Source organism: Berghia stephanieae, chromosome 1 (assembly GCF_034508935.2).
Source record: "Berghia stephanieae isolate SIO BIC M18660-M18661 chromosome 1, UCSD_Bste_1.3, whole genome shotgun sequence".
NCBI lineage: Eukaryota > Metazoa > Mollusca > Gastropoda > Nudibranchia > Aeolidiidae > Berghia > Berghia stephanieae.
This window is the reverse complement of record NC_088360.1, coordinates 85,487,751-85,538,468: the sequence shown is the minus strand read 5'-3', so window position 1 is coordinate 85,538,468 and position 50,718 is coordinate 85,487,751. Positions and strand designations below refer to the sequence as shown.

General features: G+C 33.1%; 1 protein-coding gene across 1 annotated transcript; it reads right to left on the bottom strand.

Moving 5' to 3' along the window:
* Window positions 1–15,171: 15,171 nt before the first annotated feature.
* Window positions 15,172–50,282, bottom strand: LOC144960136 (serine palmitoyltransferase 2-like). The gene is made up of 13 exons (XM_078893122.1): window positions 50,096–50,282; window positions 44,941–45,111; window positions 35,944–36,098; window positions 31,224–31,369; window positions 27,986–28,110; window positions 27,454–27,547; window positions 26,664–26,769; window positions 25,873–26,092; window positions 25,427–25,553; window positions 24,001–24,136; window positions 22,344–22,473; window positions 20,165–20,263; window positions 15,172–16,112 (listed from the first exon to the last, which is right to left on the bottom strand). Exons 1-13 carry the CDS (start codon window positions 50,240–50,242, stop codon window positions 16,110–16,112), a joined length of 1,659 nt encoding a protein of 552 aa, XP_078749248.1. The 5' UTR covers window positions 50,243–50,282; the 3' UTR covers window positions 15,172–16,109.
* Between the last annotated feature and the right edge of the window lie 436 nt (window positions 50,283–50,718).

The following is a 50,718-nucleotide window of genomic DNA, read 5'->3' as shown; positions in this document are numbered from 1 at the left end:
ACACTTTTCAAGTAGACTTAGTACTTAGTATAATCAGAAGAATTATTTGTTAAGAACATACAGAATATGGTAGATGTTAAAAAAAGACCATATTGTTGCTCACCATGGTGGAGCTTTATATGAAACAATCCAAAACTCCTTGCATTGTTTATCTCAGTGCATTTAAAATCGATCAGATTTGTATCGAAGGCAAAGCCCGAGAGATGTTAGCATTGTGACAGTGATCTTATCCAAGCCAAAACTTTAAAGAGAACCAAAGAATGCATGTTTATCGTAACTTTGTTTTCCTGAGTAGCATCTTTATAAAGGTGACTTCATTTGTATTGTGTTCCCATAGCTCGGTGGTAGAGAACTTTTTTTTTTTAGAACTAACCTCAAAGTATTGTTATCAATCCAGTGAATCTGTTTTCCGGAAACCCCCCCCCCCCCCCCTGTCCATCCAGCAGTGATTGGGTAGCTGGGCATGTTAAATCAGGTGAAACTCATGAATTTGTGGCGGATTAGCGTCCTGTCAAAAGAGTTATTGCTGCTGTCCATTTAACACTACAGAAACCAGGATAACTCTGGCTAAATGGTCCTTACCCTTTTGCTTTGATGGACTACCTTTGTACTCTCTTCCCTTTAAAAAAATGAAACCAATATTTCTGGCTGGGGTTCTTGGCCTCCCATAGATGGGAAGGGAGGTCTCTTACTTTGACTTTTATTACTCTGTATCTGTTTTCCAACTTGCTTTTATCTTGGAATGAGATTTTTTGGTTTTGTCCTTTCCCTTGTCAGAGCCCTTGGCTAGGAGGGAAACAGTCCTATGGTTTGGGAGATGATATTTTTCCTTGTAAATCATCTCTCTGTTATGTGTTATTGGATTTGTTGTTTTGAATTTCTAATGTGAACATTTCAGTGTGTTCTTCTAAATGGGATCTTGTGCTTGTGCCTGCTCATTTTTTTACTATCCCATTTTCTTCCTTTTTACTGGCGCTGATATGACCTAAATGTGTTGCAAGTGCCGTAAAACAAGTTGAACATCTAAAGTCTGACGAGTTTATTTTCTAACCTTTCTTTCCTGCCAAATTTTTGCTTGTCAAAATTATTTTGCTGGGTGGGGTCAATGACCTCCCATGGTGGGCAGGAGGTCACTTGCTGCGTCTTCTGTCCCCATATATCTGTTCTCTGAGTTGCTTTCTGTCTTTGTCTACTCCCATAGTGAGCAGGGAGGTTCTTACTGTTTCTTCTATTCCCCTATATCTGTTTTCCAACTTGCTTTTTGTCTTTGTCTTGGAATGAGATTACTTGGTTTTGTCCTGGCCCTAGTCATATACCCTGGCTGAGAGGGAAAGTCTAATGTATAGTTGGTTTTGGGAGATGATATGTTTTTCATTGTAAATCCTTCCCCTTTATCTGTTTTCCAACAGGCTTTCTGTCTTTGTCATGGAATGAGATTACTTGGTTTTGTCCTGGCACTGGGAGGGAAACAATCAAATGTATAAAGTTTTGAAAGATGATATTTTTTGTCTTGTAAATCATATCTCTGTTATGCATTATATTATTCTTTGTTTTACATATGTAACATATGATTTGTAAACATTTGAGTATATTCCTCTTAGCGGGGACCTGAGCTTGTGTCAGAATGAGACATTTAGGGGATCTCAAACTAAGCATAGTGATAGTTTGCTCTTGGAATCTACATCTGTTCACCATTTGAGCCAATTCTCCTTTGTCTCACTTTTTCTTGGGGGCTTTAATTGTAATTCTAGAACATTTTACTATCTCTTTTCCTTCCTTTTAACTGGTGCTGATATGACCTTAATGTGTTGCTAGCGTAGTAAAACCCTTAAAAACAAACAAATTATTCACTTTTCTCGTGTGCTTTCAAATGCAAAAGTAGAATTTTTTGACTATCCCATTTTCTCTCTTTCTACTGGTGCTGAAATGACTATAATGTGTCGCAAGCACCGTAAATAACAAAAGAAAACAACAATTATTTTCAATTCATATGGCTAAACTAACTCTTGGTTATTCTATCATATCACAATTGCAAATAACCCCATAAAAGCAAACGGTTTTACATTAAAGACAATGATTTAAGATATTCTTGTAAACCTCGAGACGTAAAACAAAATTTGATATGGTTTATATTATGGATGGATGGAAGTTCCTCTGGGTGTTTTCATACCTCCCAAGGTGGGTAGGAGGTCACTTGCTGTTTTTTCTATCCCCCTATATTATCTGTTTTCCAAATTGCTTTCTATCGTTGTCTTGAAATTATATTACAGTTTGTCCTGGCCTGGCCGGATTCCTTGGCTGAAAGGGAAGCATTCAAATGTATGGTATTAATTTTGGGAGATGATATTTTTTTCCTTGTAAATCATCTGTTATATGCTGTAACTAATTTTTTGGGGATTTTTGTATATCATGTTTTGTAAGCATTTGGGTGGGATCTTGTGCTGTGTCTGGATAAGACTTTTAGTTGATCCCAAACTAAGTACATTGGTAGTGTGCTCTTGGAATCTACATCTACTCCCTTTGTGAACCATTTCATAAGTGCTTTTGACTAATTTTCAAGACGATAATATGAGCTAAAAGCGTCAATATTTGCAATGGGGCTGGTCTGGGGAAAGTATGTACTGAATAATGTAATTTTAAAAAGAAATAACGTCAAACTAAAGAAAATAAGATTATTATTAGAGCAGGCAATATTGATATTTGACATGATATTTTTTTTTACACAACATAAGAGGAATTACATGATTTAAATTATTTTTTAATGATATCATTTGGAAAAATTTCTATCTTTATAAATTCGATATACACTAAAAATTGTGATAGACATATACAAAAAGAAAAGAATTAAATATGTGCAATTAAAAGTTCTTTAATGATCAATCATGAAGAATGTCTTGATTTTGTTCATAGTGTTTTGTATGCTACTGCTTTTAATGATAATAAAATGTTTTTATAGACCTTTCCATTGAAATCTCAAAACTCTTACCTGTGGCTGAGAAACATTCATTGCTTTAGGCCGGTGTATTCTTCCGGCCTGCTATCTTCTCTATGACCTTATAAAACATCATTTTTCTTTTTAATGTCTGGGTGGGGTTCCTGACTTCCCATAGTGGGCAGGGAGGTTCTTACTGTGTCTTCCATCCCCCCTGTATCTGTTTTCCAACTTGCTTTTTGTCTTTGTCTTGGAATGAGATTTCTTGGTTTTGTCCTGGTCCTGACTGGATAGTCTGGCTGAGAGGGAAACAGCCAAACGGTAGTTAGTTTTGGGAGATGATATTTTTTTCCTTGTAAATCATCTCTTTGTTATGCACTGTATAGTTTCATTTCATGCTATATATGATTTGTAAACATATGAGTGTACTCCACTTAGTGGAGGCCCGTGCTGGTGTCAGGATGAGACTTTTAGGTGATCTCAAACTAAGTACAGTCCACTCCGGATATTCGCATTCGAAACTGTCAACTTCTGGGTGGGGTTCCTGACCCCCCATAGTGGGCAGGGTGGTACTTACTGTGTCTTCTATCCCCTTATATCTGTTCTCCAACTTGCTTTCTGTCTTTGTGTTGGAATGAGATTACTTAGTTTTGTCCTGGCCCCGGTATGTTGGCCTTACTGAGAGGGAAACAGTCAAATGCATAGCTATTGTTTTGGGAGATATTTTTTTCCTTGTAAATCATCTCTCTGTTATATATTATTATATTTTTTATTTTTAATGTATAATGAAATGTAAGCATTTGAGTGTATTTCTCTTTGTTGGATATTGTGCTTGTGTCCAGGTGAGACTTATAGGTGATCCCAGACTAAGTACATTGATGGTATGCTCTTGGAATCAACATCTGATCCCTATTTGTCCCCAGTTCCCCTTTGTCTTCCTTTCTCTTGGGTGCTTTAATTGTAATTCTAGAACTTTCTACTATCCCATTTTATTTTTACTGGCGCTGTTATAACCTAAATGTGTTGCAAGGGCCGTAAAACCCTTAAAAACAAAACAAAACATAATTGCAACTTCTGGTTAATCGCAACATTTCCCAAGAAACAATTAATTCTATATAAAAGTCACTGGTTAATTGAAACAAACTTCGGTTGATTGCAACAATTTTTCGACCACGACAGTGGCAAATTCAAGAAACCAATCAAACAAAATCTCATGATTAAATTTAATTATGAGTGAAATATGCAGCTTTAAGAATCGCGATTGGGTGGAGTTTAATGCTACACTACACTATTATAGACAAAAGAGGGTGGGGCTTTGGAGTATATATGGTTTGTGCGGATATCTTTGACCTCATTTCCTTATTCATATTTGCTTCCATAATTGGACACTATTGAGCATCACATTTATTGACTTGCCTTACCAGGAAAACAGACGACGGAAATGAGTGATGTCAAACGCAAAGAAAATGATGGAATTTACAACCATTAAAAGTAAAAAAAAAATTTTAATAAATAAATAAAATAAAATATGAATAAAACAGACACATAAAAAAAAAACAACAAAAAGTAATAATAAGTTTTAAAAACACACACATTTTAATGAGACCATGCACTGTCCAAGGTTGTGTAAACTCAGAGGGAAAATGTTTCTACCGTGGACAGAAAACTCACTTTGGATAATTGCAACTTCGTTTAATTGCAACATTTTTGCTGATCTCAAGGTGTTGCGATTATCCGGAGTGGACTGTACTTTGATAGTGTGCTCTTGGGATCTACATCTGTTTCCTATTTGAACCAATTCCCCTTTGTCTTACCTTTTCTTGGGTGCTTTAATTGTAATTCTAGAACTTTTTACTATCCCATTTTCTTCCTTTTTACTGGCGATGATATGACCTTAATGTGCAGCAAGCGCCATAAAACCCTTAAAAACATAAAACAAACATCTTTTCAATGTGTCCTTGTTCTAGAATGAGACCATTTGCTTGGTGGGGTTCCTGACCTCCCCTCTGGGTGGGGTTCCCTACCTCCACAGTGGGCAGGGAGGTACTTACCGTGTCTTCTATCCCCTTATATCTGTTTTCCAACTTGCTTTCTGTCTTTGTCTTGGTGTGAAATTGCTCGGTTTTGTCCCGACCCTGGCCGGAGTCCTTGACTAGGAGGGAAACAGTCAAATGCATAGTTATTGTTTTGGGAGATGATATTTTTTTCCTTGTGAATCATCTCTCTGTTATGTGTTTTATATTTGTTATTTTTACTGTATAATGCAAGCATTTGAGTGTATTCCTATTTGTTGGATTTTGTGCTTGTGTCTGGATGAGACTTATAGGTGATCTCAAACTAAGTGCATTGGTGGTATGGTCTTGGAATCTACATCTGATCCCTATTTGTTCCCAGTTCCCCTATGTCTTACTTTTTCTTGGGTGCTTTAATTGTAATTCTAGAACTTTTTACTATCCTATTTTTCTCCTTTTTACTGGCGCTGATATGACCTTAATGTGTTGCAAGCGCCGTAAAACCATTAAAAACAAAACAAAACACAAACCTGACCTCCCATAGTGGGCACGAGGCACGTACTGTGTCTTCTATCTCTCTATAGCTGTTTTCCAATTTGCTTTCTGTCTTTGTCTTGGAATGAGATTACTTGGTTTTGTTCTGGCCTGGCCGGAGTCGTTGCCTGGGAGTGAAACAGTCAAATTTATAGTTATTGTTTTGGGAGATGATATTTTTCCCCCTGTAAATCATCTCTGTTATGTATTATTATAGTTGTTGTTTTGAATATATAACGTAAGCCTTTGGGTGTATTCCTCTTGGTGGGATCCTGTGCTCGTGTCTGGATGAGCTTTTTAGGTGATCTCAAATTACGTACACAGATAGTGTACTCTTGGAATCTACATCAGTTACCTATTTGAACTAATTCCCCTTTGTCTTACTTTTTCTAGGGTGCTTTAAATGTCATTCTAAAATTTTTATACTATCCCATTTTCTTCCTTTATACTGGCGTCGATATGACCTATATGTGTTGCAAGCGCTGTAAAACCCTAATAAAAACAAAAAACAAAAACGAGACCACTGTCTGAGCTAAGAGGGTAACGGTCAAATGTATATTATTTTTTGTTTCATCATGAATATCCTTTTCCTGTTTTTCTTGTTTCAGCATCTTCCTTTTTACAGGCGCTGAAATGACCTAAGAGCTTTGCAAGCGCTGTAAAACCTTTAAAAATAAACAAAAAATACAATGATATTTAGCGACCAGTCATGACGGAATTATCAATAAATATTTATATTAGAACACATTTCCACAATGTCACGATCCTTGGTATTTGATATACCATATATATTTAATTGTTGCCTCAAGTTTCACATGACATTCACAAAGCGCTGCAAACAGACATTGTTAGCAATGATTCCATCCTTTTTAATCAGTCGATTGAGGGATTCATCACCCATCCTTATGATCAATGATATAACTCCTGATGGCATACGTCTTTTTGGAGCTGTACTGTCATCCTGTCTTTTGTCTTATCACCCTCTTTTACATTTGATTTAGACAGAGGCATGGTTCTTGGACCTTGGAGGCAATTATTCTGTTATGGACAGAACATTTATAGGGGACTCTATGTTCTGTATGTTGAACAGACAGCGGAAGTAAAAATGGTACTTCGATGATGATAGTATTCTGATTATTCCACCCAAATGCCATACTGATTGGATGGGGTTCGCATGGTGGGAGGAAAGGTCACTATTGCGATCTTCTACCTCCCCCCTGTTTTCCTTTTCCATGTTGCTTTCTGTCCTTTTCTGGGGAAAGAAATTATTTGGTTTTGTCTTTGTCCCTGTTAGAATCCTTGACTGAGAGGTAAATAGCCAAATGAACGGTGTTAGTTTTGAGGGATATTTTTTTCCCTATAAATCATCTGTTGTTTAGTATTGCCATTGTTTTGAAAAACATTAAAGTTTATTTCTCCTCGTTGGAATCTGAGCTGGTGTCTGGTTGGGACACTTAGGTGATCTCGAACAAGGTACATTGATAGTATGTTCCTGGAATCTACTTCTGTTCACTATTTGAAGCAGTCCTCTTACTTTTTCCTGGGTGTTTTTAACAGTAAAGCTAGAATTTTTCTCTATCATGATTTTTTCCTTTTTTACTGGTTTTGACATAACTCAATTGTGTTGAAAGCGCAGTATACTTAAAACAGGCCGTATGAAACCAAATTTCAAGTCGTCTGTTTGTCTTCCTTTTAGTAAGTATTCGTTCACACCTGAGTTGTTTGTTTTGTTTTTTAAGGGTTTTACGGCGCTTGCAACACATTTAGGTTATATCAGCGCCAGTAAAAAGGAAGAAAATGGGATAGTTAAAAGTTCTAGAATTACAATTGAAGCATCCAAGAGAAAGTAAGACATAGGGGAACTGGGAACAAATAGGGATCAGATGTAGATTCCAAGAGCATACCACCAATGTACAGTGCAGTCCTGATAATTCGAATTGGGTGGGAAAAGCAAATGACTTCTATTTATCAGAATTCGATTTGTCTCCAAACAAGGGAAATAACTAAACCTGACTCCAGGTATCAGGGTTATATTACTCAGTTACCTCCCCTGACAAAAGGGGGGTTTCCCTCTTACCATTTACACTTCCGGTACACTGATTAGATTGATGAGCTTTTGCTTTGTTGTTTTTTCTTACATTGCGATTTTTTTTTTGTGAGATCTTAATTTTTCAACTCATCATATATTTTATGAATAAGATCTTTACTTTTAAATTCTTTGTTAAAAAAATTTCCATTTCCCCTCTGTAGTTTATCCGGGCTTGGGACCGGCATGAATACAATGTTCAATGTACAGGAGACATTGTAATAATTGTAGAGAGTGGAGTGGGGTGTGGCCTATGATTGTTCGTGCCGTGTATTGGTCAGCTTGTGGTTATCACTGTGTGTTAGATCTATTTATAACCAACCCCCTTTGTTAGCCAGCGGCCAGCAGACCACAAGTTAGTCTTAGTGATGAGAGCGCGAAAAGGAGAGGGATGACGCGACCAGCTGGTCAATTTGGAGAAAGAAGAGAGAGGGCGGGTGGGACGGAGAGGGAACAACACGCCATTACATGCCTCAGGGGTCTAGTTATTATTATTATTAGTCAGCTCAGTCATTAAAACGCGTGGAGGGTGGATACGGAGACCAGGCAGTTCGTTATGACCTTCCAGAGTTTTTTTTTTTAGTGATGGGCAAGCACTTGCACTTCGAATAAAGAGAATAACGACTGTTCGAATTCGAATTAACCATGAATGTTTTATATAGAAAAAGAAGAAAATAATTCATTACATCGTATTTTCTTCGATTTAAAAGAAATTCGGTTAATCAGATTTCCAATTATCTGGAATGGACTGTACTTAGTTTGAGATCACCTATAAGTCTCATCCAGACACAAGAACAAAATCCAACAAAGAGGAACACACTCAAATGCTTACATTATACATTAAAAATAACAAATATACTAATACATGAGATGATTTACAAGGAAAAAAATATCATCTCCCAAAACAATAACTATGCATTTGACTGTTTCCCTCCCAGCCAGGGCCATGAAAAAAACTAAGTAATTCATTCCAAGACAAAGACAGAAAGCATGTTGGAAAACAGATATAAGGGGATAGAAGACACAGTGTGTACCTCCCTGCCCGCTATGGGAGGTCAGGATCCCCACCCAGTCACACCTGAGTTGAATGAGGTAATGTGAATCAGTACATTGTTTACATGACCTATTATTCCATTGGTGCCAGTCTTTCAGTTTTTAGATCATTTCCCATTATTCGAGTCAGAGAAACTGATTACAACCAGATCTTTTCCACGACTCTTTAAAATGCATCATTTGTATGTGCTCATGCACAGTGGAATGTGTGGAACGTGGTTACCCAAGATGACGCAGAGGCTGACGTTTAGCGATCATTGTCCTCTATCTGGTTACTGATCATGCTTAACATTGCTTGACATGATGACACCAATGCTACGCTCATAGGAGTTTCAAACATTAAAATCGATATGAAAGAAATTATTACAAAAACAAAAAAGAGTAGTTAAATGTATAATTTTATTTTCCTTCACAATTCACAGTAGTAAGATTTTTACAAGATATATTTTTATAATTTTTCTCCATCATAACACTGCATATAAAAGAACCACAAGATATACTGAAGTGCATTTTTCTCTTTAAATTCAAAACGAGAGCAAGGCAAATTTACAATAGGTTTCAATTCAAAGGAAATGACAATATTTTTTTTTTTTTTAAAACACAAATTTAAATTCTCTTAAAACAGAATGCTGTCGTCATGGAGTGACAGTGCTCACTTTGTGACGTTGTGTGAAATATTAATGGAACTTTGAAATAGAATGGATAAAATCATTATTTGTTGACATAAACCTGAGATTAGAGAACTCTCTTTAAATCTTTCATTGTCAAAGACAAGAAATATATAAATAATGGTATAACTTAGGTTGACCAGTGACCTTGCCCCAAACCAATCCAGTTTTCAAATTTCTTTTCTTGCATTGAAGTCGAACTTTACTGGGCTAAAATGAAAGTGAAAACGCTGTTGCTAGAATCAGCATGGAGATTTTGAGCGACAAAATATTTAAAAAAAAAACAAGAAATGTGAAAGGAGAATAAAAACAAAAATCGTCAACTCATCCTCTCTTATTAGAAGCAAATCTAATACTAATAGCAAAAATTACTTCAACTTTCAAGTGAGATTCAAAAGTCTGAACCCTCATTAAAAAAAAAAACACACAAAAAAAAAAAAAAAAAAAATTTTGATTTTGGAAAAGATAGAAACATGTGGTCATTAAAAGGATAAATCCGTAAAATAGAAGAATCCCAACCAATCTAGTTTTAATAAACTTGTTAAGCCAAAAATCGGTAACCTGAATGAATTGATTTAGCGAAACTAACATACCTTCAATTAGACCAAAGTTATGTTACCCAAAAGTTATCCTTGTAACATATTTTTTTTCTTCTGTTTTTGTTATACATTTAAAAAATCTGTGTAAATCAACAACTCCAAATTGTTCATGATACAAACTCATAGTTCAAATACTCCAATCCAATATAAATTTTAACAGTACATTTTGAACCTAAAATGTGTTTTAAAATCTGACATATGGAAGAATTAAGTAGCAAAATCTGAACTGCTGGCTCATACAAAAGCTGTTAAGTATTCAAATTAGAATGGAAAATAAATGAGAAGTATGAGATAAAGGTAATACTAGCGTGGTAGTCCAATTCACGCATTCATCATCATAAAATAATTATCATATATCTAATATGATTGCCAGTCACCCAATCTTTTTGCAACAAATAAACCAAAAAAAATATTACTCAATAAAATACAGTCGTAACTTACCAAAAGAATTAATCAAAAGATTTATAATCAATCCCTGATTTTAATTTTAGCTATATTCTAACCACCTTGTAGATCAGTTCAAGATAGCTTAATGATTTTGTTTAAGATTTTGCATACCTATTTTTTTTCATTCTATATGAATGTCAACGAATGGATTCCACAGTAAAATAAATATCTATTGTAAGTTATATTATTATAAGCAAAACATGGAATGGTAAAATAATCGAAAAACTTCATTTTGAAAAAAAAAACAAAAACAAAAAAAAAAACATGTAACCAAACGTTCAAATCTAAAATAAATAATTTAGCATGTTGTCATAGAACTATTTGCACAACTAAATGGAAAGTAAAAAAAAAACTTTAAATATAAAAGTATAAAATAAAAAAAATATCACTAATTTAGATTAGTCTAAGCGCAAGATATGTTTTAGGTCAGGTCATGGCAAAGTCCTTACATCCGTCTTTGCTTTTGTTTGTCTTTAGTTGTTGGTTTTAGTCTATGGCACTTGCCATACTAGTAGGCCATTTCAAGGTCAGTAGAAAGGAAGAAAATAGAAGAGTCAAGAGCTAATAGGCACTTAACAACACAAATTAAGACAGATGGGAGGAGTTCAACAGAAATCTGAAGTAGATGAAAGGGCAATATATCCTTATGGGTAGTCTGAAACCACTTTTAAGTCCCAACTAACACCGTGACAGGTCTTTCCCAAAAGGGATTCACTCATTACAAACTTATCATTATAGTAAGTCCTAAATATGACAATATTATTCACAGGAAAAAGAAAATATCATCTCTCACAAAACAAGTCCATTCAACAATTCCCCTCAAAGCAAAAGATTCTTATCAGGACTCATGTGAAACTTATTCCAGGGCAAGGACACAAAACAACATGGAAAGACAATTGATTGAAGAAGGATAGAAGAGACAATAAGGCTTTGGACCAATGAGGAATCAACCAGTCAAGGGGCCACCTTAGAGTAATCTTTTTTCTTTCCTTAAGCAAAGACTTCATAATGGAGCCAAGACCCAATTTATATCAAAAGTAGATTAATTAAAAACCTCAATCTTGACAGTCTATGTTAACTAAGATGAAGCCTTTATAATTTTCATACATCATCATTACCCATAACAAGCTGTATTCTTTAAAAAGAATAAAACAAAACAAAACCGGTCTCATTAATATTGAATCAAATCGTTAATGATGCATGATATAACAAGCGGCATAGTGTTTTTGTTTTTGTTTTTAAGGGTTTTACGGCGCTTGCAACACATTTAGGTTATATCAACGCCAGTAAAAAGGAAGAAAATGGGATAGTAAAAAGTTCTAGAATTACAATTAAAGCACCCAAGAGAAAGTAAGAAAAAGGGGAAATGGGAACAAATAGGGGTCAGATGTAGATTCCAAGAGCATACCACCAGTGTACTTAGTTTGAGATCACCTATAAGTCTCATCCGGACAAAAGCACAAGACCCAACACAGAGGAATACACTCAAATGCTTACATTATACATTCAAAATAACAAATACATAACAGAGAGATGATTTACAAGGAAATAAATATCATCTCCCAAAATAATAACTATGCATTTGACTCTTTCCCTCCCAGCCATGGACTCTGGCTAGAGCCAGGACACAAACCAAGTAATCTCATTCCAAAACAAAGACAGAAAGCATGTTGAAAAACAGATATAAGGGGATAGAGGACACAGTATGTACCTCCCTGCCCGCTATGGGAGGTCAGGAACCCCACCCAGAAGCGGCATAATGAGAAAGTTATTGTCAGAGTATGATGACAATAACAATGATGATAATAATAATAATAATTACAATAAAATAATAACACTTTTGTTATAATAATACAATGAAAAATGCAAAAAAAATAAATATATACAACTGATGCTTCAAAAGAAAAGGGCAATCTGTTGTTTTTGTTCGTTTTTAAGGGTTTTACGGCGCTTGCAACACATTTAGGTTATATCAGCGCCAGTAAAAAGGAAGAAAATGGGATAGTAAAAAGTTCTAGAATTACAATTAAAGCACCCAAGAAAAAGTAAGACAAAGGGGAAATGAGAACAAATAGGGACCAGATGTAGATTCCAAGAGCACACCACCGTTGTACTTAGTTTGAAATCACCTACAAGTCTCATCCAGACACAAGCACAAAATCCAACAAAGAGGAACACACTCAAATGCTTACATTATACATTCAAAATAAAAATAATAATACATAACAGAGAGATGATTTACAAGGAAAAAAATATCATCTCCCAAAAGAATAACTATGCATTTGACTGTTTCCCTCCCAGCTAGGATTCCGGCCAGTGCCAGGACAAACCAAGTAATCTCATTCCGAGACAAAGACAGAAAGCATGTTGGAAAACAGATATAAGGGGATAGAGGACATAGTATTTACCTCCCTGCCCGCTATAGGAGGTCAGGATTCCCACCCAGAAAAGGGCAATCTCAGACCTGCCAATTTTTCAAAACGCCAAATTGGGAAATAGTCAAACTCGAGCTTTGTCACACATTGACAATGAAGATCAAACAAATTCAATTGATGCTTTGCGCTTAGTTAAACAACTAAACATCCCCCAGATGAATGGAACGAACCAAAACACAAAACAATGTGTAACCATAGACGTTTATAGCCTGATTAATACAATTTTGTGAGAACTACTCATAAAAATGGCTGGCTAAAAACAATAACAAAGAGCTGAGTGACGCCAATTTCGTTCTTTCTATAGGCAATATAAGAAGAAGCGTGTAAGATTTAACTATAACAATAATATATCATGCTTAAAATTACACACGACTATTTTGTTGAGTATGTTTTGTTTCCACTTGAGTATGCTATTCTTGTACGATGGTTATCCTGTTCCTAGATCAAAGGCCAATGAATACTTGAAAATGAGGCACCATTTACAGTATTATTTTAAACATAATCAAGTGTGTTAATTATATTATCATGTTTATCCATTATTGTCCTAATAACATTCCCTTTAACTTGCAGTCTGTTAGGAAAAACAGTGTTGAGAAATCGAAACACAATGGCTAAAAAAAAAAAAGGAGAGAGAAAAAAATAAACATTTCTATTTTCTATATGACTTCATTTTTTAAATAATTTCAAGACCAAAACCGAATTACTAAAAAGAAACCTAAATTCAATAATTTATATAAGATCTATGTTATTTCCACCTAACAAAAATAGTGCTGAAAAAATCCTTTAGACTATGAGTCTTGTATAAATCTAGAGATAATCATTTCAAGATATGTTATTATTTATGAAATATATTTAAAAACCATTCAAGAATCTAAAAAAAAAAAGTTAGCTGCAACTCTGAAAAACATTTGTTGGTTATCCATTGAAAAAATGTTCACTCAAAAATATGACATTTTCAAAAAGGGGCAATTCGTTTGTAGAATATTAAAAAAACAAAAACAAATCGAAATGAAATTTTCAAGAACGCGATTTAAAATGCATTTGTACGGCTGCTATGTGACCAATAGCAATAGTGATAAAAAAAAAAAAAAGAATGGCAAAACCATTATGGATGTAGCTATGGTTCATCTGACAATACATGGCAGTTAACCCTAAAAAGACCATTTACAAACAGTTAATCTGATTTTATTTGTTTTGTTTCAAATAGTTACAAAACATATGTTAAAAATAAAACGAATAACAGTAGGACATAACAGAGAGATGATTTTCAAGGAAAAAAATATCATCTCCTAAAACTGTAACTATACATTTTACTGTTTCCCTCCCAGTCAAGAACTTCCGCCGGGCCTAGGATAAAACTATGAAATCCCATTCCAAGACAAAGACAGAAAGCAACTTGAAAAACAGATATAGGGGATAGAAGACACAGTGTGACCTCCTGCCCAAAGACCTCACCCAAGATTTCAATTATAAACATTAAAGTGATATATAAATAGAAAGGAAAACACTGACAAAATTTGGTTAAAAATCCTTCCAAGTCTTTAAAGAAGTATTCACAACCTGATCTTCTACTCAGGAAAGAGCACGCTCTTGAGCAGTTGAGGAAATCTGTGCTTTCAGACATGTTCATGATAAAAAAGATTCAAAACAATTCTAGTAAGTTTTTCGAAACATTCAACATTTTGATTTATCACATTTATTTACCACATATCAAAATATATTATCTCAAACAAGTCAGTTGGGAAAAAATTAATTCTTGTTGAAAAACAAAATAACAACAAAACAAAACCCTACCCCCCCCCCCCCCCCCCCAAAAAAACAAAACAAAAAAAAAAAAAAAACAAAAAACCCAAAAAAACTTCATTATAAGCATCATACAGTTTCATATAAAACAAGCAGATCACACAATAAATGAAGAAATGGAAAATCAACACAAAAAATATATATATAAATATCAAATAAAAAAAGATAAAACAATAAATTACTCGGAACATTTAGTCATGATTGATTCATGGATTATGCACATCAAATAAATAAATCTGGCATTCTCACAATATTCTCTTTTTATAAAATCAATGTATCAAATTGTACATATACAAAAATATATTAGCATGGTAGAAAAGTGACCAAACTCTGGATAAACTCGATGACGACTTTGAATGATGAAAATCAGAATGGAACATTTTGAAGAAAAAATCATTTAATCTGGAATCCATTTTTTTTAAAGAGAAAAATAACCAAGTTATTGATAGAAAAAAAAAAAAATCAGGAGTAAATACTTAAAAAAAAAATGATATAGAAAGTTAACACCAAAAAAAATCATGCATGAAAATGTATTTCAGAAGAGAGAAAAAACATTACATCAAAATCATTCTTTTGTATGTCTATGATAATTTAGTTGGCATGTTGGGATGTGCATAACATTAAAATATATTGTGTGCATACTATCAAACGGTTGTGTTGCAATGACTTTGTTTACCGAAAAGAACATTTGTTGATAAAAATATCAAATACTTAAAAATCCAAGAGGGTAGATATGTTCAATAAGCTCTTCTATTTTTCATGATTATTATTCTCACTCTAAGGCCTTATCAGTGTAATGTAATTTGAAACCTAAAACTATTCACCATCAATGATATTGAAAAATTATCTACTAATATTAAGTTGATTAATATATATGTTCTCCAACTGTTCCGTTGCAGGCACAATCTCATCATATTGCATAATCATCCATAAAATATATGATTGCCTCAACAATGTTCTCAATTACCCCCCCCCCCCTCCCTCATTTATGCATTTCAATAAACCATGCAGTTGAATGTTTGAATCCATGAATAATAACTCATCACAGCCAATTCATCATATCATAAACCCGTCTTAAAATAACATTAATAGGAAGAGGGCAATTAGGATTGAAGTAAAAGTCATCAATTAAGTTAACAGCAATCTCAATAATTTTTTTTATACGATTATTTTTTTCTTTGTTGGAGAAATTCAACATACTGTACCAAACAGCATCACACTATAAATATCTCTCAAAAAAAAGAAACCTCCAAAAAACCCAAACCCAATCTTTCTTTGTTGGAAAACTTCAACATACTGTACCCGACAGCATGACAATATAAATATCTCTCTCAAAAAAAAAAAAAAAAAAAAAAAAAAAAAGAAAGAAAGAAAGAAAAAAGAAATCTAAATCGGTGTAATATTTAAACGAAAATCATGAGATGAGATTTAGCTGCAGATTAAGTTTCCTCATTCTACAATGAGTGGAATATCCGATGATGGAAATGATTCAGATGAATCCTTTCTTTTAATTTGTCATCCTTGATCTTTTAAACCACAATCACTGAGGAAAGTAAACAAGAGAAAAAAAAACAATCAAAAAGTATTCACTGCGTTTGTCTTTTGCATTCAATCAACAGTGATCAAATAAAAAATTACCTAGACTAATTACCCATCATCATTACTAGTCATGATGATGATAGTAATGATCATCATTGTCATCGTCATCATCACCATCAATTTATTACTCATTTATTACTCTTTAACAATTTTTTTTTTCTTTCAGATTTTAAAATATATTAATAATAGGAAAGAATTTTAATAAAAATATGACCATATGCAATATTCAGGTATGATATCTAAATGATCTAAAATCATTCCAAACTATTTAACATTTTTTTTGTAACGACTATTTCATCTTAAGAAGGTGTATCTGAATTTGACTCAAAATTTCACCTTATGATTGTTGGGGTGGGGGGAACAGGAGAGGGATTATTGCTTTCTACAAAAATGAAAATTTTTTAATATTCCCTCTGCTGATCATTTCAATTTCTTGTCAATAAAAAAAAAAAAAAAACAGCTCTGATCCAAAGGATAATTAAAATTGTAAAACATTGTAACAACAAAGGTAAAAAGATTAAATTAAGTTGAGCACCCCTTATAATTTTAACAGATTAATATCATCTCTCTATAACCAGATGGCGTATATAAAGTTAACATGAAGAGTGATACAAGAATGGATGAGAGAGATATATGGATAAGGGAACGATGGAAGAGATAAACAGAAAGAGAGAGGGAGAGGGACAAAGAAAGAGTGCAAGTGGAGAGTGAAAAAGAAAGAAAGAGAGAGAGAGAGAGAGAGAGAGAGAGAGAGAGAGAGAGAGAGAGAGAGAGAGAGAGAGAGAGAGAGAGAGAGAGAGAGAGAGAGAGAGAGAAAAGAGAGAAAGTTTAGTTGATGGGGCTTTTTTTTTTTTTATTAGGGGGAAGTTTTAATATTGTCTTTTTAAACGGACCTATAACTGTACTACCACTCTTGACCTACTTACAAATAAAATCTAGACTCATTTACCTCCTCCCTCAACCCCCTCCTTGTCTACCATCAATTACATTGTCTCACTTTTGACATCTGGCGCCATTATGTTTAGACTTAAGCCATAAAAATGGGAGTGTCACCAAAATTCATATAACTGAGCACAGGTGTCAAAATATGAAACAAGACAAGATGGTGATTTTTTTTTACAGATCCACCATTTGACCTGAGCTTTTATCAGAGGAAAATGTTTGACACGACGAAATCAGCTGAAAATTTCTGAGAAAATCCCCAAATCCCTGAATTCTGTGGAAGATTATCATCACTGATATATAATATATATATATATATATATATATATATATATATACACAGTAGAATTACTTTAAACCGAAATTTTGGGGACCTTCTAAACCATTTCGGTTTAAAGACATTTTGGTTTAAAGCAAGTTCCCGTTTTGCAATGTTTTTCAAGGTAGTAACTATTTAAGTTTAAGGAATTTGCTCATTTAATCGTATCATAGGTTTCCCGTTAAATGGAGTTGTTGAATAAATGCCGTCTTCGTAACCATTAAATTTTTGTTTTTGTTTTTTTGGTGTGTTTAAAAAATATTTTTGGGGGTTTTCGTTTTCAATTCAAAATTATTGAAAGACTTGAGTTCGGGATGCCGTGTATTTTACATATCTCTGTCTTGATCAACTTTTTTTTCATCGACTTCACATAGTATTTTGATTTTAAACTCCAACGTGTAAGCACAGTGCTTTCTTTTAGACATCTTTTAGTAAAATGCTAAACTAAAATAAGATCGAAAGTTCTTGTGCGATAATTGATAATGAATGACGCGCAGCTACTCAGAGGCGAAGTGAAATGGAAATGAAAAGGCGTGTCAATGCTAAGCTGTCTACTACACACCCCTCTTTTGTTGAGAAGCCATTAGGTTCAAAGGCCTAGTTACATAGAACCTCACCCCCCCCCCCCCCCCACACACACATTTAAACAAAGTGGAAATGAAGTGGCATGTCAATGGTAAGTTGTCTACCACCCCCCCCTCCCTCCTTATTCTCGTGTTGAAAATTTGTCAGTTCCAAAGCATCAACACACGAGCGAGAACATCTCGCTTGCGTGATTTTACACCCCAACTCCCCATCTTTCCTCATTTTTCGCCTGCCAGTCACCCGCTGTCTTCCTTTTCCAGTCTGTGCGATTGTGGTGTTGGCCAAACCCAAGTGCAGTGATTGAAGTGTTTGCCTACCGCCCCCCCCCCCCTCCCACCCCACCCATCACCCTCATCTTATACTTACGCTCTTTGTTTAATATCGCCGGGCATTATTGCGTGTGGCCTTCTTCCCGAATTTTTGAAGAAAAATAGAGAGAGAAAAAGGGAAGGTCTCTCAAGTTGTTTCGGTTTAAAGAAAGTCCTGCTTAGAAGTATTTCGGTTCATCGTAAGAATTAGTACAAAGATAATGAAGAATCTAGTACAATTTATTAAATTCTTTGCGGTTTAAGGTATTTTTCGGTTTAGCTTCTTTCGGTTTAAAGTAATTTTACTGTATATATATATATATGTGTGTGTGTGTGTGTGTGTGTGTAAATATGCATACTGTGTGTGCACATGTATATGACGTGTGTGTATGTAAAATGTATATGTACAGTGCGTCTATGGATGTGTGTGAGTACGTGTGTGTGATTGGATGCATATGAGCTTGTGTTCGTGTGTCCGAATCTGTAGTATGTAATATTTTTACAGATGATCAATGTGAAGTGCTTCGAAGCTTTGACATAAGTGCTATATAAATGTACATTTATTATTATTAAATCACAATTGCTCTTGAGTTTTATGAACAAAGCTTGGAAAAGGGGGAAACACAACAAATAACTTGCAGATAATGTTAAAAAAAATTACCCAGATAATGTCCATATTTCTATTTCTTTGTTTATCTTCTTTAAAGTTAGAATATCATTGTTTGTTTATTCGTCCATTTTTCAGTTTGATTAACAACTTTTCCATTTTTGTATATTTTTACAGAATTGTATAGTGAAAAAAGTATAAAGCTAGAATGACAGATCTTCAATAAAATTTTGTTCTGAGAAAAATGTTGGGCAAAATGCCTAATCAATCTTCTGATCTCAAAGTGATCAACAGTTCAATGTGAAACTCATTGCAGATTATTCTTGGCAATCACAGCTGCCGTTGAAGATCAAACTTCAAACTACAGAACAGTTCAGATCCAGTTTGGGGAAAAATTACTCTAAAAAGAACAGATCCAATTCATGAAAAAATACCTCTTATACAGGAGTTAACAAGAAGGAGATTCTATGAAAATTTGAGAACACAAAGAAATGAAATCTGTGTAATTTTGGGTAGGTCTTTTGATTTTACTTTTTTAGACAAGGCTAAAAGAAGTTGTTATAAATGGCATACTTTATGTCAATAATATTTAAATACACATATGCTATTTAACCGTTGTTTGCATTTGTCAATTATCAACAGTTTCTGATTAGTGATCCAAAGTAACTCATGCAAACCAGAATACATCAGAATAGCCCTTGACTAAATAGTAGAGAACACAAGAAACCAAGACGAATGATAAGCCCCTTTTTCACACTGCCTTCTATTCCAGTAACAGAGCGATCAATACAAATTTACCACAACATTTTCTCAAGCAACATTACATAAACACCAGACATTATCAAAGCAGCAGATATGCCATTCCACAATACAAAACAACCTCAAATAAAAAGGACTCCGTCCCCCCCACTGCCATCAGGCAATGGAACAGCCTCAAAAAATATTTTTTCAAGTAGATATCAGCCACAGTCTTGATATCAGCAACATTGTAAATCTATTTATCTAGAAAACCATTGTGAAATGAGGAAATCTAATTTGCATAAATATCTGCAGATTATGCCATTGGACTTGAGTTATAATGTGTCAAAGGTAGACAGTTACATGTCTCAGGTGGGCAATAAGAGAGATAAATGAACAAACACCAATTTTCTGAGACTATCGAAGATAAGGAGGATTGGGGAGCCAAAGACCCTTCATCACTCAATGATATATATCTAAATAATTGATAACCTTACCTCAATAAGCTGGATATCCTTCTCTGAAAAGTCGGGGGCTGGCTTGCTTGAGTAGCGCAACCTCAACATATCTCCAACTTCATCAATTATTCTCAAGGCCTGAAAAATATATCATTATAAAATTAAACTGAACTTGTTTGAGGTCCTCTGAACAAGAAAACCTCATTGCGAGATATTCAAAACTGAGATTGGAAAATAAAAATCTCTTAATTATTTTTGATCCATTTCACAATTTTATGGAAAGTTCTGAATTTCAAGTTCATCAGAATTTTTGTAGATGCCCATGTTGATCTTTAGGTACCACAATATTTAATATTAGATTTCTTCAACTGGACGTGCCAACAAAATCTGTATCATTCATATTGATGCATTGCATTTAGGTAAAATACAACATCCGCCAGCTGGATATTATGTATCAACACAAAAAACTAAGTGTGGCCTTGAACGTTTATGATCTGACTGATAGAATTTAGTGAGAACTTCTCCTTAAAACAATAACAAAGAGATGAGTGACATCAATATTGTTCCTTCTATGTGAAACTTAAATAACCTTAAAAGAAATGTAAAGAGAGCACCAAAAAAAAAAAACTTTTGACAATTTAATGAGGGACAAGAAGCTCAAGTTAAACAATAAGCTTTTGCTGTTGAATTATTGAAATTATGAAAAGGCATGACAAATCGTTAATTTATTTTTCCAAAGAAATCTTAACTCCTCTGAGCATGTCTTCATTTAAATGCATATAATACTGAGTTAAAATAAAATAGTAATACAATCTGTAGCATCATATTCATGGCTGTTTGCAAAAAAATTACAAATTAATATATCAAATTATTTCATTGTGGTAGCATAATTCTTGTAATGGACGTATGTCCAAAAAAAACAAAAAAAAACAAAACAAAACAAAACACAAAAAAACTCTTGAGATTCAAGCCTTTATCAAACAAGAATTTTTTCTTCTGTATTTCACCTTCTCTTGGGCTGTGTCATGAACTACAAGGCTGAGTCAAAAAGTAATGGGACCCTGCTTATTACTTTAAAACAAATTGATTCACTTTCATGAATTATACCTCAAATTAAAGCTTGGTATTAGCCAAGCAGAATGCTACTTCTCAACTCAGTCTCCACCTCGCTCAATAGCCACAGTCCACCTTTTTGTAAGGTCATGTATCCCATCCTCATAAATTTGAGTTGCCTGAACTTGGAGCCAAATTTTCACAACCGTAATAGCTTCTTCATCATCTTCAAAGTGATGTCCCCTCATTCCTCCTTCAGTGGGCAAAAGAGGCGAAAGTTTCGAACGTGTCAAGTTTGGTGAATTAATAAGGAGGGGAGAGACAACGTTGTCCATCAAAATGATGACATTACCTCCCTTTTCCTGGCACTTGTGCGTGGAAGGGCATTTTCATGAAGAAACCATAGTAGTTTCATCTCGAAAGTCGGTTTAAGTCGATGATTTCTTGTTTTCAGTTTTTTCAAGGTCTATTTGTATCGTTCAGAGTTGACATGGGCTCCCTGTGGTAGGATATCAATGAGGATTACACCTCTGATGTCCCAAAACACTGTAGGCATAATTTTCTCAGGTTTTAAATTTTTGGTCTTTGGGGAAGAGGGATGGTGCCATTCCAATGATTGTCTCTTCGACTCAGGTTCAACCCACCTAAAACACTATCTCTACAAAATGCCTGAGTTTTATAGACTTTACCAATGCGTTGAAAATGTTACTCGAAGGTTCTTCCCAAGAAATTCAATGACAGCTTTCTATCGCTGATGGACACCATGGGGGGCAGTCATTTTGAACTGTCAATATTTTGCTAATACTTGACAGAATTAAAATTTTAAGTTTTGGTTTAAAGAGTACATGTGTAAGTTCAATTTGAGCCAAATATGACGTCACATGAAAAAGAAATGAACTCAATAGGAGATTTGTCCCATTACTTTTTGACTCACCCTCATACTTTTCAAAATATTAAACCAAGACAGTGTGAATTCCTAACCTTTTTTTACACCAATATATATATATATATATATATATACAATAGATAAGGTGCTTGATATAAATATCTTCACTTAAGATCGATTTTGTTCTTATTTATAAAAAGAGAAAGCTACTGATGTGAGATTTTAATGTAATAGCACAGGTAACATTATTGGGGAAAAAATGTACAAAATTATCCTCACCTCATCAAGCATCTCCTTGGTGTGAGCAGCGGACAAGCAGAATCTTGCCCTTGTTTCAATGAGTGGAGTGGCTGGGAAGCCCACCACAACTGTAGCCATTCCTTTCCTCAATGTTTCTCGACTAAACATACTATGGATTAAAAAAAAACAAAGTGTTAATTTGTTTGTCTGTATTTCAAGATAAGCCTGAACAGAATTTTAGATCACAGTGCTCATTATTATTTTTTAATATATTAATTTGAGAAGAAAGCTGTAGTACAAAAAAAAATATCAAAAAAAAAAAAAAATCACTACCTTATACTGTCTCTTATCAACTAAATCATTTGCACAGCTCACAAAAGGTAATAGACCTGTAAATGAGCTCTATAAAAATTGACTGAAACTCTTCGACAAACTGAAGATTCAATTATTTTTTTAAAAATAAGGGCATCATTGGAGAGCAGAGTGATAAATAAAATATATTAAAATAGTGGGTGTTATTTCTTACTGGAAGTATGACTGCCATAATTTGATGTAGAAGGAATGCTAAATAAGCATGTCATTCATATAGGTAAAGATGACTTCATCAAAGTCATATTCCTGCCTCTGGAATTTTTTTGACATAGTCAGAAAAATAATCACCATTATCATCTTTAACTTCTAGCCATGACCAATTGAATTTATTCCTCACATCTTTATCGATGTCGATGCTCGACAAGTCTGAATTGAATTGCGATCCATGAACAGCTCAACCATTGTGAGAACATTAGAATAATGTAGCAATGAGCAAACTTGATTTTCAATCAGTAAATGACAGAAGAAAAAAACTTAAATAAATATGACTTCAGGCCAATACACTGAATTATTAAGTAGAAGTGAATTATCAAGAAGAAACTTTGGCAGGCGTAGCGGAAAAATTCAAAGAATCGAAATGAAGGTAAATCGCCACAAAACAGCAAGCTCGCTTGGGCTTGAGCAAAACAATGGCAGAAAACGTCCTGATTGCACGGGAATTAATTAAGCTACTTACCATTGTTCCTTATAATCAGGTACTCAATCAGTGAAGAAACGGTCAACCAGTTTGTTTACAACGTGAGGCAATCGAAATGTTCTTGTAGCAATCTATCCTAACTTTCGATTTGAAGGTGTCTACATAACGGACTTCCGGCATTCGCAATTTACTTTATCATAGTTTTGAGACTCGCCAGGTAAATGTGGTCAATTTTGGCTTAGATGAAACAGTGAAATTTATCGCTTGGTGGCTCAGTTAAAATTGGCTACAGTTGGGATCACGACGGGTTTGGAAAGTGAAAAAATAATTTAACGAAGGATGTGTGAAAATACCCAGGGAAGTGTTCAGACACGCCTTTTATAAAAAGCGTCGCTTAGTCTTGGCAATATATACATCGTTAATATAAACGGTCCCCATGAGCTATGCATAGCACTGTGGAACACTCCTAATTACTTTACGGTCATGGACTACGATTTGTGAATTCTTTATTTATTTATTTATTTATTTCTTTCTTTCCTTTTTTTAAATATTTGAATGTGACAAATTGACTGATTTCAGTTAATTGACTGAGAATTTACAGGTCTAAGGTAAATATTATCATAATTATGATAGTCTGACATCAGTGTCAACAAATGGAAACAAGAGTTTAAAAGATGTTTCACTTACACTACTTTGGAAGGCATGTACAAGAGAAGGGGAACAACAGGAGAATCCTTGTTGCCGTAAATGATGTAGCCTCTCTCTTGTAGATGTCTGCGGAAGTATCGGGCATTCCATGCAAGTTGCCTGATTCTCTTTAGACCTGATAGAAATCAAGGAAATTGGATTGCAGTGCAGGCTAATATATTGACTGTTCCAACAAGATTAGAAAGACAAACACTGTTGCATTTCCTCTCATGCCAAAAGATGAAATTTTGAATTTCAAGATTTAAAAATTAAAAACGTGATCAACATGAAAGGCATGATCAAATATTCTGAATGTTTCATTTCATTTTTAAAAAAAAAATATCAACACTGAAAATGCTTTGGAATAAAAGTTAAATTTGAAAACAGCATCTTTATTAAGACAAAATTGTCTCTAAAACATCATCTTTATTAAGACAAAATTGTCTCTAAAACATATCTATTGAATTAAGCAAAATTTACCACAAAACACATACAAAATTCAATTTTTATCAAGATTTGTTGACTTTTTAACAGGCATTTAAGCTTAAATGCTGGCTAACAAACTTTGCAGTGTTTGTTGAACCCATGACTTAAAGAAGTCAGGAGAACAGTTCAAGATAGAGACAATGCTTGAACCACTATTTTTTTTAGCGGTGGAAAGCCTCGACTATAGATCTACCCTCTCGCGGTACACAGAGTTGTCGTAACAGTAAGGTCAGAGTTCGAGCATCCATCGCCGCGAAGTTTTTTTTTCTCCACTCACTTTTCTGAATTATTAATGTTTATGTGCTTATGGAACTGCCAAATATTTCCAAACCATAAAATATGTAGTACAGTAATGAAGGGCAATACATATATTGTCCATATATTAGGAGTCATCGATTTTAAAGAAGGGACGTCAATTTAAAAAAAAAAAAATTAATTTAAAAAAATGAGCTTTTATATAATGCAATATCCACTAAACGTGCTCAAAGCACTTTACAAGGGGTCCCAAACAAACAGCAACATGTAATGTGTTGAACGAGACATGATGTCTGTTAGGCAATATTACATTTTTTTTTTTGACAGAGACAACACTGTTAATGGCCAGGTACTCATTTTACACCCGAGTATGCTGAGAGAATGTGAGTAAAGAGCCTTTTCCAAGGACTCAACAACGAGGATTGAAACCAGGACCTTCTGATCTGAAAGCGAGTGTCATACCACTAGACTACATAGCCACACATTAATAACTTTGGTAAACTTCAAAGCTTACTTTATCTTTAAAACAAAAGTCCCTTTATTTTCATTTGAATCAATTAACAGTGACAGTTATAGTTAAATCAATAATTGGATTTGAATTCATTAACCTAATTATTAAAAACAGGACATTTTCTTATCAATATTTTGAAATATCAAAATAAACATAACCTTTTGATTTACTAACCTTCCTTTGTGCCATCCTTGCCCATGATGATACTCATTGAACTGATTACCTGCTGGGCTACACAGGGTGACATGGCTGCTGAATATATTGAGCTGTGGGAGGATGTCCTCAAGTGGTTGATTAAACGCTGGAAGTAAAACAAAAAAATACACCCCAATACATTGGTATATTATAAATGAAAAATGAAACATCACTACATTTGTGGTTGAACACTCTCATTATAAAATCCATGGTGAATACAACAGAGATCTAGTCTTCTGATAACAAGTTATGTTAAAAATCCACTTAAAAAATAAAGGATTGGACAAAATGGATGAAAATTTCCATTTTAAAATATAGAAAAATTTCTATTCATGAAGGAAAACTAGATTTTACTTTATGTTTTTTTATCGTTGTTGTTATTGTTTTTGTTTTTTAATTCAATAGAAAGGATAATAGAATGTTACCTTTGTGCCTCCAATATAGCCACCTGCAGAACCAAAGCTCTTTGTAAATGTTCCCATTAGTATATCTACATCTTTAGGATTAAGGCCAAAGTAGTCAATCACTCCTTTACCATGGGGACCCATGGCTCCAATACTGTGAGCTTCATCTAAGTACACATAGGCTTTGTATTTCTTTTTGAGACGGAGGACATCTGGGAGTCGGACAATTGAGCCTTCCATACTGTAAACATAATTCGAATGAAATTTATCTTATTGGGACTTACAACATATATAAGCATACAAATGTTATCAGATTTAGGAGTAAATTGTGAGACTGCTGAATGTAACACTTATTATATCTAATTTTCTATATTCATACCTATAACAAATAATTAGACTTATGCATTACAAAACATCTAAATGGCTTTATTTCTAATGTTGTCTTCAAAGTGCAAAAATACAAAATAAGAAATAAGTTATGAACTGTTTATAAGTATTACTGTAGTGAAATGCAAATGTAATAAAAATCCAAACTTATTGACGAACAAATATGCTGATTAAAATATGGACTTGATAAAAACAAATAGCTGCATAAGTTATGTTGAGCAATACCCCCCCCCCCCCCCCCCCTGAAAAAAAAAATCATTACAAAAACCTTGTTGTGAAAGGACTTCGAAGATTATTCATTTGATTTTGGTGACAATTTATTTAATTTAATGTCTTTTTTATACTGAATCAAGTCTAATTCTGATTCCTTCCTTGTAGCCATAAATTAATTATGTTAAAAAAAGATTAAGATTTAAGGAACTAACCTGTAAACACCCTCTACAACAATGAGGATCTTTTTCCAAGGTCTGTGAGTTCTTGGCTGGCCTTCACACACTGCATCCCTCAATTTCTTTTCAAGATCTGTCATGTCTTTTATTAAAAAGTAATAGTCATGAGAATTTAACAAAATCAGGTCATTACAAATTTTGTCAGTGATATTGTATTATTATTGGCATGAGAATGCAAAATCATTTATTTTCTGAAAACATATAATTGAGAAATTCCTGTATGAAGAGAACATTAGGTTCACCACTTAAAAATGATGATGGGGATAAGATAAATGCACTTTTCACAAAAATTTGGTTGAAGAAAAGGCATTCTACAAACTTATGAACTCAGATATTTAAATCAATTATATGACACCAACCGAAATTAAATAGTATCATTATAAATGCGATAGTGCTTTGATAGATTTAAATGATGTTAAGTTTGTTCTGAGACCATACGGATGATGATTGATCTCTGAACACAGCCTTGTGTTTAGAAATGAGTCAATTTACACACATAACCCCTGTCTGCTCGGGTGTGAATGATTACCTGGCAATTGGCAGTGACAGAGATTCTAAGTGTGCTAGGACAAAAAGGGTGCTTGACAAGAGACAAATTGAAAGAAATATATTTTTCATTCCTAGCCTACTGGGGGGATAATGAAAAATTGTGAAAAGCAAAACAGAACTTATATGAACTTTTCAGCTTAACTTTGTTCCTTATAATGGACTCAAAACTAAAGATAAGTGCTTTTCTGTTGCAGTAAACTATAATCAAAATTCTCACTGTTATGTTTGAATGTACGGATAATGGCTCCAGTGAGACGAGAACCCAAGATCAAAGATGCATGGTTCAATTCATCGCTAAGAATAAGACAACCCTGTAAACGTAAAAGAAAGAACAATAAGTACAGCTATCAATGAAAACTGTATTGAATTTAATTATTAAACTATCATCAAGGTTGATTGATCACCTAAACTATTTCAGCACAGCTTCTCAAGAGCATACACCTTCATTCAAGAGCAAACACCTTCATTTTCTCTATTTTATACTTTTCTAAATGACATAAATGCTTGATTTCATCATTTTAATAACATTTCAAAATCACAATTCAAATTCACAACAATGTATCTATTAAAAACATTAAAACAATCTACACACATACAGATAAAAATATTCATGTAACTTTATATAACAGAAGACTAATATCTAACCTAACCTACATGAAAACTCATTAAACCTTGCAAAACAAGGAGAAAGTTGAGTTGTTTTAGGAAAAACAAGGAATTTAAGAAAAAAATGTTTGGCAGTAAATCACCTTCTCCATAAGAGCAGGCATATTGAGTGAATTTGTGGCAAATCCCATTGGCACAGTGATGGCTGCTTCCACACCAAGATACTCTGCAACCAAGTCATCAAGTTCTCGATGAATGTCCAAATAGCCTGTCGCAGTAATATGAAGGAAATAGTATGAAAGACAAATTTCTTTTTTTTTAAAAATAGTTTCTTTCATCATGAAGCATTTTCTCAGAACACTAAAATAGGATCAAACCATGACACCTGCTACACTACCAAACAACAACATAAGCCAAATCCATTGTGAGTTCTTTCACATCAAAAGTCAATTATGAATCAAATGTGTACATACCTGCAATCACCCCACAGACACAGACATAAGTACTAGTATATTTTTTGTAAAACATTAAAAATAAGTTATGTAACATTTATGCAAGCTGGATTGAGATCATTACAGTGAATATTTAGAAAGAAGTCTTTTTGACTTTTCTTTAAAACCATAGCATAATTTAATTTTGTCTTTGGTATTTTTGACAGTTTGCCCCTTGCAATTTCAGCACTGTTGGTTTGTGTTACAATTTATTCTTTAAAATATGTTATAGTTGCGCATCAAAATCCTAACACTAAGTCGGCTGTCTAAATCATAAAATAAGTAAGACAACTGTATTTGTAGAGTAGATAGGTACCAATATCATACATGTAAAATACATCAAGCAATAAAATATATTATTACCTAAAGTCATTGCACCCTGGATGGCTATTCTGACTCTCCCTCCTAACCCTTCTTAGTTCCAACGGTAATCCTTACTTTTGTCCTTCTCAATCCCCTGTTGACTCATTTATTTCCTATAGTCATCAGCCAAATTTTGTTTCAAAGTTGAAGAATTTTAATGCCATAAAGACCAGTCCTTTACACTTCTAAATCAAATAATTTTCCTTTGGCATTTTACTTTTTCTTTTGTCAACTTTTGATCATTTGTATTTCTTTTGGCCAGAAATGCTTCTAGTGAGAGTCGTATAAAAAAAATAAAATAAAAAAAAAAAAAAATAATAATAATAATAATGATGACGATGACGACGATGATGATGATGTATTATTGTTTTTATTTTAAGGAAATTGAATAAAGACAATTAAATAAAAATTGATCTAATTCAAATGCTGACCCTGAATACAAAACCACCTTAATTTGGCGGGTGAAACAATTAGTTGATAACTGAGATTAAAATAAAGCACTTTAGGGGTCAACACCCAGAGATTGGCCTCTTTTCCAAATATAGACAATCAGGTCAATTGAATGATCAATGTAGAAATGTCAATATGTAACACAATGACATTTTGAATGTCTTGTCATGTTTATCAATTGACTTAAACTGGTGTTATCAGTGAATTGATGAGGCGATAGTGAGATCTTAATTTCATTTGACACTTTCAATTACAAAAATCTAAGATAACCCTACAAAAGTAAACAATACTAGTCTTACTTTGACCTTTGTCTAGCATGTCAAAAACATGGTAATTAATGATAATATATAAAATCCATGGGAAAGATAGGAGTTGCCAGCAGTACTCAAAAGTTCAAAGGTGCTGCTCTCTGTCCACCAGTATGGCAAGCATAGCTGCCAACCCACCAAGCTTATTAAGAGGGAGTTTTGGTCAGAAAATCAGGGAGATTCAGAAAAAAATCAGGGAGATAAATAAATGTATCTGAATACTTTAATTACAATCGATATCATCCATGTAGAGCTATTTAACTTCACTAAAAAGAACGGATTCGGTATTGGCCTTTCCGATTATAAATCTACCACAATACCAAACGACTTAAACTCACTTACGTTTACAAAACGGAGGACCTGAATTTCACGTACGTTACCGAAAGAACCGAAAAGACCCGCATGGTAGGCTAACACGGGTTCTAGGCCTGGGCCTACAGTCAGGCTACCGCACGATAATGCGGGAGATCGGTGTTACGGGCGGGAGCGAACTAAAAATGCGGGAGTCTCCCACAATTTCCAGTAGGAATGGCAGCTATGGGCAAGTGACAAAAAGAGGATTGATATGGTAATAAAAAAATTATAAAATTATGTCTGCCATTCACCAAAATAGACCAACAGCTCAGTCCAAATCAATTTAAAAACAAGGATTAAATTTATATAAAATCAAAGCCTGGAGCAGAGGGCTGAACATTACCATGACTGCAGGTAATAGGAACAGCCTTACTTTTCTTTTTGTATTGAATAACAACATGCTACATAAAAGACAAGGTGGCTTTGTAGACAAGAAGCACAGTATAGTGGGCTTAGCTAGGGTGTGTGATAGAATCATTGTCTTCCATTCTTTTAGAGGAGAATCCTTGCTCACCTAACAGATCCCTAAAACGCAACATTCAACCAGGGTTGATAAGAAATCATTTCTAAGCATTGCATTTCGTTATCTGCAATTGATAAATAATTGTACCGGCTTTATTTCAAAGCAATAAAGATCATTTCACATTTAATCTAAGTTTTGAACACGTCAATTCAAATACAATGTTTTTTCTCTTTTTTTTCATTTTTTGTTCAATTCCCATTCGTGCTCAGCTTATGTTGAATTAATGAGAGTTAATTTCATGGTTTTTAACTCATGACTTGCTACAAGATGAGTTATAACAACCTTGGCCCAATATTTAAGATGCTTTGATAAAAATCACCCTATGTTTAATCAATGAAGTTAAAGATCATAATCTGACTTCAAAATAACCTAGTCCATTGTAATCTGTCAAAAGTTCATCCTTATCATAGTTTTATAACCTTTTAGTAATTAATGCTTTTTGTTTTTGCTTCAGCAGAGAAACAATTGAAGAAGAAGAAGAAGAAGAAGAAGAATAAGAAGAAGAAGAAGAAGAAGAAGAAGAAGAAGAAGAAGAAGAAGAAGAAGAAGAAGAAGAAGAAGAAGAAGAAGAAGAAGAAAGAAGAAGAAGAAGAAGAAGAAGAAGAAGAAGAAAGAAGAAGAAGAAGAAGAAGAAGAAGAAGAAGAAGAAAGAAGAAGAAGAAAAGAAGAAGAAGAAGAAGAAGAAAGAAGAAGAAGAAGAAGAAGAAGAAGAGAAGAAGAAGAAAGAAGAAGAAGAAGAAGAAGAGAAGAAGAAGAAGAAGAAGAAGAAGAAGAAGAAGAAGAAGAAGAAGAAGAAGAAGAAGAAGAAGAAGAAGAAGAAGAAAATCATCAACAACAAGATGAGGAAGAAGATATCATTTGTCAACTTTCATCTCATCTATCTTGTCCTTACCCATTTCTTGTCTACTTGCACAAACACTAACACCGTACTTCTTTGTTATCTCTTCCACTTTGTCTGCGCAAGGGCCAGAATTCTCAGCAAATCCCAAATAATTGTATGAGCCAAAATTCATAACATTCAACTTTTTACCTGTTAGCCTTGTTTGGATAAAATAATAAATGGTAAATTATTGAAGTTTTATTTTATCACTCTTGTAAAGGAATTTCCGGTTATGAAAAAATCTAAATTTATGAAGAGTTATCATAATCTATTAAAATTTTAAGCATGATCAATGTAATTTAAATATTTTGATGTTCACATAATCCATTATGTAAAGATTGAAATAAAATAACTTAATAATAAAAACACACACATTGAATACAATCAGCGAAAACACAGACATACAAAATAATTTGAAAACAGAGAAAGCAGTAGAGAGAAAAATTAATAAGAACCCTTCCGATAAGTCATACGATAGACAAAAAAGCAATGAACTAAGAAAACTATTATACATGTAGCCTGAAGCCTTCTTTAGTAACCTTGTTCATTCATGGACTTTTAGAATTACTGATAATTTCAAGATAGGGATGAATCTGATTTCCTTGTCCAATGAAAAGAGTCATAACTTGCAAAGCCCCAACATAAATGCTACCAGTCACTCAGAAATTACCAGCATCAAGATTATGCATAGGATAATGAGGTCTAAAATCTTATATGGTGAAGATAACTCCACTTCAATCAATGCAAATTTTACGCAATTATCCAATATCCTAAGAACCACTGATATGAATATAAAGATATGTAATTTAATATAAGTGAGACTTTTCCAGGCCTTGATTGACAAAGTGATAATGATTTATGTACAACATAATAAAAGAGATGAAAGAAAAAGTGCCTGCATCCTGATTTGTAACATAAATAGCCGACTTGCAATTGTATCTTGCTATTACAATGATAGCAAACTCTAGCCTGAACATTCTGCTCCGGGGAAGACGCTTTATATATAGAACCCTCTCAAGAAAATATGTATCTGTGAAAAGGCAGTGACAGATCTAGTAAGTGTGCTCGTTAATAAAAGCACCAGATGATTTATCCTGTATGAAATTGAAATTTGGTCTCAAATGGCCAGCTTAAAAAGATAAATGAAGCGTTGTGAAAACAATGAAATACACAATTTAAATGTGAACATTGCGAACATTTATCTATTCACCTTTAAACTAACATAAGACAACTTTATTGATTCACAAAAGCATGAAGCAAGCAGGTTTGTGAATCATAAGAGGTCAGATAAAGAAACAGTGTCAAAATGTATGAATATGAGATTGATGAAATGATATGTTTGTAACATGTTCTTAAATTAAATTACAGCTTAAAAACAATCTTTGAAAATACACACAATGAGGGAGGGTAAACAGTAGTAAGACAAAGAAAAGAAGGAAAAAAAAAAGAGGTATATTGTATGGAATTGTTGGAAGTCTTCAACAGATGTACAACTGGGAGGACCACAACATACTGGTTACATAAAAGTATATATATAATATAATAAGGATATATGTTTTATTAATTGAATTTAGAAAAGAAAAAAAAGGAATAATTATGTAAAAGATCAGCTCAGGAAGTGCTTTTGAATGGTACAAAAAAACAACAATCTATATTGGAATGTGATTAAGTCATCTGTAAGTTAACAAAAACCAAAGCATTAAGCACATATAGAGACAATTAACTTTGTTTCAGAAGAAAAATGTTCATGAGAATAAAAACCAACCCTATTATTTATGTTTAATTATCTTTTAATTTTACAGCAAAGTTTATTTGATTTATTAACTTCTTAATATGAATCAAAAGCACTTTCAAACTTCTCCTTTACCTTCTTTAACACCTGAGTACCAAACATTAAAATTCAGTGACATGGGATATAATGGTTAAAAAAGAAAAGTTAAAATTCTTGGGACCCAAATCACAAACCATGTACGGAACTCCCGGACCTTTCTGTTATAATAGCATGATGAATTTTTGAAATGTCTCATTATGATGACACACTGGGAGCCAATAGGCAACTAAAAAATGATAAAATAAAGTGTTATTTCATGTGTAAACTGAAAAAAATTTCAAAAATTTAGAAAATTTTTATTTAAAGAATCTAATGAGAGAAAATAAAAACTAAAATGAAAAAATAAAAAATAAAAATATGGCAATCAAAAGAAAACAAACTTGAAATTTGTGAACAAACTGCTGTTCAAACCAAGGCATCACTCAGCAGGCACTAGACACAACAGTAACGAGTGGAGTCAAAGAAAAGTGTAATTAATTTAGTCGAGTATGAAACAAACAAAAAAAATGACGTGATGACATCTGGTGGAAAATAAAATTTAAAAAATCCAATGGTTTGTGTTTTGTTTATTTGTTCTTTAATTATTTTTTCTTCATTTTATTTTTTTTTCTTTGAGTTATTGGGTTTTTTTTTTTCTAAGAAAAATCATGGTTGTTAATTAAGGATCAACAAAGGGATATCACAATGTAATGTAAAACACAATCCAAAGATTAGGACAACATCAAGATATAATTCATAAATGTCTAAAGTAAAAAAATAAAAATTAGTAATTTGGTCAATAAATAATATAATGACGGATGGAAAAGAAAAGACTGAATAAATACATAAGAAAAATAAACTAAAATACAAGCTAATTACATCATCACCAAACATATAAGTTGGTGAAATTAAAGTGATCTATGGGAGTCAAACGATGTAGAATATTTGCCATTTATTAAAGGTGAAAATGTCTATTTATATCACAGGATAAGCTATCCTTTGTAATGCTATGATACAAATAAATTATTCATAAAATTCTAAGTCAATCAGTCGTAACAATTACCACTATCATGACCATAAGACCACAGAAAAAAGGTAAGCAAGAAAAGAGATATAGAAAGAGGGAACTAGGAAATTTCATTCTGACAGGATAAGAAGTAATGCATTGTGGAATAACATGCTTCAACACAGCCGTTTAGGTTGAATGCGCCGATGAAGTGGAAACTTCTCTACCTGAAAGCACTATTTTAAGACAGCCAACAAATTGTAATCAGAAGCAAATTATTGATTGGTTATCATACCATGTTCGGGTAAGCAAATCAAGCTGTTAAACTGAGGGAAAATGGGTTCATAACCATTTGTAATGAATAAGCCTACAATTAAGAAGCCATTGCCCAGGATTGATTGATGCAAAGCAATGGTATCTAGAAGCTTGAATATGACAGCTTGTATTTGTAGTGTTGCAGCATGAGAATATGTAAAATCACAATCTCTTAGACAAAAAAAAGGAACCTATAATTTATAAAAGCACCCAAATTAACACTTTAAATCATCAAACGAGTACAAAGAGATAACTATGTATAAATTATTTCATGCACTTGGATGAATTTAGTTGATTTCAAAATTATAGAGAAACTACAGCCAAGTTTAAGCTAAAAGATTACTAGAAAACAGGATTTGAACATTAACAACTCCATGAACGGTTAAAATGGTGGTCAGACTAAAACAATAAGTAAATTATACGAATCATCATTTGTAAAAACCATGCCACATGATTTAAGCAGATAAGATAACACCAGGTAAAAGAGTAATTTAACAAAAGACAACAGCATCTTTTAAGTGAAAAAGAAGAGGTCGGCTATCCACTGGAAGATGTATTTACAATTCAATCACTACAACAGAAGAAATTAAATAGTAACAACCCCACAAAAAGAAAGATCAAGCAAAATAAGCAAAACATGAATATAAGAATAACCTCAAAAACATTTTTGAAAAATAATCTTTAAGCATGGCAGCAACGGAATCAGAAACCATAGTTCCAGGTTGATATAACAAACACTAGTCAACAACTGTAATTCCAAATCAGTTATTTTAAACAAATATCAGAAAAAGATCAGGTCCTCTTTTAATGAGCAGTTTCTTTCATTAAAGAAATTAAATTTTACAAATTCTTTTGCATTACATTAATAGATTGACAATTCTTTATCAATCCATGACAATCAAGTCTATCTCTTCTGAAGATCTCATAGTCAAAATTAACATAAGGAATTTAAGATAATACTCTTTTAATGACCTAACTTTGCAATGTTTTATGAAGTGATTAATGCAGAAAAAAATACAGAACAAAATGTAATAATGAAGTGGTCAAACAAACAGAATTTGTTAGTCAAAAGAAGAAATAATGTTATAGCTGTTAACAGGCTAATATTCTTTTGTTCAAATGCTGAATCAAATGAAGAAGTAAATTTATTACATGCATGCTCGTTTTAGTTTTAGTGAATCCCCTCTATGCCATCAACTTGGCAACAATGTGCTTCATTATGATGTATAAATCAAAGCTTTAACTAAAAATCAATTTATCCCTCGGGCATGAAAAAATAATAAAACAAAATATAAGTTTCTCCCATCACCTTTTTTAATGTAGAAAAATGTGTATTGTGTCATTTAAATTAATATGCAAACTAGTGCTGCTCTTGTACTCAGAATACTTGTTTAAAAAATAAAAGTGAAGTCAAAGCTTCAATTATAAATATAGTGCTTATTGATAACTTGAACAGAAGGTGAGAAAAGCCAAGACCTGTGAATCTTTTTCATTCAACGAATCCAAACAAATTTAATTAGCTGCGTCAGCACATGAGGATGGAAAGGGAAGTGGAATGGCAAAAGATGAGGATTGCAAATCTATTGCTATTTTATACATACTCAAAGTTCCATCCATGATCAGGAGAAATCCTCTCCATCACATCAATTCTGCCCCCTGCACAACTGCTGACGGGGCGATTCCAACAGTCTCTTACTCGTCTATATAAGTTTCGGTTGTAAAACCCCTCCCAGCTCATAAAGAGAGGCACAAAGCCCTGGTTAATGATGGAATCATAAGGGATACAAAGAATAAAAAATGATATCATAGAATGAGGGAAATAATCAAGTCTTGGAGGTAAGAGGATATCTTGAGAGGAGATGCATCATTCTCATCTTGCAGAGAGAATTTCTTTTTCTTTTTAGAAAGGAAAAAAAAAGGTAGAGAAAAAAGCCCTTCCTTTGTTGATTAAAATCAATAAAAGAAACATCATATCAATAACATTTCATTCAACGTATTGTGTAATTGTCATTATCAGTGTTTATCCACATTCAATCTCAAAGTCTCCTCATTCACAAATAAAAAAGGGGGGAAGTAAATAAGGTAATTCTAACTAATGCTGTTACCACCACACAAAAAAGCTCATATATGCATATTCAAATTAATAGTCCTGAAAAAAGTGCCCCTTCTTTATGTTGAGTTACAAATTTGAGAATTTGAATGCTACTACACAATAGTTTACTTAGGTTTTATTTTTCTTGTGTGATGACATCTAATAAAAATATTTCATTAAATCATTTGGAAATCATCCAAGTTTGTGACTATAACAATTTGACAAAGATTTAAACTTTCATGCTAGCCATAACCAAGTCAATGAAATAAGTTCATCCATTAATCAAATAAATTGTAGTTTAAATTTGAAAGCCTTTGGGGCTTATGACTATATCATGGTGAAAATTCAGGATCAATACCCCCACCCCCACCTTAAATTTAATAAAATGTAGTTTGGAGCCTTTAGAGTCGATGGGCGTATTGTGGTGGTAATTCAGAATTCAACAACCCCCACCCCTACATTATCTCCTGTGAAAAGTAGGATTTTTCAATCCTTTAGTTCAATGTTTTGTTCCAACTTACGTCTTAGTCTAAGTTCCATAATAAATTGAAAGGATTTATGCAATAAAGATAATGAATATGAACTATTTCAATGGTCATATGATCACAGGGAAGACTCATCATAAAAATTATTCACAACAACGGAATGATCCATAATTAAAAGAGGATGCACACATCTTAATGAACACCTGAAAAGAATGAGTCTCATTAGTAGTAAAAAATTCAAATCAATAAATCTGAGGAAACAAGAATCAAATGAATATGATTAAAAAAAAAAATTTTAATTGTTAATACAAGCCACAGAGTTTGCATGTAGATTAATCGGACCATTCTGAAATAAAAATGTAATGGAAAAGGTCCAGCTTAAAAATAAAGGTCCCCTCATCCACAAATAACTTTGAACTAATTACAGTCAATCAAAATAAATAATAAGAATGATTCATTCAGCCATGTCAGTACCAAAGGCAATATATCAGATGGAAGTACTATTATCATGCCATGCTCAATCAATCAACTGTTCTGCGTTTAAAAGAAGAAGAAAAATAATAAATGATTGAATTAAAGAAATAATATGACAACAGAACTTGCAGAGTACATGTAATACAAGGTGCTAAGACAATTCAAACAACATTTAAAAAAAACAAAAATACAAATATAATCAAGCACTCAGATTAAATATTAAATGCCCCACATATAAAAAGCCAGCAGAGTAGATTTTCAATTTAATGTAAGGCAATATTTCTATACCCGGTGCACCTGCATCATATATTCTAAAAACATGACAGATACAGACACGACATGAACAGATGGACAAGACATACATTAATAAAAGGAAGAAAGTATTTTTAAACTAAACAAAACAATATTCAAACAACAAGGTTAAAATAAATAAGTACAACACGAATCAAGACAGATGAAAAACCATTACAGCTGGACTGCACAGAAGAAATGAAGTGCAGGGAAAGAAAGGAGGTTTTCGTTTTTGTTTATGTTTTGTGGGGGGTGTTTATGGATAGGTACATACTCAAACGTCCAACCATGGTCATGTGATATGCGATCCATGACAGTGATCATGGTACCAGGATCGCTGCCAACCACCCGATTCCAACAGTCTCTGATTCTCCTGTAAACATTTCGCGTGTAAAAACTTTCCCAGCTCTGATACATTGGGACAAACCCCTGAAGGAGGAAAAAAAAAGTATTCAAAAAGGAAAATGAAATTTACTAGATTAAAACAAAGGCTGTAAGCCAAAGATGAACTAAATAGAAAGCAATATAAATTCTGATTTGACAGAAATTGAAGTAATTTACCATACATTTAATGAACTGACTACTGTTAAGAGCCTGATTTTGTTTGACAGAAAATGCAGAGTAATAATAGGCATTGAGCAAAGTGAGTAAAAACTAGAGAATATGCTATAGCTTCTGCTTCCTTTCATATAAGCACCTGGACAACTCAGATTTGAAGGTTTGACAGGGTCAAAATTCTGGCGAAATGATCTGATCATGTAGTCACGAACAAAGACTGTCACATATTCTATCTTATTTCTACCTGAGCTTTTGAACATTTAGACATATGAAATGTTTTAACGGCACAATGGGTTTCCATGTCATCAATCTAGACACAATAATTAAATATAGGTTTCTAGTTTGTCCATATATTCTTGCAAGTGAACTGAATAAATAGGTGAACTTTCAGATATTGACAAGTTGAAAGAAATGACAGTGTGGTTATAAGATATGCAAATGAGGGTAACAATAATAGGACATACAAGGCCAATTTTCCGACTCTTTATTTGGGTTTTGTTTCATCATACAAGGTACACAACAAAAACAATAATATTTGACTGTTGACCATAAGTATTTAGGGTAGTCCTTTAAACACATTTGGTTTTATTATTTTAATTTTATAAAGTGAACATTCTTTATTCCTTTTTTGTTTTGTTTATAGTCTCATTTCTATATTTATTCATTTATTTGTCATTTACAAAGACTCATTGTAATTGATAATGACAAATACCTAAAAATAAACTTTTTCCAAGATACCCAAAATATCTAAGTGATGATAGGACTTAAGTATAATATAATAGAAACTACAACAACAAGAGAAAATAATAAAGCGCATTATATGCAATTATATTGAAAACTTTTACTAACATCTGCTGAGGCACCACATCCATTGTTTAAACTTAAGGCTATATCCTTTCCAGAATAATGTCAGCAGCAAAACAAAAAGCGAAAGCAAATTTGAGCAGCTCAGAATGCCTCAGAGAAATTGAGAAGAATCTTCATATTTTAGAAACTGTCATAAAATGAATAACCTTCCATTGTTATGTACAAAATCGTGGTATTTCATTTTATGAGCTTTTTCTTTTAAAATTTCTTGCATTAAAGGCATATTGCATATTGGCTCTGCAAACTGATATGATATTCATTTTTACTGAAAATGGTTTTGACATATATGTATGTAATTATGGACCATACCACTTACTTGCTTTTTACAGGAGTAAAAGTCGTTAGATTGTTTTATTAAGGCCTTTGTACTTTTGGCAATAAAAAAACCACACATCAGTCCTCGGTAAATCCCATGTTAGAATGTAGGCATATTGCCATTAATTATGGTTATTAATCTTAATTTCAAAGTTTTCACATTGCTGCCCAAAAAATATTTTTACAATCCTTAATTTGTGGTTTAACAAAAAGGCACATCATTTTATTGTAAGGGCATGTCCGTTTCCTATCATAAAAAAAGAAGCACTCTTAAGGAAACATCTCTTGTAATATTTAAATTGCTGCCCTCAATCTAATTTAAAGAGAATATATGAGACAGGATGTGAAAAGAGAGTGAGATATGAGAGTTTTTCACTTTGCCATCTTGGTTTTTCAAGGACTTGGTTGTTTGGGAGATTAAACTGGTAGAACTGACTAAAGATCTGTTTCTTGCATTTCTGTCCATCCATCAGGAAGATGCGGTTAACAATAGATTAGGTGAGAAATTATTGTTCCAGCCTTCAGAAACCAGGTAAAACTCCCGCTCAATAGGCATAATGACTCCATAGGCATGATGACTCCATAGGACTATCACTGCATCTAGAATTTGAACTTGCGTTTCCAAACATTTCAGCAACTCTATCTCCATTTGTCAATCCACCTTGTACAGAAATCGTAAAATATTGTTTTTGACTTCTCAAAATTTCCTCTTTGACTTGGTGGGCTCAAAATCTCAGAATTTAAAATTTCAAGCAACAAAAATGATTAACTATAAGATCAAAATCATTCAAAACAAGGCCTCTTCATCGTATATAACTGTTTATAATATTAAAGCATTCTTAAATTCTTAAAGGCAGTCTGCGCAGAAGCAAGGCATAACCACATTCCAATAAACTGCAGCAACCAGATTGATAATGACACTATATAAATTAATTTTAAAATGTGGAGGGGAAAAGTCATCTTAAAAACGTGTATTTAAAATTTTGGTAAAACGATTTGAAAACATCAATTGCATATAAAATAAAAATAATTTGAACAGAAGTTTTTAAAAATATAACATGACAAAATAAGAAACAGTTAGGGCTTGGAAGTTGTATCTAAATATGGCAGACAATAACCAATGACTCAAATGCAATCAACCTGGACAAAGAGGATTTTGAATTAGATTGGTAAAAAAAAATCCATATAAAACAATATACAGGAGGAAGAAAGCAAGTTGCACGTATTCAACTTAAAATGATTCAAAAAGCATGAATTGTTGCTTAATATTAATATCATAATCGTCTTGAAAACATTTATGTTTTCTAAAGGTGACTGAGCATTTTAATTTCGCTTATTGTACCCTGATCAGCTTTTCTTTATTCTATTTTTTTTTGGACACAATTTGTCTACCGATATCTAATCATGCAAGTCATATGTATGCATCAAAACAACGTTTTACTTTAACATTCCAGAGCAGCATTGAAATTTCATTCTAAGTATTGTAGCTTTGAATTCCTGAAACTAACCAAAGGCTTGCACTAATACCCAAAAAAAAAAAAAAAAAAAATTGAAATCATATGGCCATGTGACACTGGTACTCAGTCAGTAAAAAAAAAGTCTCACGCAAAACTGCCAGAAATTAAACAACTTTAACAGGGTGAAAATGTTCAAAGCACTGAAATCTGAGACAAACTCGTCCATTTGTCAAATTTCTTCTTGCTCAAAAATTCATAGTTTCATACTTTCATCGCTCTAAAACTACTTAAAAACATCAAGAAACTCACAAAACTGGCTCCCATGAATTAAAATGTTTTGTCTTACTTATTTACAAATGGCCATATGTTCATATCAAATAAATTTTGAATCCATAACGACGGGATGAACAAACGGCAATGAAGCGAAACATGCATACACCCAGTACTAAGATCCATAATGAATCTTTTAACTTTTAAATCCCTTTTCCGTTTTATCTTTTAAAAAACAAACTATAAAGGCAAGCTTCCCACATTGTAAATTATTCCATGATATTAAATCTTCACCTTTTTATTAAAATAACTTTATCATAAAAGCTAAGCATTGGAGTGAATTTAAAAAATAGATTAATTTATGATGTATACTATTAAGGAAGCAGTGATTCAAATTGTATTTTCAGGATAATTGGATGAACATACAAAATGTTAAATGTGGCTTTATCTAAAAATTGTCCAGTCAGCTCTTTAAATTAAGGCAGATAAAATCAATTACATAAAAAAAAAGTTTGAATCCTGTCAGCATACCTGAGAAATAAACATCTCCCTCATCTAAGTCAAATAAAGCAATAGCAGCTTTATAGACTGAGTAAAATTTTAAAAGCCACCATACACTACAAATTCAGGGGTCGATCTCTCTAAAGCAAAAGGATAAAACATCTCTTTAAAAATAAGTCTGTCATGAAACAACGAGAAATTAAAAATGTATACATACAACTGCCAATGTATAACTTAAATACTTCCCCTTCATGCATTTCATTCACAGTTATAATCATGAATTGATATAATTTTTGTTTTATAAAGATATTTATTTATTCATGTATTTTACATCACAATTACCTGAAACACATTGGATCAACTGTTATTGTTTGTAAAATAAGTAGTCAACCAATAGTAAATTGGAACACAAATTCTCCAACGAAATGTAAATCGGAATTTCTCATAAAAGCTTTGACAGATTTCACTCTATCATAATATTATATTATTTCATTACCAAAACAATTTTATCTTGAAAAATTAATCTTTTCCTTCGTAATCATCTTAACATGCATATGTTTAACATCATTTTACTGTGGTCTCTGGCTAATCAAGGTCACTATTGTACTGGTGTTTTTCAGTTGTCTGAGAGATAAAATCAAGACTTGGAAGAAGAAAGGTAAAAACTAAAGGTTGAATTATGTTTATGACAATAGAGATCAGTCTTTTGAACTCGTTTAGATATAGTATTTCCCAGAAATATAGCCTACTTTTCACTAACTGGTGGCCACAACACTTTCGACTCATATTGCAACCCCATTCACAGAACATTTTGTCACAAATCACTGTCGTATCAAAAAGGTGTAGATGAAAAGCATTGACTCTCTCTCTCTCTTAGTTAAAGTGAGTCCTTAAATATTTAATAAATTAAATAAATTGATATAGAGCTAAAAATATATGTTTATAATTAATACATAATATACATTCTGGAAAGGCAACAACACCGGCAAACATGAATAACAAATAAATCCAAAAACTTTTTTTTTTTAAATAAAAAAAATCAACCTATCTTTTAAAGACAGCCATTCAAAATTGAATATGTCTATGTCAAGTTAGTCTATAGTAATACCTCGGGAATTTCTGATCAACGTCTGAGCAATAAGTAACTAATCAATTCCATAACTGGTCCCTAATAAAATCATTAATAGGGACTTTTAAATAATTTAAATGCTCTAATCTCCACCCCAAACTAATTAAAGTGTGTCAGGTTGAAAGGTCACTCTCATTATCCAAGGGATTGTGACTGATTCTTCTTTTTTACAGACCAAACCCGAGCCATCTGGCAGCTCACATACCAAAAAAAAAAAAAAAACAAAAAAAACAAAAAAAACAAAACAAAAAAAAACAAAAACAAAAACAAAAAACAACAAACAACTGGATTTTAATCAGTAACTTAAATACAACCCACTATTACTACGTAAAGATGTCATACCACCACCTCCCCCTCCTTCCCCTTCAGCAAAAATGTTTAATTAAAATTTCATCATTAGAGACTCCACCTTACACATTTATATATATTACCCAATTTAAAGATTGTAGGAGCCCAAAGAGTTGCTTATATCTCCTGTATCAAGAATGGGAAATGTGTTTAAAATTGCTATTTTTAAGTTCTGCCTACAAACTCTAAAAATCCACAAAATATTTTTTAAACAAATAGATGAAAGCAAACAGTTACTTCCCTAAAATAATTTACTTCTGCATTTCGTCAAGTGTAAAGTAGGAAAATGGTTAAGATTCAGCTTCACACTTTTTCCTCTGATTGTTTGAAACATTCATGAGATAACTAAAAAATATAAAATAAAAAGGGTAACTGTTGATGGAATAATTTTCAATTTTAAGTAAAAAGATTTGTTTCAGGCAATTTTCATGATTTTTTATATCGAGATATATCCCCCCAAAAATTCTGATTCATATATTGACGTACTAATTAATGTCAGAAATGCTCACCTCGATAGAGAAACTGCTAAGATTCTTATTTTTTAAAAAAGCAAAATCACCACCCATAATTCCTGTAATGCTCAAATCTATAAACACAGATATATGTGAGTAAAAGCTCACAAATAATAGTAATAACAATTGTAACCAACACACAGACAAATGCATTACTTGGGTTGCTTGTTATCTGTTGGAGAGAATTAAATAAGTTCTGTTTATCTCACCACAGCCTAAAGATGGCAATTAATAGCTGGTTGACATCTACTTTCTTATACACAGCATTAGACAGTCTAAAAATGGCTGGTGTGATTAACATATACTGTGGTCAAGAAAATTCTACTTTTGTTAATGGTTTAATCACTGTATTAAGTATTAACCAATCGCAAGTGAGAGTTTCTTGATTAGGTACTAATTGTGATTTTTAATCAACATTGTGATCTGACTGTGGTAATTAATAAAAGTGTGCTCTTGGACTAAATAATTTGTCTTTAGGGTCTATTCCAAGGGAAGACTGAATAATCTTGGCATCAGTTGCAGTCCAGTCCCATTAAAAGAACTAGGACGAGGTGACTTGTTCATAGCACGGCCAGTAGTCAAACTCGGTACCTTTTGGGTACGAAACAAAGACAGTACCGTTATGCCATGTTAACCCAACTGCCTGGAAGTGACTTAATCTGTTCAACATTTGGAGAAATTAATCAGGAAGGGATTCACTGATTGAAAGGTAATCTATTCCCCTCCACAATAAAAGGTGTTACAGCCCCATAAACATCTTTATGTAACTAACTTGAAAATTCAAGACAATTATATCTAACCTAACTTAAATTCAACCAGACCTGATTCAACGTACCTGTTTCAATAAATCATCAACTAACAGCATCCACCACTCATTGAGAATTTGGATATATAAAAAGAACTAACGCTCAGTCCCATTCGAAACAATTGTACTTGGATATAGACTGAAATACATCAATCATAAAATGATATAAGCAATTTCTACCTATGACTTAAAATAATCCTCATTGTCAAAACCTCTATCATTACAACAGATTCTGATAAATGAGGCTGGCGTCTGATATGAGATTGACAAGTAATTATCACTCATTTAACGGTACAACATAATCCCAAAGTAATATATCTTTTAAATATTTTAAATATTGATAAATCTAGGCAATGACATTAATTGGCTACTCATTATCACTGAAACAATGTTATATCATAATTCCGAAACCGATCACTTTAAAATCATTCAGCACCATGTGCAGAAAATGTAACAATTCAAAGGCTAATAAATGAGTGAATTATAAGAAATACCTCTAATTTAGGTTCTGTGCAGCTTTTGTCCTTCTCAATGCCATAAGCACGCAACAAGTCACGAATCTGTCCAATGACAACCAGCAAGGCATACCCCAAGTATGTCAATATGGCAATAAGAAGAGGAGTTTCTTCAAAGGACTCATAAAAATCTGTCTTCCATTTTGCAGCCTAGCAAGAAGAAAAGATAATAATAATTATTTACTTATACAGGTTCAACTTCGACATATAAATGCTCAGCGGCACTCTCAATTTCACATGTCAGAAAAACATATCATTCACTCAATAAATTTAACAATACAACTCATTTATTTTGAGAACAACAAAGATATAGAAACACACACACAATACACACACACTTTCACCAATCATCTTCACTAATATTAATAACTTATTCTAACCACAACCTTTGAATGATTCATTTCAATAAAGGTTTGAAATTTTACAAACATTTAGATATATGAACTGAAAATGGACTATTTGAAATCAAGATCAAAATTGAAATAAGACAAAGTTAAAATTAAACTTAGATATTTGGGGTGCTATGTATGGGAAACAATTCATACACCGAGAGGAAAAATATCCCTGTCTTAAGGTGTTTTTTTAGAGACTGACTGTCCAGAATTTTTTCTTTAAAATATATCTAGAGAGAGCGCATTCCACAAGATGGGCCACTTTCAAGAAAAAAGTTATTAAGAAGAGACAATCTATTTCTTTGGACAATCAAAACATAATCTTCAGCCATGTCATGTTGGATTATAATTTTAACATAAATTAATGAGGTATAAGGGAGCTTAATTATTTAAACATATTTGAACAATGCTAAAAGTTTTAAAAACTTTCACTCGCTGGCAACCAATGGAGCTTATATTAGAAATTCTTTAATAGGGTCAAATTTCTAAATAAGTTTTGCAGCTCTATTTTGAATGGTTTGCAAACATAATCATTTAGATGGTATATCTGAAAGCAATGAATGCAGTAGTCATATCTGCTGGTTATCGAAGCATGAATGATAATTTGTGTAGTGCTCTCATCAGGAGGATTTTGAATTTTACCAATATTTCTTGAGTGATAAAAGCAAGATTGGCAAGTTTTTGTTATATGATTCTGCACTGAATCAAAGAATGCGTCAAGATTTCTTATAAATGGCATTTGTTCTATATTCAAATTTAAGTCTCCTATGTCAATACTAACAAGTTTTTTGTTTTTTTTTTCCTTTGTTTATTGGTGCAAAGCAATTAAAGTTCTCTCTGAGAATCATTTAATTTAGTTTATTTTCTAACATCCAATTTTTAATTGCTATGTAACAATTTTCTATATTCAATTTTACTGTCTGCTCCTGTCCAGGATGAAAAGTGGAATGAGAAGTTTGTCAGTAGCATATAAATAGTAATTAATACTGAACAACTTGCTGATGTACATCGCTGGTGCAGTATACAGAGAAAACATGAGGGGTCCCAAAATAGAGGGCCACAACAATGAAGTTAATAGGAATGTAAATTGTCCAATAGGGGAGTTGATTTAGACTGAGATTTATTTTCAAGATAAGCTGTAATCCATTTTAATGGAGTTCCTGTGATTCCAAAATGTTTTTTTTTTTTTGTAGAAGCTGCTTAATTTGTCTTGATCAAATGTGTCAAAAGCAATGGGGTCTAACAACACCAACAGAACACATTTACCCTGGTCCATAGAATCAATTTTATCATTGTGGACACTGTACTGTGCATTGGTCTATAACCGGTAACTTATTTTTTTCCAACGACAGAAAGTTAACTTCCGCAATTTCCACATTCTGGGACAATAGGCATGCCTGTAAGACAGAGGGGCACTCTGTAACTCTCCTTACAGTTTCTCAACAGGAAGATAAAAATTGGATAGCATTCCTTCAAATCAGAACTCTCTCAAAGTAAGAGTAATATAGAGAATTTGCTCAGTCACCATAAAAATCTGATCTTTCTGGTGTTCATTTACCTAATTCAGACTTATCCGACCTGCAACAAAAATCTGACTTTCCAACTACCCTGGACAATCTGTAGATAGCTCATTAGATTTTGTCCAACTCCAAAAAGACTGATCAGTTACAAAATAATACTTAGCCCAAAAGGCTCATGAAGTCAGATCTTGTCCTGGCTTCTGAGCTGCGTGCTACAATTTGGATATGATCCTTGTCAATCAATTTAAAAAATGCTCTCCACAAAATTTAACAGATCTAGCTATCCAGTCAATGCTAAATAGAGCAGAGGAAACTGTGCAAAATACCTTTCCTATCAGCTTAACCTTCTGGCACTGACAAAAGTGATGTACAACACACGTTCTTTGAACACGCACTTCACAAATTTATGGGTTCAATGAACAAGGACAAAATTCCCAAATTATGTCCTTCACTATATTAGTAAATTTTTCACTGCATCCTCGAATGGTTTCAACGAACTAAACTGAGAGAGAGAGAGAGAGAGAGAGAGAGAGAGAGAGAGAGAGAGAGAGAGAAGAAAATGACAGACACAGAGAGAGAGAAGAAAATGACAGACACAGAGAGAGAGAAGAAAATGACAGACACAGAGAGAGAGAAGAGAAAATGAAAGTATTAATATTGATAACATCACTTTGTGACACTAAATGTTACTCCGTGGCGGTATATTTTATTACGAAGTGTCCTCATACACGGTAACTTTAGGCAGTTTAGTGAGCAGCAGCAGTGGGAGTCAAATTGTGACCCAACTCGCCCATAAGAAAGTTATGATTGGAAATTGTTTTTCGCGGTTACTAAAAGTTTTAGGGGGGTTCAATTAAAGATAATTAACTTCATTATAAAGAGGAATATCGCGGACATTTTGGTATCATTATTTTCGTTACTAACCGGGCACCTAGCTCAGGATCTACGTACACGGTAACATTTATACACGGTAACCTTGCTTCTCGCCTTTAATTGGTTAAATTGTATTGTTTGATTTTTAAAAATAACACACACACACATAAAGAGCGAGGCCCATCCATTGCTTGTTGTATTGTAGTTGTAGCGGCAAACCAGTTACCGGAGCTACAGTGTACGTAGATCCTGAGGCTAGGTGCCGGTTACTGTGTACGTAGACACTGCCATTTTATTAATATATAAATCTAGAGTAGAGTTAAGAGTTAGAGTAGGCAGTTTAGTGAGCAGCAGCAGTGGCAGTCAAATTTTGACCCAACTCGCCCATAGGAAAGTTGTGACTGGAAATTGCCGTTCGCGTTTTGGGGGGTTCAATTAAAGATGCATAACTTCGTTATAAAGAGGAATATCGCAGATATTTTGGTATCATTATTTTCGTCTTTCAATTTCCTTTTAAATGGTGCCAATTACGGAAAAATCCATTAATAATTCCAGAAGTTATATGAAGTTAAAATTTGGCAATTTTCAAATGCATTTATTTTTTTATTTACCGCGTGTGTTTTTAAAATTTAAACGCTTGTTTTTAGAATAACATCTAAACTTTATTCATGCCAAATTTCAGGGCTCTATATCGATGCGCAGACACCTTTTAACTCTGCGCCGAAATGCCTTGTTTACATTATCTTCTCATCATGCTGCCGGACGATATCGATATTCATATCGATATTTTAAATTTAGTTATGTATTATGTTAAATTTAGTCCATAAAATTTTCAGTACTATTATTTACTATGTTTTTATTTTGAATACATAATTTCCAACTTTATTTATAGGCATTTTATAGTTTTTGTTTTAAAAGTTCGTATATTTCTTCTCTTTATGAAATCCGATATTAATAATATCGATATTTTAAAAATACCAATTGCTTTAATTTAATTTTACTTTGCCATCAAGTTTCTTTCCCATATGTTTAGATATGTTTATCATTTGTATCCATATTCTAAAGGCCTTAGCCTTAATAATTATTATGGTAAGAAGTTCTATTAGTTTTGACACCCCTATACATTGAGAGAGAAGGGGGGGGGGGATAAAATTATTTTAATTGTCAGTTCAAATGATGTAATAGCAATAAACCCAAAGTGGTTCAGCAGAATTTTTTAAAGTATTAAAAACCAGAACTTTCCTTCTAATTATAATAGGGAATCTGTTTCAATTTATTTGAACTTTTTCAATCTACCATTTTATTTATATGCAATTAAATTGCCATAGGTAAAAATAAACTCATTATGTCATTACACAACATGTTTATATCTTTTCATTTAAATACTCTCAAACCCTTTTTTATTCTCTCTATGTATTAATTAAAAGAGGGTAATTATTTGCAATTGTTTCAGTGAGATATTGGGGATAAATCCAAAAGTGATAGAGCAAATTGTTTCTTACGTCTAGCCGAGTTTTTGATTATGTAACATTTGCGACATATTATGTAATAATGTGTTAATTTGAAATGTTTATCTTCCTCTTCATTAATGTAAATGCATTGTCCTCGATAAGACGAACATTTTGGTATACAATATATGATAAGAACTCCATATTGACTTTTAATCATTTTTTATTAACATCACGCGATTTCGGTCACAACTTTGCAATGGTAATTTTGGGGTAAAAATCGGTCTGAAATTTCAGACTTTGAACTGCCGTAACTACATTTCTAATCAAGATAGAAACAAAATTCAAACTGTTTTGTAATCTGTGTTGCAGCTCTTTCATATGACATTGGTTTCAAGTGTGTGAGGTACATTTAGAATTTCTATTAAACTCCCTAGTTGTTAGAGTATTAGATTGTTAACAAACTGACACCGCCCTTGGCGATTGACGATTTATCGCGTCAAGGTGCCGTTTTTAATATCCCTATTCGGATTTTTTTTTCTTTTCTTTTATGGTCGACGAGCAACTTGTCTCAATTTTCATTGCTCATTGTCATTGATTCATTGTGACTTGTGAACTGTGTCGTGTCCGGGTTCTTTCTTTTTTTTTTTTTGTGTGTGTGTGTGTATAGAAGAAGAGATGGCAAGTACCAAATAATAGAGGAATATTGTGTCGTTCTTAACTGATTCTAAATTTTAGCTAAAAGTCTATCTGATAATGATTTATTTCATTCATTTAATTCCCTACACGGCTCCATGACGATGACACATGACACAACACATTAAAAATACAAACTTGACTTCTCTTTCGTAACACCTCAGTTACAATTACAAAGTATATTACATAGGTTTAAGTGACTTACCGATTCATGCTTCCCATTGGTTCCGTTTCTTTTCATTCCGTTAATATGTCCATTTTCATACCCATGTGTTGAATTTTCTTTAAACTGCCCATTGACTTTTAATCTTTCTTCATCACCTTTGACTGTGCTACCCCTCCCAGTCGCCATTTTCCCTCACCATGAACAACAACGCAACGCACCACACTTCGCGACTATGCATACACTCAACACACACACACACATACACACATAGAAATGGGACAACTGTACAGGTTGGAATTCGGGGCTGATAAATTTTATTTTTACATAAAAATTTTAGACAAGCCCAATAAATGATGGATAGGTTTGACAGAGACAGAGAGAAAGAAAGAAAGAGAGAGAGAGAGAGAGAGAGAGAGAGAGAGAGAGAGAGAGAGAGAGAGAGAGAGAGAGAGAGAGAATTAAATTTGGTTGGGACTCAAATCAGATTCACTTAAAATTTATATAACTTATACTCATAGAAGTATCTGACTTGTACAAGGCGGCCACCTGTTTAAGTAGGCCATTTTCATGGGATCCCATGGATGACCGCCTTATACAAGTTCGACTGTATTTAAAAAGTTGGCCAGAAAACACTCCCTTCAAATATTGATCGATTTAAATGA

Bases quoted from the DNA above. Each gene is read 5' to 3' on its own strand.
- LOC144960136 (XM_078893122.1), bottom strand. From the start codon at position 50,242: ATGGCGACTGGGAGGGGTAGCACAGTCAAAGGTGATGAAGAAAGATTA. The intron at 28,111-31,223 runs GTAAGGACAAGA...TTACTGCGACAG, and splicing joins TGCAAGTAGACAAGAAATGG to GCTATTTGGACATTCATCGA. The intron at 26,093-26,663 runs GTTAGTTCCTTA...TTATGTTTACAG, and splicing joins GTTGTAGAGGGTGTTTACAG to TATGGAAGGCTCAATTGTCC.